The sequence below is a fragment of the Papaver somniferum genome, chromosome 10, assembly GCF_003573695.1.
Source record: "Papaver somniferum cultivar HN1 chromosome 10, ASM357369v1, whole genome shotgun sequence".
NCBI classification, from domain to species: domain Eukaryota; kingdom Viridiplantae; phylum Streptophyta; class Magnoliopsida; order Ranunculales; family Papaveraceae; genus Papaver; species Papaver somniferum.
Window position 1 is genome coordinate 56,420,927 of NC_039367.1, and position 72,089 is coordinate 56,493,015.

General features: G+C 35.5%; 3 protein-coding genes and 1 pseudogene across 4 annotated transcripts; 2 read left to right on the forward strand and 2 right to left on the reverse strand.

Annotated features, from left to right (window-relative positions):
* Positions 1 to 3,121: 3,121 nt before the first annotated feature.
* LOC113315663 lies at positions 3,122 to 3,757 on the forward strand. The gene has a single exon (XM_026563924.1). The coding sequence runs from the start codon at positions 3,122 to 3,124 to the stop codon at positions 3,755 to 3,757; it is 636 nt and encodes a 211-aa protein (XP_026419709.1).
* A 5,307-nt stretch (positions 3,758 to 9,064) lies between these two features.
* LOC113315664 lies at positions 9,065 to 13,649 on the reverse strand (annotated as a pseudogene).
* Positions 13,650 to 36,371: 22,722 nt separating this feature from the next.
* Positions 36,372 to 39,424, forward strand: LOC113316980 (F-box protein At5g07610-like). 2 transcript variants are annotated; one of them, XM_026565136.1, is made up of 3 exons: positions 36,372 to 38,762; positions 38,916 to 38,981; positions 39,112 to 39,424. In XM_026565136.1, exons 1-2 carry the CDS (start codon positions 37,401 to 37,403, stop codon positions 38,967 to 38,969), a joined length of 1,416 nt encoding a protein of 471 aa, XP_026420921.1. In that variant the 5' UTR covers positions 36,372 to 37,400; the 3' UTR covers positions 38,970 to 38,981; positions 39,112 to 39,424. The 2 variants fall into 2 exon arrangements, with proteins under 2 accessions (XP_026420921.1, XP_026420920.1); XM_026565135.1 differs by having other exon boundaries at positions 38,916 to 39,424.
* Positions 39,425 to 45,570: 6,146 nt separating this feature from the next.
* Positions 45,571 to 47,750, reverse strand: LOC113319187. The gene is made up of 2 exons (XM_026567460.1): positions 47,703 to 47,750; positions 45,571 to 46,950 (listed from the first exon to the last, which is right to left on the reverse strand). Exon 2 carries the CDS (start codon positions 46,706 to 46,708, stop codon positions 46,043 to 46,045), a length of 666 nt encoding a protein of 221 aa, XP_026423245.1. The 5' UTR covers positions 46,709 to 46,950; positions 47,703 to 47,750; the 3' UTR covers positions 45,571 to 46,042.
* Between the last annotated feature and the right edge of the window lie 24,339 nt (positions 47,751 to 72,089).

The window sequence follows — 72,089 nt, forward strand, 5'->3', positions numbered from 1 at the left end:
CATTCAAAGGAATGGTTGCTCACTTGTTTTTATGGTTCTCCAAAGCATGACATGAAACTGGAGGTCATGGGAAATCTAGAAAACATAGCACAAAGAATCAATTTAAACTCTATGCTTTGGTTGGTCATAGGTGACCTAAACATTATCTTTAATAGTGAGGAAAAGGAAGGAGGCATTCCTTTTAACAAAACTAAAATGGATCCTATTTTAAATTTAAGCTAAAGAACAGGTTTGGAGGACCTGGGTTTCAAAGGAAACACCTTCACTTGGAGCAACAAAAGAGAAGGTCTGGGAAATATCAAGCAAAGGCTTGACAGGGCCATGGCAAATGCTCAATGGAATTTAGAATTCCAAGAAGCATCTCTTGAAAACTTGATGGCAGTTGGCTCAGATCATGGACCAATTTGTCTCTCTTTAAAACCTTCTTCTTCTTTATCTCTTCATCCTTTCAAGTTTTACGATACGTGGTTGAAAGAACCATCCTGTATCGAGGTAATCAAGAGTTCTTGGACTCTCAACTCTGGAAACACATCTTTAGACCTGAAAGCAAATATTTCCACCCTAACCAATAATCTTAGCACCTGGAAAAAATATGTTTATGGAAAACCAAACAAAAAAAATTAAATTACTTCTAAAAGTAATTGAGAATTTAAATGCAAAACCTTCGAACACCTGTACAACTTCTATCATAAACAAGAAACTACTAGAGCTAGAGGCTTTGTATGACACACAGGAGGAAATTTTCAAGCAATAGTCTAGAAACAACACAATCGCTTTAGGTGAAAGAAACACTACTTTCTTCCAAGTAACTACTCTGAAAAGAATGAAAAGAAATAACATAGATTGCACACAAGACAAGAATGATAATGTTGTCTCAGCTAGACCAGAAATCGAAGAAGTTCTAACTTCCTACTTCTCTGATCTGTTCACTGATAATTCTTCTAACACAGATGAACTAATTTTCTCACATATTAATCCTTGCATTTCCATAGAGGAAAACCTAGAACTAACTGATATACCAACCTCATAGGAAATATGGGAGGTAGTCAAAAAGCTTAAACCAAATAAATCACCGGGACCTAATGGTTTCCCGGTAAGTTTCTTTAAACATAACTGGGGGATAGTCGGCCCTCAGTTAATCTCTGTCATTCAGGATTTCTTTAAAAATAAACAGCTCCACCCAGAGCTAAACAAAACTTTATTGTTCCTAATTCCAAAGAAAAAGCATCCAAAATCTCCTGTTGATTTTAGTCCAATTGGCCTGTGTAATACTCCTTACAAAATCATAGCAAAGATTTTGGCTAATAGATTTAAAAAATCGCTAGAAAAAATAATCTCTCTCTTGCAATCTGCTTTTCTTTCTTCTAGGAAAATTTCGGATAACATCATCGTAGCTCATGATGTAGTTCACTCAATGAAAAAAGTATAAAGAAAACATGCAACATTGGGCTAAAAATTGACACGTCGAAAGCCTTCGACAGGGTCAATTGGAATTTCTTTATAAAAACCTTAACAACTTTTGGTTTTTCTGAATATTGGTGCCAGCTAATTTACCAATGTCTCTCTACTTCTTCCATTTTTGTCTTACTCAATGGCCATCCTTCTAAGGACTTCAAACCTTCTAGGGGAATTAGGCAGGGAAATCCATTATCTCCCTACCTCTTCATACTGTGCATGTAAGTTTTTTCTCGCTTGCTAAACCACTTACAAACCACAAAACAAGTTCAGGGGATAAAACTTACACCTAAATCACCTCCTATCTCTCACATGTTCTTTGCAGATGATCTGCTACTGTTCACTAAGGCAAACTTAGGAAGTTGTAAGAACTTGTTAGAAGCCATACATACTTTTAGCGCAACATCAGGTCAAGTCATAAATTTCGAAAAGTCAGGCCTTTTTTTCAGCAAAAAAGTGCATAATAAACACATAGGCATCATCTGCAGATTAATGAAGATAAAGAAAATTAACATAAAAGATACACATTTCGGAGTATCGTTGTTCATAGATAGATCAAAACTAAAAGCTTTTGATAACATTATTGAAAAAATGGAACAAAAAATAAAAAAACTGGCTTGGACAGATCTTGTCTCAACCAAGTAAAATTGTCTTGAACAAAGTTGTTCTGTCCAGCATGCCAATTTTTAGCATGGGCTGTTTTGTCCTTCCAAAAAGATAACTAAAAGAATAAATAACATCCAAAGGGACTTCTGGTGGGGAACTAATTCTAAGGATATTTATATAAAGTCTTTTAACTTTTTATGTAATCCAATAGACCATGGGGTCTAGGTTTTAAAGAAGCAAACAAAGTCAACCAAGCTATGATCAGTAGAATAGCTTGGAGACTAGTTAGTAACCCTGATGACCAGTGGGCTCAAATCCTCAAGGCCAAATACTTTAAGAAATCAGGAGCATTACACTCTAAGAAGAAATCTCAAGATTCTTGGATTTGGAAGTGCATCCTACAAGGAATAGCACACATTAAAAAGTATAGCATCTGGGATGTAGGTAATGGTTTGCTGATAAACATTTGGGAAGATAAATGGCTTCCATCTAGAGGAGAGACCTTGGCAGAGTCCTTTCCTTCCAGAAACACAACTATAACACTTGTGTCTGAGCTCATTGACTCAAACACAAAAAAAGTGGAACACTGATCTGTTACATTATTTATTTGACAACTCAACTGTGCAGGAGATTACAAAAAAATTAGACTATACACTACCAATGAGGGAAGCCTGAAAAAGGACAAACTAAGGTGGACATTAACTAAGAATGGAGAATTCTCAGTTAAAATTCTGTATGCAAAACTTTCTAATCCTTCTAACACAATCTCTAACAAAACTAAAAAGTTTTGGAAAAGATTATGGGCCATGGATACTTCTCAAAGGATCAAATTGTTTATATGGAAATGCTTACAAGATGCATTACCAACTAGACAAAAGATCAGGTCTATTGAAAACAAGTGTAATAGTGTTGTTGAATCTACTTATCATCTCTTTTTTGATTGTGATTATGCAAAGGCAGTTTGGAATCTTCAGCCAACGACCTCACAGGAAGTAACACCAACTCTAAACTCTCATAATAATATTTTTTGCATAAATATAATGAATGGATAACCGGGGATATGAATTCAATCTCTATGGCTCTTGCTGCAACCAAATGTTGGTTTATATGGAAAGAGAGGTGTCTTAGAATCTTTGAGGATAAGTCCAGAACTCCTGAACAACTTGCTTTGGACATAACATGTCACTATGATTACTGGCATCCAACACATTTGCACACCTTGGCTCAACCACAAGTCAGACACATCGAACCTATACCCTACTGGCAATTCCCAGAAGTGAACACTGTTAAGATAAACTGTGATGCCTCTTGGACTTCTGAAAATACTAATGCAGGGTTTGGTTTTGTGATTCGTAACTGGACAAGAAATTTCAAAGGAGCAGTATCAGGAATCTTCAGAACTTCCACTGCTGAAGAAGCAGAAGCTCTAACTCTGCTGCAAGCTACAAATTGGGCCATCACAAACAACTTACAACATCTGGTCATTGAGGGAGACAACCAAGCAATCATAAAGTACTTACAAGGACAAGATTCAGCAATCCAATGGAAAAGTCTGACAATATTGGAGGAAGTCAGGAAACAAACAGCAAGTTTAACACACTTTTTGGGTTTCAATTTCGTAGACAGAAAAGCTAACGGAGTAGCTAATCTTTTAGCAAAGAATAGGAGGAAGAACAATGACAACATTCTTGGCTAGAATAATCTCCCTTGTTTTTAATTTCTTCAATTGCTTTTGATACTGAAAAGCTTATGAATTATGTAATCCTAGTAACTCTGTTGTAAACTTTCCATAAGAAACTAATCTAAGAGATTCAGTCATCAGAAGAACAATTCACACTGAATTTGTTACAGATGAGACTGAATCAGAATTTGCTACAGATGAGACTGAATCAAATGATTAGCTTCTTTCTGCTTATCAATCTACTTATCTTCAAAAAAATAGAAAAAAACAACTCGTCTGTTTCATCACCATACAAATAAAGACACCATGGTACTTGGGGGATATTTCTGCGATCCATTATGATATGCATCATACAATCCACCACTTACACAAAGGTCAACCATACGACAGATGTACCACCAGACGGTAGGCACTTTATAGGTGTAATTATAACTTCTTTTTAGTTCAAATCAATATGATACGCTTTCGAACAAATGCAGATTATTGGGAAGGAAGGATACCTTAATTACTAGTTCGAAGAAAATTGCTCAATACAGATGAATTCCATAAAAGTGTATAAAAATAAAATAATGGCCGGTGGAATTGGAAAGTAGTACGGCTTTCAATAGAAACGGTTTCACGGTATGAATATCAACGAAAACGGTGGTAGACCCGTAAGAGCACCACCACTTGAATAGCGGAGAAAATCAAACGAGCACCTATCTTACAAACCAAACATCAAAATTCCGATGCCATATATTTATTTTTTGTAGTACTGTAAGCATTTCTTTATAAATTTAAATTTGTGAATCGAGTTTTCCATCATTTACATACAAGTATATACATATCATAACATAGACAGGTATATAACTGCATAGCGGCACCCTTTTGTTATCATGGAATCCAATTAATTTGTTCTACAAGATCAAACAAACGGACGCATATGGAGTCAAACTCCGACACTAAGGCTCTTCTTCTCTGCAAACTCTTATGGCCTTGGATCTTAGGTGTCTCGCCTAAGCAAAGCAAGGCTATTAACAACATTGAGTTTGCAGCCAGCTCTATTCACAAGAGATGATAATTTCTTCTGAAGTTCCTGGCAAAGTTCCTGGCAAAATTAGGATCCATCATAGCACTCAAATAAAGTGATAAAAGTGCAACTACCAACAAACAAACCTGTAATTAAGAGAAAAGGATATCAAGGGTTGAGAGTCGATTGCTGATCAAAGAGATGATAATTTCTTCTGCAGTTCCTGGCAAAATTAGGATCCATCATAGCACTCAAATAAAGTGACAAAAGTGCAACAATCAACAAACAAACCTGTAATTAAGAGAAAAGGATATCAAGGGTTGAGAGTCGATTGCTGATCAAATTGTCTGCTAGAAATTTATCTATCAGAAAACGATACCTAGGGTGAAGAGATAAAAATACTATCTATGCGTAACAAAAGCAAAAGCACTATATGAGTAACAGAAGCAAAAGCACTAAAATGTTCTTGGTTAGTACTCATCAGCCATCACCTGTCCACCAACAACAATTACATCTACACGGCAGAGAGGATAAACCGAAGACCATATACAAAAAAAGAAAGAAAAAGTACTGGGCTTAGCTTGTTTCACCTTTGGTCCTTTGCCAGAAAAGAAAAAGAAACAAGGAAGAAAAGCCTTATTAACACACCAATAAGAATGGCCCATGTCGAAACAGCTTGTTTTTTGTTGACAAATTTGATGTTAGCCATTAGTTAGAGCCACCAAACTTTTGTATATCAGTTATAAAAATAGAACCATTTTTTTTTAGGGAGGATGCTTTTTTTTTTGTGGGACCATGGTCTTATTAGGCCAACTTCCCTATATTTATAAGGGATGTTTTAAAGTTAGGTAAATACACATTTATCCTTTATTTTAATTTAAATTAAAACTAACTTAATAACTATATAAATCTAATCATATACATCTAATCTAAATGAATTTATTAACCAAAATCAAAATCAAAATCAAAAATGGGAGTGGAAATCGAAATTTTTTAGTTTTGAAAAAAAAAATTATTCTCTTCTTCTTCTCTCTTTCCTTGACGTTCCTCGTTCGATTGAAAAACTCATCAATCTTTTTAATTGGTTCTTTGATTGGGAAAATTGAGTAGAAATCATCAAAATATGGTTTAAATGGAAGTTAAAGTGGCATGTTCGGTTAGGAATAGTTTTAAAAAAACTAGTTTTGTAACCGAACATTCTGAAACCAAGAACACGAAGAACATTTCGGTTATCACGAATTTAATTTTTCGTAACCGAACTTAGCGCAAAAAATAGTTTTAACCGAACTCCTCATTGAATACCAATATATCGTGTTCGGTTGGTCCCCAAAAAATTCTAAAACTAATTAGTAACCGAACTCTACCCATAATACAAAAAAAAAATGTAACCGAACTGTTTTATTTTTCCCACTATGTTGAGTTATGATTTAACCGAACTTTGCCTACTCTGTTCGGTTGGTTCGCAAAAAATTCTAAAACTATATAGTAACCGAACTCTACCTATATTACAAAAAGAAAGAAAAAAATCCAATGTAACCGAACTGTGCTATTTTGCCTACTATGTTGAGTTTCAATTTAACCGAACTTGTCCCACAATGTTTGGTTTGTTCGCAAAAAATCTTAACAAACCGAACTCTTCACTAATTGCATACATGTGGAGTTCGGTTTGTTGTTGGGTTAAAGTTTGCGAACCAACCGAACATTACTCTGTAAATCCTATAAACAAAGTTCGGTAACATGTCTGTTAACCGAACGACTAAAAACCTCCATTAAAGAGCGGGTTTGGTAACCTGCGTGTTTGGAAAAAGTAACCGAACTACACTTTCAGATGAGTTCGGTAACCTGTTCTTCACATAAGGTAACCGAACAAGCCCAAATCTACTCTAAAAATTTACAGTTTTTTGAAAATTTGGAGCAATTCAACCAACATTATCTAAGTTTAAAGCATACCTGGATACCCAAATACTCTTCCTCCGGTTGTGGTTGGTAAAATCGATTGTTTTTCATGTTTTCCTTCTTCATCTTCTCTACCTTTACTCTCTCAATAATTCTACTTCTTTTAAAAAAAAACATCGATTTTTTAATCTCACTAATTATCTTTAACTTAATCATTTTACTAATCATGACAGTAACTATTATTAACACTAACTAATCATTACCCAAAATTAATCAGGAGGATAATTTAGGTATTGATATAAATATCTAGATAAGGGGTGACCTAAATTTACTTCTAATGTTTTACCCAAAATAAAATCATGGTCCCCACAAAAAAACCATGGTCCCCGAAAAACGGTTCTAAAAATAGCTAGCTTGTTAGTATTTTTGGCTTGGCTGTATTGAACTAAATGTCCATTAAAATCGGACTATATCGGAAGAGCATTGGAGACAAATGAAAAATCACAATGGTTTATAAGGAGAACTAAAGAAATTCACCAAATAAATCTTGAAAGGGTGTCTGATGTAATAGGCACGAATAGATAACATGTAGAATCGGTTTGTCCTAGAACAGTTTCTTACACCGATTTTCTTTACACTTATTATAAAGTTATCGTCGCTGGAAAAAAGTTGTTCTGGGACAAAAAATCCTACATATAATCGTATCGTAATAACTACTTCATCAAATCCTTAACAAGCATAAAAAGGTGATACATTTGTTCTTGTTAATTTAATACTGATTAAAATCGGACTAAATATGGACGAATATGAAGATACATGTCAAAACAGATATGATTTTCAAACGGTTCTATAATTTATTTATTTTTAAAACATAAATTGTTGCATAGGTTTAAACACGAAAATGCTAGTCTTTCTCCACACCCTTTCCCCATTAGGTGTCAAATGGATAGTGGTTTGATGCCACGCAAAAGGTCCCTGTTAACTCCAATTCAAGGGCTAAGATCACTGCCACCTAACGGGGAAGGGGGTGGAGTTGGGGGAAGTGTCGCTTCTTCCGTTTAAAGAAAACTGGCATTTTAGAAATGATTCAGATACTTTTAAAAATTAAAATGTTAAAAATATTCCAACAGAACTTTTTATTCACAATCAATGGCTGAATCTATTGTATGAGACGGCTCACGGCTCTGTACGACTGTACAGAGCATAATGGATGTGGGCTCTGTTTCTAATACTGAAAAATGGTTCTAGGTGATTATGGGCAGAACCCAAAGATGTGGCTCATATATTCTGGTTTTCAAGTGTGGCTGCTGCATCAGCGAATGACAATACTGTTGTCCACTGAATTGATCCTACAGGATTTAAAATGATGAAGATTAAAATCTGCAGGCGGAGAAAATAAAACCAATGAATAAACTTAGCATCTGTGAATCCGTAACTGCTAAGCATCATGTAACTCGGTATCCTATGCACATGAATCTTATAACTCCATTAAAGAAAAGAATATTTCAGTTTCAAAAGCTATCTTAAATTAATCCCAAAAGGCTTAAATGAGTGTGAAGATGAGAAAGGCTCAAATCTAGTTTGGATCTAAAGATCTCAATGAAAATCCATTAGCTGATCTATTATGGAGCATACTGCAGTAGAAGTCAATCCTGGTACATTAGAAATCAGTGTATATAGGCACAACTTGATCTAGCACAGTAAATCAAAAATCAAAGAAATGCAAATTTAAACATTTATTTCACAGGTTCAAAGTAGCCAATACAATATATTACTACCCATGTACTGTTAAAATCAATCCAACTCAGAAAATAAGTTTTTGAGAGAAAAGAAAATTATACCTTACACAAACATCCTCTCTATTCCATGAAATCAAACCTATACATGAACCTGACAGGTATAAATTGGAGATTCAAAATCAGTCCCATGTTGAATAACTTTCAGGTTCATGTAATGGTTTAATTCAATGTTTAGGATATGAATTCTTCACCCTTTGAGACACTTTAACTGGTTAAATATCCTCTATTACATGAAATCAAACCTATACATGAATCTGAAAGATAGAATGAAGATTTAAAATCTTTCTCATGTTCAATAACTTTCAGGTTCATGTAATGGTTTAATTCAATGTTTTGGATATAAATTCTTCACAGGATTATCTGAATTTAGGATATTGATGGATTTTTTAGAGGACATAAACCTCATGCCTTGGAGATACACTTGAACTTCTTCCTGAAAAATAATTTCTTCAAGTGTTCAAATGTGTCTCCAAGGTATGGTGATATATCCTCTCTCTCAAAACAATAATCTCATAGAGAACATCTGCTGTAAGATGCTTTAGGGTTTTTTATCTTTTTATTTTATACTGTATCCAAGTTCCAACCCTAGCAAACCCTACTAAACCAGGAAACCCAATATTAGCCTCTAGTAAAGCATCTATTTACAGCTGCAGTCAAACTTCCAACTAAAATTAAGGATCTGCATTGCGGAAGTTACACCAGACAAACGGAAATATGTACGAGATAAGATAAGGTCAATTGACTGACATAGTTAGTTTGACATAACTCATACCTCGCAAAGGGTGACATGCTTATTTTGGCATTTTCTACAGTGTCCCCTAAAAGTGAAGAGTGAAGACCTGGCAAAAATACCGCGCACAACCAGGGCAGTAATTATGCTTCCTAAGAAAATACATTGTTAAAACCAAGTTACTATATCAATCCTGAAATTCCTAAAATTTAATGTTCTATTTCAAGGAAACTAAATAGAGCCCTAAAAGGTAAAGCCACATTTGGAAGAGTGTCCAAATAGTGAAGAAAGAGTTCCAACCTGGGTTCTTTGGTAACTTGGCTTGGCTCATGTCATCTATTTGAAGAATCTTTATTGCTGCTTCTGTTGCAAACTGTATTATCTTCACTTTGCTCATTGCGGGTTCAATAATACCAGCTTCTAGATTGTTGCGTGTGGTTCCCGTTGTAAGATCCAGACCCATGCTTGAAAGAGGCTGCTTGTCTGCCATCGTTTGCGCAGTATGGTGGTCAGCTCTAAGTTTTGCAACCAACTCAGTGGCATCCTATGCAGCATTTACAGAAAGAACATTTAGTATGATCAGAAGAGCTTCAGCAAACACCGCTACTACCAACTGTTCCCAAGATCCTATAGTTGTTGCAAGGTACTCCAAATACACAGATAATGCAGACTCGACAGCACTTCCGCCAGCAACGACCGCATTGGACTCAAGGGTCCTCTTGACAATGCACAAAGCATCATGCAAGGCTCTTTCCATCTCGTCGAGCATGTAGTCATTTGCACCTCTGAGGAGTGACGATACAGCAAGATTGCTCTTAGTCTCTCTAATCATAATAACATCATCTCAGAAATGTGTTGTTCTCCAACTTCATCTGCAAATCCATGGACTGATGGATCAAATGTTTCTTCTCCTTCCATGTCAGCAAACATGAAGACCGCGGTGGCGCCAGTTGCTTTAGAAACATGACGCAAATCTTCTTTGTGAAACACCTTACTGCAATTGCCCAAGCTTCTATAAAGTCCTTAAGTGCCATCATTAATTCCTTTTGTAGTTAGAACAACTTTGGCTCCCGCTTTCAATAGTTTCTCAATGCGCTCCTTTGTCATGTCAGCTTCTCTCCGTTGAATTTTTTTCAGGTTCCCTTGGTCCATTGACCAGGACTTGGACACCAATATGCATCTTCATCTTCTGAAGATTAAAATCAAGGCATGCAATTCATGCAGGGGAAACTCTAGTTCGCATTCCCTGAGCAGAACGACAAGTATTGAGAGCATAACCCTTCAACAAATAGCTATTCTTTGCACCTTGACCATGAGCTTTTAGAACATTAATCCCCTTGATCGGGTATCTAATATTTCCCAAACATCGATTGTCTTCACTGCTTGAATTCCATCCACAACCAAATTCACAAAAGAAGTCACTAGCCCCAGCAATTAGTTTTTAAAGACATGCTTGTCTTAGCAGGTGTTCGTAATTGACTGTCTATCTATTACGATATGAGTTTAGATTTTAGTGTCGAGTGAAGGCTACTTACTAGGCAGGGAAGCAGGATCATGTTCAGACTAACCTTCATACACGGCTTCTCATTCTCAACCAGTCATCCGTAACAAAGGAACCATATGCAACAATAAGGAATTCATTCAGTAATACATGAAAGGAAGTCACTCCATAGCTTTTCTTGGCTAGAATGAACCTATAAACCCACCGATCTTAAGCACAGTTCCCAACATTGACGCCTAATTCCTTTTTATAACCCGAGAAGACTTTAAACATATGAATCATACAAGAATTGGCAGCATCAGTGTTTTAAGAGAGCCCACATTAGTGCTACCCCTTTCCCACACTGCCCAATGAGAGAACTTACCAATATATTCGGTGGCATCAAAACTTTTCGTCTTTGAGGTTTACCACCAGCAACATGTTACATGCCAACGCCTCCTGTTCTAAGCAATCTTAACCAAGCCATCAGGTAAACAAAGTGATCTGAACCTTGAAATTAGGCAACTTAACTTTGCTAATCCAACCAAGCATGCCATCCACATCATCATAAATAGCCTACAACTATCAAACTGCAAAGCAGTCCTCTCTCATATCCCACAAGCGAAATTGTTATCATTTTTGCCCCTCCGTTAACAGCATCCCTATGATACAGATACAACAGAGGCCCTAGAGGGCATGAAGTCTACAATATCAAATTCAATTCACAGTCAGAAACCCCACAGGTTGAGTTTGTTCATTTAGTTCTCATTTTTCCATTCAATTAAAACTTCGAAAAAAAAAACCAATCTAAATAAATACATTAACTGACAAAAATCCAATCAAAACCTAATTGAAAGAAACAGAGGTACCCAGAATTGGTGACCACAAAAGGGAGAAACAAGGCAAACCCTAACATGAGAATAGACATCAGATGTTAACTGAACAAGGAAATGCTTGTAAAGGAGAGGTTTTAACTTACTAATCACTTCATTCCTTCTTAAAGAGAACTTCGAAGTGTATGATTCTTAGGTTAATGTACACTCAATTAGTTTCCTGCAATCCGACCAAAAGAAGCACAGCTGGTTTCCCGCGCTTTTGAGAGACCAAGAGTGGTCTTACAGTAAATTGTGCCAGTGGGGCAATCGCCCTACATGGCATATAAGCTGTGTTCTCTCTATTTGTTTCTCTACCGCTAGGCCTTTTATCCAGGCACCAAGAGACGGACGGAGCCAGATAATCTGATTTTTTGTTTTCTGAAGCAAGATAATCTGATACAGGAAGCAAAAATTTATTAAGGTTGGAAAAACATGCATAAAAGAAAAATTGGTGTATACTGTTTCTAGTAATTTTTTTTCCTATGAAGATGTTAAATTTCATAAACCAATAAGATATAATACAATAAGTTAACAATTTCATTTCTACCGAAAACGTTAGATTATGATTTCTGTTATTATATTTTATCTTAGTGTGAGGAAGTTTTTCGAGAATTGTTTCAACTTTTACCATTGTGTTTTCAACTTCCCAGGAATAAATGTGCTTACATTTCTACTAATAAAATCAGCTACGACTTTTCAATCTATGACAATTGACACACTTGATAGAATATTAATTCTTAACCAAGAGGTAGCTTTTAACAACGATTCTGTTTTTGCATGAACTGATGTCATTGGTTTTTCCGAACCCACTGAGATATGCATAAACTCCTCTTGATCTACTGAATACAGAATATACCTGAAGCCCATTGATAAATTTTCTTTCTTGTAAGCAGTGTTTATAAATGTTATCTAATCGGAGTTTGTGGATGCCCAATTGGGTTTTGTAAAATTTCTCCTCTGAGATATAGCAAACCTGCATAGAAATTTTGGATGGCGATGATTGCAAAAACCTATTAATATGTTCTATCAGACTTGTCGGATATGGATATGATTTTTCAAACACCCCCGAAATAGCTCTAGCAAAAGGGCAGAACCCGAAGAGATGTTGTTCATTTTCTTGAACTTGGGAATTGTAGATCAAACAATCTCAAAAGATAGTGGAGATATATATGAGCCGCTAGTCTACTAGAAGTTGATAGAGTTTTCTGGATTAATTTCTAAATGAATAATCTAATCCTTGGAATTATTTTAATTTTCCATAATTTCTACCACGGAAAATTAATCATATTATCGTTCTCTTGGTCCTGATTTATATTATAAGAAAGTAATAAATATTCTTCAATGGAAATACTCCCGATCAATAATATCTTCATTTGATTTTATCTTTATCCCTGCTTACTGTCGCAAGAATTTTTTCTTTAATGTCCAGGGCAATGAATTCGTTTAATTTTCCGTGATCCAAATTATCTTCTAGTGTTATTAAATTTTGAACCAATTTTGGAATTTAGTATAATCTTTCAGGCGGTTTTGGGATTATGTCGGCATTAGAATCCATCTATGTTCCCATATTTTTAGTTGAAGCTCAATTTATAATTTTCCAAACGAAATTACATTTAATAAGGTTCAATCTTTTTTTAATACCAAATCCAAGAAGGCTAGAAGTTCTAGAGAATTATAGATGATTTGAGTATGAGAAATATTTGGTTTTTAGGAGTTGAACTCATAATTGATCTGGTTTAGATATGAGTCCACTGACAACTTTGGCGAGAAGAACTAAATTGAATTGATGTGGATTTTTAATTCCTATCCCCCTTGAGAAACGGGCTTGCAGATACCGTCCCAAGCTTTTATGAAGCCTCCTTGTCTTTTGACCCCATCTTTGTTCCACCAGAAATTCCTTTGAATTCGGTCTAAGGTTTCTTTGTGCAGTGCAAGAGATTGTATTTAATATGTCGGATAGGCTTGAAGAATAGATTTTATTAGCACCATCCTCCCCACTTGAGAGAGAAATTTAGATTTCTAACCTTGTAGGGTGGAGTAATATCTTTGTAGGAGAGGTTCAACGTTTTCCTTTCTACTCTTGTCAAAAAAGAGTGGGGATGCCCAAATATCTACCATTTTTAGTCATCAACATAACTTTTTGGATTTTTCTAATTATTTTTCCATGTCTTGGATGGATGTGGAGGTAAAAATAAATCCCAAATTTTTGCAGATTTACCATTTGACCCGTTCTGTCTCCGAAATTGGTTAAGATGTATAATAAATTTTTGGCTTCTCCCAAATCCGCCTTCGTGAATAGAAATTAGTCGTCTTCGAAAACGAGGTGAGAAATATTCTGAGCATTTTTATTGATTTTAAGCCCTGTGAGCATTTTAGTTACTTATTGAGTAGCTAAAACAATCTTTGATTAGGGGTGATTTCAACGCCCGGAATATGGATTTGTAATTGATATGCAATAACTGGTTTTCTCGCAATTATTTTTGTTATTGTTTGATTTCTACTATGCAAATATCTTTTATGAGTTATGTGTTAATTGTTTAAGTTCGAAATTGAATGATTAACTCATACTTCTATTGCTAGTTTAGAATTTCTTCGGCCCGTAATTGTCTAGAAACTATAAACATAGGTAGCAAAATAAGGGTATTGATGATGTGACTTTGCTAAGTACATATGTGTAGAAATTGACACTAGTAGGTAATTCAAGCTTTTGAATTTATCACTAGGAGCAACCTTATCTCATAAAACTTATAACACTTGCTTAAGTCACACCTAGAGAGTGTACTTCTAGGTAACTTGGTAAGTAGAACCCGGTAGTCGAGTGCTTCCGTGCCCGGTGAACTTAGGAGATAATGACGGAATAGTTGAGCGTACTAATTATTCTAGGGTTGTTAGTAACCAGATAATGTGAAGAACGTAGTTATATGTCAATTAGGTTTATGTTCCGTGGCTGAGAATGAATCCTCAAACAATTTCATCTCATATTTGAATACAACTTTGTGATTTTCAGAACTTTTGCATCATAATCATCCTTGCTAAGAGTATTTGCATAACAACATTTGCTTCATACCTCCATTGGGACTGAACTTGCTTTCATTATATTACTTGCTACTGTAAAGAGAAGTAGAAAATATTATTTGCGAGTTCGACACCTTATGATATTTTGTTTTTGCTTAACGAAATTCGGTGCAATTGATATATTTCCATTATGATTATATGGATTGATTATCGTGTTTCAATTGTTTCTGGTTAAGAAAAACTATGTCAATTCTGTGTTTGACTTATTGATACGGGTAGTAAGGTTTACCCATGAAGAATTGAAACCGAATAATAAAATGGTATTTTCAATGAAAATCCACTCCACCCAATCTAATACTTTGGAAAATCTAATTTAGGGGCTAGAAAACCTTTTTTGGATTTGGGATTTTCATCGAGTATATAATTTCATGTGTTATCTGCTATGATAATATTATTTGTGATTTGTCTACCTGGGAGGAAAGTTGATTGATAGAGGAGATTATCTTGTTGGGAATATGTTTATCTTGTTAGCTAATATCTTTTATATTATCTTGTAAATAGAAATGCTTAAGATGATGGGCCTAAAATCAGTCGGCGTTTGAGGATTTGCTATCTTAGAAATTAAGGAATGAAAGGGTGGTCCCCCATTGATTCATAATGGATATGATATTCTGAATTTCTTCTTTCAATGGGATTTCGCTAAGAAAATAGTTTCCTGATTATGAAACGCAATGTTCAATTATATTCGAGAGGCCCACAACATAATTGCTAATTTGAGAGGTGATCTGTGATTAATAAGGAGAGAACAAATGTAATACCCGCGTACTTTTTCTTAAAATATTAGGGTGCGAACCCAATCCATTTGGATTGGAAGACTACGATTGGCGCAATGTGAAGCGTGAAACCTAGTTGTGTTTTACTTGAGAAACTATATTTCTCCTTGTGTGAGCCTGCTCGTAGCGTGCACGGACGTTAATAGAGTTTTTAAACTCGAATTTGCGACAAATCGACACATGATAAGGGGTATGTGTCTTGTTTGTTTTGAAAGAAGGGCATTTTCATCATTTGAGCTTATACGATAAGGCTTACACCTAAATTCGATAAAATTCAGGTCTTTCTCTTTCTCCTACAGCAAAAAGAAAATAAAATTTTATCACAAAACTTGTTTGAAGATTGATTTACAATCTTTTGGTCCTTAATTCGATTTGGTTATTTTGAAAGCTCTTGGTACACAAAAGGTAGGGGGAATTCTTCTTTGAAATTGTTTTGATTTTGAAATTCATGATTTTGAATCTCTGATTTCATGTTTAGTGGAATTTGACGCTTCTTTATACTCTTATGAAACTCTGTATGATGGATTTGTGACGTCATAAACGAATTCATGATTGTTCTTATTGATTTTGATTCTAGGGTTCATGAAAAATTTAAGGCTTTCATCCAATTTGATGTTTAGAGTATTTGACTTACAAAAATTATCCATGGGTATTCTTAATTTATTGGAATTGATCTTTACTTTCTCTTGAAACTCAATTTAAAAGCAATTCAAGGATTTCTGAAACAGTTCTTTGCCCTGTTTTTGGGATAGATTCTTACTCAGTTCGTTTGATTATTATTTTTGGTTGTATTTTTTATATGAAAGAGTATCTTTTCATCTTTAAAACTAGCTAAGAATCAACGAATTCTGATAAGTAGTGAAGTCTGCGTGAATTTTTGATCATAGACTTCCAAAACTGTAATTTCTGAAGCCGATAAGTAATGAAGTCTGGGTAAATTTTTGATTATAGACTTCCAAAACTGTAATTTCTGAAGAACTTGGTCACTGTCATGTGTATTTGATACTTTTCAAATCATATTTATACTTTGATTTTTTTTCTGGTTATTATTCTTATTTCAAAGAGGAGTCTCTCAGATTTCTAACAAGACCAAGTTTGCTAAATTCCATTGTATAATGAATTTTGCACGAAATTTTGATTGCCGACTATCAAAACTGAAATTTCTGAAGAACTGCACATCTGTTATGTTTTTTTTGAGATGTTTAAACATATCTATGAACCTTATTACTTTTGGTCATCATTTTTATGTCAAATTGGGGTTTCTCAGCTTTCTAATGGTACCAAAACTTCTGAATTCCATTATGTAATGATTTTTGTACGAATTTTTGAATGTAGACTGTCAAAACTGCAATTTCTGAGAAACGCCATTTCTGTCCTGTTTTGCTGAAATACTTTGACACAGATATACAACTCACTGATTCTCCATATAATTTTTATCTGAAGTTTATGTTTTCTTCTTCAAAATGATCCAAAACACTCATTTTCGTTGAGTAACGAATTCTACAGAGTTCTTTGAAAACAGGTTGTCAAAACTGAAGTTTCAAAAAATTATGTTCCTATCTTACATTATGTTTCCTTTGTTCTTTGAGTTATTGACTTTATTCTTTTCACTAATGATTTTTGTATGAAAGTGGTTTAAAACGATCTTTTCGTGCAAACTCTGTGGTTTGAATGAACTTGTTGATTCTGAGTTTATGCCCAACTCTAAGATTTGATACTTAAATGTATTCATGATCTTGTTTAATGTGGGAAAAGTTAAGGGAAGTTGCTTCAATGGTTTATAAATTGATATTTGTTGATGATTTGTTCGATACTCGTATTTAACGATGTTTGCGAACTATTTGTGAACTGCGTTGAGCATCCTCTTGGTTACGAACCCTACTGATGAGTTTGTCGGGACCAAAAGGGGCAATCCACATTAATGGTGACTTGCGGAAGATCGTCTGGGACGATAGGTTAGTTTTCTGATAAACTACGACAATTTTTTATTCGGACCGTCACAGTAAATTATTGCGAACTCACTGGTTTAAGATGATTTCGATTGCGTATTGGCTTACAAGGCCTTTGATACTTCGATTTGGATATGCTCAACAACTTCACGCATTGTTTATGCTTTATTTTATTCGATATCTTATCGTTATTTGTATTTGGGCATTGTTTGAACTCTTGCTATCGTTTCGTTATCTTTCTACTGGGATGTGGCTAACCCTTTTGTTTTGTTTTGTTTTCCACAGAGGTTGAGGTCGGCTTGAGGTAGTAAGCTTGCTTAAGCTTAGTGCATTGAGCTTTGGGGGTCAATGTGAGTAGATCACTTTGTGTTCATGTATATTCATGTGTATCTGGGTTGGTTTATGAAAAAAGATATTGTACTTTCCTACTGTTTTAGTTTGTGAAAACTGATTCTATATTTACTTACAATCGTGATTTGTAAAAATGATGTTGTAAAGTGTTACTCGTCTTTAAATGGTTTAATGTCTGACAACTTGTTAATTTTCATTGTGTAGTTGCAAAAGTTTTTATTTTGTCACTTTTTGGTTAACTGGGTTATGTAAATGAAACTTCTTTTGTTATGTTTAATAATAACATGACTTTTACTCTTGTTTACAAATTGGTTTTCAATCCGTGCACATCAAATGGAAGCTCGGAGAATTTGGAACTTGTCAGTTGACCGAACTCCACGGCCGATTGGAAGGGAAAAATTTTCTGGGCCGTCACAACAAATTTGGACTCTATCAGATAGTCAAAGGCCAGATGGTTCCCTAAGAGAATTGATTGCATTGATTCTTTTTATATTTGATGATGATGCATGGAAATATTATGTATTCTGGTCGTATTCTTTAAAGAATTTATCCCTAGAGATCTGGTGTTAATAATCGTTTTTAATTTCGTACCATTTTCCTAACTCATCTTGAAGATTTTATATTTTTCTATATTGGTAGAAAAATTACCAGATCTGTGTATACTCATATTATTTAAGGCTTTTATGTTTTTGTGAATATTTACGAATACTTCTGAATATTTTTGAATAAATTAAGATCATTATTGGAATGGTGATCCGAGTGAAGTCTCCAAGAAGCAGCGATAACCGTTGACAGTGTCGTGTGTGTAAATCATGATATGATACATCTGAATAGTTTTTGTAATTTTCTCTTTTATGGGTTTGAGTTTAATAGGATAGGAGTGTGATTTGATCCAACTCTCGGTAAATGACTTACCATGAAAAAGACGCTCAAACAGCGACCATGTCATATAACTCGTATCTATGACTTGTCCTGACGATCGCGAAACTTCTATTTTCCACTAGTGTCGATAGCCTACAATTGCTTCTAATAGTGTATGCTCGACATTTGAGACTTTGCATGCCTATGTCGTTACCATTATTGTTGAAACCATACTCGAACATACTATAAGCATGTGCCCTAGAACAACATCACCTGACCGATTTAAGTGCATGAACATAAACCGATTCTGGTAGTTTTTTTTCCTTTTGAAATCTGTGCTCATACAATCGGTTTTTATTTACGTGGTTCGTATACCGATTTTGGAAATTATTTGTTCGTATTCCCATCCAAGAATCGATTTTTATATATGTGTCATATAAACCGATTGTGGAACCTTCAAAAATTAACACCCAAAACGATTAATTAACACTAATTAATCAGGGATAAAAGAGGTAGAAAGAGAATAGTTGGTTAAGGGGTTTGGGGAAATTATTTCCTAATGACCCTTTTTGACATTTGGTAACATGCCCCAAACTAGGAAGGTTTATTATAGAGGATTAAATGTAAATCATCCATTTGAGGTGTTGTCCAACCATAATAGGCGACAGTGACATGGTATAATTAAATATGAAGTGTAAAGGAAGTATAATAATTTTTAAATATAATTGTTCCAGAAATCGAGTTTTCCTTACTCCCGAATATTTGCACCAATCAAATTTTTCCAAGTATCATCACAAAAGGTTATACTTCACAAAAGGCATATTTCATCCGATAAAAAGCAATGGTTCCATCACCATTCAACATGAGAGCTTATATCGTCTAGACTGTTAAGTTTTTAGATATAAATAAAAAATATTTTAGTCCTAACTTGGTTTAATCTTTGTAAAAATTAACTTTATATAAGAATAATTTTATATGGTCCCAATGTTATTTCGAAATACAGGGTTTACTGCATCTGTTTTTATGAGACACAAAACACATTGTCGATTTACTAACTTAAACACGAGAAATTATTGTCCGTTCATAATAACAAATAATGATTATACGTTTTTCTCAAATGAAAACATATATTTCTTATACAATTCGTGGAAGTATATGCTTTGTCTTTCTCTTTAGAGTTCGTCATAATCCAAATCATTAAATTACTGATCAAGTAACGTGACTTCTTGTCTTTTTGAATAGTTAAAGTTCATTTTCCTTATTTATAAGAATCCTTAGTGTTATGAATTGGCTTATTGCCATATCAAATATCCTAAATGATTTCAAAAAAATACCACAAAACTTTCATGTTTTACGAGAAAATAAGTATCTACAAGAGAAATGATAAGGGGTAAAAAATTAATGGCTATCTGCTTTTACCAATCAACTCGGTCAAACGAACTGTATAGTCACTGTTTTTTTTAATTAAAAAAACATATAATTATTATCTATTTCGTTTCCTCTGTGAAATCGGATGACCATTATCCATCCAAAATACAAACAGGAGATAGCCGCTGCGCCTAATGACTTCTCAAGATGACGTGGTATAAAAGTTTGAAAAAGCTCGGAAAGCTCCATGAAACCAAGTCTAGAAAAACACATTTTGCAATATTTGAAACTAGGTCAAACAAATTTGAATCCTTAAGGCTAAGTTTTATGAGGGCTTCAAAGCCCTCGACATAACATAAAAACCATGCTGAATTCTCTTCCTTCAAAAACATTTGTGAATCAGAAGTCAAGTGAGGAACTATTCTTCTAATGAAAAAACAAAAACAAAAAAAAGTTTAACGAGGAATGGTTTCTCGCTTTTTACATCTATGAGAAACCACATTCCCTGCATCACTTTTAAGGTTGTTCGAACTTTTTTGTTGTACTATTCGTTTACATTTTACCACAAAACTATATTTTGCCATTGTTTTTTCACAATCGTGTTATACCGGAACTTAAAGGCTATTTTTTCTTTAAAAAAATATGGATTCGTTACATATTTTCTATATATGATGATTATCTCTTCTTTATCAACCACACACAAAACTTATCTATTTCTTAAGTCTCCTTGTTACTTTCAGTCATATCAATGGATCTAAATTCACAATTAAGGAAGGTAACGATCGAATATGTAGTGTTTACTCAGTTAAGGATGTTCGACGAGGCGAAAACGTATCAATCGGTTGCGAAATCACATTATTACCATTAAATTTAGGGTTTCATTTTTCTCTATAAATTTAGACCCAGCTTCAGTAATTCGTATGCTCATTTCCTCTCGTAAACTCATCCGAAATGGATCCTGATAATAATACCAAACGTGTTCAACTTACCTGTAAAGGTTCAGGATAAAAACATGATTGAGAAACTTTATGATTGGCTTACATCCTCTCATGATTTTTGTTATTTCTTTTCATATGGAGGTATTCAGTTCACCAAAGCGCAATGGGAGAGATTCTCATTACAGTTAAGCTTCTAAAGTATGCCTATCAAGGTCAAGGGAAGCGATTGATTCCATAATTTTTAGCTATCGACATGGGTAACTTTCAGAAGTTTTATCAGAATCATGTGAGTTTTTATATATATCAGCTTCTTATATAGACAATTATCGATTTATTTTCTTATTTTGATTCAATTTTCTCACTTAAGTTTCAATATTACAACACTTCTAACAACTATCAAGACAGTTTCACCCCAATCAGGAGAAATGTGGCAAGATCATTTACAATAGGTTCTTTACTCGAGTTGACCCTAATCTAGGAAGGCTGTGGGAAAACTGGAATTTGAATAAGGGTGACCCGGATTCTGCTGTAATTAGTGGAAGCCATTACCCACCTCCAGGTGTTACTCAATTTTGAGTACATCTCAGATAGCTGACGGTATTCATGAAGGTGAAGATGGTAGTGTGTTTCTTTAAGTTCTTTTTATCATCTTTTATTCTGAATAGATTTCAAAAACTATGTATATTGATAGCTTCCCTGCAATTTTTTTTTATCTATAGGTAGAACTAAAGATAGTACTGAACCTGGTCGTGTTATCGGAACGACTAAGTGGAAGTCAACACCCACCTCCAGGTCAAGTCGAGAATAACGATGATGTAGGAGGAAATATTTGAAAGATGCACGTGGCATCATCCTAATCTATGAGGTACCACAAGGCGAATATATAAGAAGTATGGGATCAGACCGATGTACCTTGGTGCAAAAAATGAAATATCTACCATACCTGATCAGAAAGGTAACACATATAAAGCATGAGTAGGATCAATGACTCAATTTGAATCGGGCGACAATGCATTAAATACTACTGACAGAGCAAGCGTGATGCCATAAGGGTCAAATCAAGATGGGCCATATGATAGGAGACCACCGGGACATTGACTCGGATTGGGAGAATCAATAATGGGCAGGCGAAAAGGCATCAAAACACCTATATCTCGGGTAGATATAAGACTAAACGACAGATATCAAAATGGTTCGGTTGTGCCCACCCGACAGGAATATCGAAGTTGATAGTCAAAAAAAAAATGTGTTTATATTTTTTGATAAACATGTGTTTACATTTATTTTATTTTTTTGACTATTAACGACCTATATTTTCCTATCAAGGCTAAGTAATCTTTTAAGAATTAGCATGCTTACTATGTCTGTATATGCTGAGTTTGCAGGAATACAACTCATCTATGAGTTATCTACGATATTTATGTTTGGTGAATTGAACATGTACGAAAAAAAAGAGCAACCTAATCGAAAATCTCAGATCCCGGTAAAATAATATTAAAGATTTTTGGAGGCACACTAGATGCAAATAAAACACAAAGACGCAAGGATAAAAAACCATTCGAGCCCAAGGTTAACAAAACACATAACAAAACAGTGGAACTTTTCTTTAAGAAAAACATAACGAAACAGTGGAACTTTTTATCTTTTCTTTGTTTATATATATATATATATATATATATATATATATATATATATATATATATATATATATATTGATATACATTTTAACGTAGAGACAACTTTTCATTCTTCTCATATCCAAATTGGATGTTATATTACCGACACTAATCCAATAAAAAAAATATAAACTAAATGTAGACCATGACTTCTTTTGTTGTTGTAGTTCTATTCCGCTTCTGCAATCAAAACATCAATTCCTTTGACACGTGACATGATACCTTTAATGTCTTTGGTATGCTACTTGTGTGTTTTCTCGGCCTCATTCACCAAACCTATCAAATCAGTTCGAATAACAACTAATTGTGCAACACATGCGTTGACATCTTCCCTATTTCCACCGGTTGTTGATCCAACATCATCATCAATAATGACAAGATGATGTCCATCCTTGGTCCATCTTCATCATTAGTACTCTTTCCCGACCCATCACCTGCATGAACCCATGAAAAACAGATTCAAAAGCTCAGGAATAAATTAAAAACAGTGAATATAATAGACACTTATTAATTAAATATATGAAGAAGAATAAGAAACATACCATAATCAATTGGTTTCTTTCCCGACCCATCACCTGCATGCACCCATGAAAACAAATTAAGAATCTGAGGAATAAATTAAAAATAGTGGATAATAAACACTTGTTGATTAAATATAGTAAGAATAATAAGAAACATACTACAATCAATTGGTTTTTCAGAACCAGTAAATGAAAGAGGGTAATTCGTACTCTTTCTCGACCCATCACCTGCATGCACCAATGAAAACAGATTCAGAAACCGATGAGTAAATTAAAAACAGTGAATATAATAGATACTTATTGATTAAATATAGGAAGAAGATTAAAAACATACCAGAATCATTCGGTTTCTCAGAACTAGTAAATGAAAAAGGGTCATTAGTACTCTTACCCGACCCATCACTTGCATGCACCCATGAAAACAAATTCAGAAACTGAGGAATAAATTAAAAACTGTGAATATAATAAACACTTATTGATTAAATATAGGAAGAAGAATAAGAAACATACCACGATCAATTGGTTTTTCAGAACCAGTAAGGAAATCGGGTCATTAATACTCTTTCTCGACCCATCACCTGCATGTACCTATGAAAACAAATTCAGAAACTAAGGAATAAATTAAAACAATGAATATAATATACACTTATTGATTAAATATAGGAAGAAGAATAAAAAACATACCAAATCAATTGGTTTCTTTCCCGACCCATCACCTGCATGCACCCATGAAAACATATTCAAAAACTTAGGAATAAATTAAAAATAATGGATAATAAATACTTGTTGAATATATATAATAAGAAATATAAGAAACATACCAGAATCAATTGGTTTCTCAGAACCAGTAAATGAAAGGGGTCATTAGTACTCTATTCCAAACCATCACCTGCATGCACCCATGAAAACAGATTATGAGGAATATATTAAAAAGAATGAATATAATTGACACTTATTGATTAAATATAGGAAGAAGAATAAGAAACATATCAGAATCATTTGGTTTCTTAAAACAAGTAAATGAAAGAGGGTCATTAGTACTCTTTCCCGACCCATCACCTACATGCACACATGAAAACAAATTCAGAAACTTAGGAATAAATTAAAAACAATAAATAATAAGCACTTATCGATTAAATATAGGAAGAAGAATACGAAACATACCAGAATCAATTGGTTTCTCAGAGCCAGTAAATGAAAGAGGGTTATTTATACTATCAGTTGTATTTCCAGCTCCGGTAACAGAAACCAGTTCAGTAATGTCATTAGCTTCAAAAGTATGACTTACCAATAAAAAAAATTGCAAGAAAGTTATCAATATAAGGAGATTTTGAAATCGATTCAGAACAAAAGATGATAAAAAAAAACACTTTAGAAACTCAATGCCATCTTCACCTTCATCCGTAGTTGTAGAAAATCTAACATCCTACATCTAACACTCAAATTGAGGTATATAAAAGATAAACAAACAAAAGTAGACATAAGAACACAAGATATACGTGGTTCAGCATGATTACCTACGTCCGCGGGGGTGAATGTTGAATCTTATTACTTTTACACAATGATACAACGGTGGTAATGCTTAGTAGAACACTCAAGGATAGCTACACTAAGTCTCTCCCCTTGCTCACTCACTTACAAAACCTGCCTTATCTCAACACTTCGATGGGTATTTGTACATAAAGGCTTACATACAATGATACTATAGTGTTAGACTATCATATTACCTGTCGGGTGGCCACAACCGAACCATTTCGATATCTGTGTTTTAGTCTTGTATCCACCAGAGATATAGATGTCCTGATGCCTCTTCGCCTGTCATTTTTGACTCTCCCGATCCGAATCAATGTCTCGTTGGTCTACGATCATTGGGCCATCTTGATTTCCTTCCGTCATCATGCGTGCTTTGTCAGCGATATTTAATATCTTGTCGCCCGATTCAAATTGAGCCGTTGATCCTATTCATGCTTTAGACGTGTTACCTTTCTGATTGGGTGTAGTAGATATTTCGGTTTCTGCACCCAGGTCCATCAGTTTGATCCCATACCTCCATTTTTTCTCCTTGTGGTACCTCATAACTTAGGATGATGCCACATGCATCTTCCAAATATTTCATCTTAACCGCTGCCACGTCGTCTCCCATGCCACCACGGCTCTCACTAACTCCGCTTTGTTACCTCTACCATCTATGTTGTTTATAACCTCGCCTGATATAAATAAAGCCTCGAGTCTTAACTTTGCATTCTTTAATTATTTTTTGTTTCTTACAATTAGAGCTCCAACATTCTCTGCAACTTCTTAACTTTCTTCTTTCTCAATTTTACTTCGTTTTTCTGTTGTTGCCGTCGCTGTCACCATCTTGTCGTCACTTTCATCATTATCATCCCCACATCCACTTCATCATCACTGGCTTCAATACATTCCTCGCCAATCTTCTTCACCATTATGTAATTATCATTAATGACATTAACTCCTTCCATGACTGAAAAGAGGCGTGTAAGTTATACGACCCTTCAGAAAAGCATAAGTATACCTATGCCAGCTTTTTGGCCAACTATAAGAGCGACACATTTTCTGGTGGTAACTTGGCCAATTTTACTACCGTACTACATAGCAAGCGCGTTATTAGTGGTTTTGAGAAGTTGATGTTGGATGAAGATCCAGAAGGAGGGAGCAACACGAATAACCATGCTCGCCACACTAGCGATCCTGTTTGGCATTGGGTTCCACTAGTTTTTCGCGACCCTATATTGGGTGGAAATCTTCCTCCCATACTTTTCGTGCTGAGTCCTATCAATTCTGGGTTGCGAACATTGATTCGCCCAAGGTATAGCTTTGTTCTAGCGCCCGATGCTTCTAGAGTTCCTCTTTTGCTTCGGTGTGTTCTCCTCTTCGACTAAGGGGGTCCCCCAGACTCAATTATCGGGACTTCCTTCATTGGGGAAGAAGATGGTGCTCCCTGAGCTGAAAATACATGTGGTTCTTTTGGATGATGACGATATGGACCAGTTTGCTTGCTCTGATGAAGAGGAAGTTGCAGGTGATAAAGGAACTGGAGGCAAAATGAAGAACGACCTCGGGACAACGTCCCTGTGGAGAATATTGAGAGGGATCCCAACAACTCTCGTGATAAGAATGTGATTAGGAGTTCAGTATTTTCTTTCTCGGTTCCTGCTTGCGATTCGCTTGGTGCCCTTGCGTCGAGTAGTTTCGGTCACTGTCTTCATCTAGATAGTTGGTTGTTGTCCCTCTTATGGTCCTGCCATGGAGGATACTCTTGATACCATTGTAAGTTGCATTTCCCCTGATACCCATTCGCTTGGATGTTTTTTCTGGCTAAATAACTTTGATGATTTTATCAGGAGGACAACCATCGCCGCTTCCGTGTTGTTGCTCGTGAGAAAGCTCGGCTGGAGATGACTCGTCTCCAGACCCAACTTATTGAAGAACAGACCCGATCTCAGGAACTTCAGAAGCTGATGGATGAATTGAGAGGTACTTTTTATTCCTTCTTGTTTTGATTGATGTTTTAGGTGTCAATATCCTGAGTCTTAGCATTTCCCTATAGTCGAGAATGCTAGTAAGAATGATTCCGTCGCCGAGTATCGTCATATGCCGGGAGAGTTGTCAAGGCAAGAGAGTTATGTTGTCAATTATCAGAAGAAGATGTTTAATAAGGATGACAAGATTGACCGTCAAGCTCAACAGATAGAGGAACTTCAACACGTACGAGTTTTCCCTGGTACGAAGGCTTGAACACCATTCTAGTGCGATGAGAGAGCTTCGAGAATATAAGAAGTCTCCCGACTGCATATGATTGCTGCTAATAGACTTTTCCTTATAGAAAATTTGGATAGTAGGCGTGCATCGCTAAGTCTGCAAAATTGTGACCTTCATTCTGACCGAAAACATCTTTCTCGATGGAAGGGTGTAGCCAAAGAAACCATTCGAGATTTGATAGCCCATCTCCAACATCACGACCAAATTAGCCATTTATCACACCCTGCAATCCGTCAGAAGGCTGTTTTTAGCCATACTTACAACTTTTGAGGCATACTCAATGATGACAAAATATAGTCATTAGGTCACTCTTGATTATTGTCCAGAAGTTGACTTGTCTTTAACTTTGACATTATTGAGTGTGCCTCAAAAATTTTGAGTATGCAGAAAAACAACATTTTGAGGAATTGCTTATCATCTTCACCATCTCCTAACACCTTTCTTACCAACTAAGGGATCACATAAAACGGTGTTAATTTAGTAGAACAACAATATCACGAATATCTAGTTCAAACGTGTATTTCAGCGCTATTAAGGGCTTTTCAGGAAGCCAAAGGTAATATCATCAATTTATCCGAATTTTAGTCTTTTCCAAGAACATAAAACATAGAAAGGATTGTTCACAGACATCTCCTCTTCAAAGTGGTGGTTATAAAAAAAATTCAAGCCTGACGCAATTCACTAGGTCAGCTGGCTGCCTGAGTCGAAAATTTGAACCCTTCATGAATTCGAATATAATCATCGATCACTAATCATATCTAGATGCAACATGAGTCCTTCAGGGACTACCCACGCTAAAACGCGTTAATATAGGAGAACACTTTAGTTTTACAAAATTCGGGATCAGCAGGAAACCCTTCAATCAAACATAAAGCGAGCTTTGCTCTTCATTTCAAATACCTGCATGTAACATTTAGGCTTCATAATTATACGGTGTGAGTCGGATCCAAACTTTCCACGTCTTCGCCAGCATCCTCTATTACAATTTCAATGTCTTTAAGTAACTCGTATTTTTTATCGCGCTTGAAATGTACATTGTTTTCATTAAAAAAAAATCAGCTTTAGTGTTATAACCTACACTAATGTGAATGTAGTACAGTTTAGTTAACTAACTTGGTTTATAGAATCCAAGGTGAGATGATTTTTCAAAGACGTTTAATAAATTCAGCCCCTTCAACCTTGATTGATTGCGTTAAATGTATCTTAAGTTCCACCTTCTGTATTGTTAGGTTTCTACCAGAAACTTCTTAGAAAATTCACAACACTTATTTCCAAAAAAAATTCTTATCCTTCTTTTTCCAGATCATAAAATGAAATAACAAGTTGAAAGTCTATTGGAAGATTGTATTTTTTTTTTCTCTTAACTTTTGCCATTTTTGCCTACAAAAGAGATGAAAAGAAAAACAATTTTCTATATATGGAAAATTTTCTCAATTTTTTCCCTAAAAATAGTCATTGGGATCCAATGGATAAAAAAAGTAGAGTCGTTAAGAATAATGGAGGTCATGATCAGGTGGGAGAGAGGTGTAACAAAAAAAAAAGTCAAACAAGTGTAAAATACGAAGACGGTTATATGCCTTGGCTAGAATGCGATCAATATTCGTTCCCTGTACTAGCCAAGCCTTGTTGATTCCTCGTAATCAAGCCAACACATTACCCATACAGGTTTGTGGTTATACCGTTATAATTTAGGGACTAGATTTTGTACCCGTGCTACGCACCAGGGGATCGGGGAACCTTTTTTCTTTCAGCCATATTTTTTATTTGGTGTAATGTGGCTTCGCCTCGTCCCTTCGCGATGCATTTTTGATTTGGTTTGGCTTGGCTTCGCCTTTCCCGTCGTGTAAATTTTTTATTTGCGCGGAACGACAATTCCAAACATTGAAAATATTTTATTTGGTGTGGCTCGGCTTTGCCTCACATTTGGTGTGGTTCGGCTTCGCCTCGCCCGTCGCTTTGCTATTTGCGTGGAACGACAATTCCAAACATTGAAAATATTTTATTTGGTGTGACTCGACTTCGCCTCGCCCTCGTTGCTTTGTTATTTGTGTGGACTCACAGGGATAATTAATCTGAATCAAGAGGTCAAATAAGTTTATGAAGATCACTCCATGGCACCACATTCCTTTTTTCTCTTATCCTAAAATCCTAAAAATATGAGCTTGATGGAACTAAAAAGATACTGGCGAATACAATAGAAGTAATATCTCTTAGAAACAGATTTCTAAAAAGCTTCTCCGAGATCCTGGTCCAGCTCAATATCTTTTGTTGGAGTCCCGCTATGTGAGCATCAACTGGAAGCATGCTAGCCTGCTCAAATAGCAATGCTATCTGTGGGAGTCGAACCCACAACAGTATGTGCTCTTCCATTTGAGCTAAGATAGCAAATATCGTTTCCAATGTTAGTGATGTTAGTGGGAAGAAAAGAAGCTTCTATAGGGCCGGTAATTGTTCAATCAAATCATCAGTATCAGGTTCTTTAGTTGTCTAACCCTAAAATAAAAAAGACAGATACAAACTTCATAACTATGCCGAACAGCAGTGGTGGACCTATAATTATTTAACGAACCAAATTGAGCTTAAATATGTCGAAAGGTGAAATCTTTAGCAGAACCTAGATTCCAAAGTTGGCTAATCTGAAATGTTTAATAGTAACCCTTTTATGCCGAACATCACTAATTATCTTGAGGTAAAGGATATTAGGGGTTTAGTCCAATGTAAACTATTGGGGACAGTAAACACTATGAAGATAGTAAAAGCTCACCAATGAGGATATCACCAAAGCTCTTCTGCTTGCTACCAAGTCTTGATCCAGGGAACCCAATGAGTCCATCAATACCAAACTCAAGTTTACACGCACAAATAACTAAGCATACATGACTCCATACGGGATAGGTGCCATACCAACGAACTTTACAAAATCTCACAACGGTCAGGTATCTTGAATCCAATCCATTATCCACTAGCACATATATATTTCCTATACAGAAAATGAAAAAAAATAAGAAATGAGAGTTTAATGTATACCGAGAATTTGTGTACAGAAATCATTGTGCAATGAACCTAATAATTCTTGGTAACTATGAATGATGAACACAAATTATATATTTTACCTTTCTTCCATCTCACTGCTTCGTGAGCTGTTATCATAATCAAGAACGAAATCTCACTTATCCTATTCCATTGTGGAAGAATCACCCACAATTTTTTCTGAGGAATTGGCTAGATGAAAAGAAATCCGTAGGCCTCAAACCGCTGATAACTACGATACTTTTGAATTCAAATAGATAGTTATTGTTATTCTCTGCAACGAATAAATTAAAACGGATAATAAGAATTTCAGAAACATTTAACGAATAAATCAATTAAAATGGCAGTCTCCTTTTTTGACGTCCATGGTAGTTGACAAAAGTAAGCCGGCAGTAAGAGGCAACAACAAAGACAAATTACCGAACAAAAGATATATGAGATATCATGAACATCTGTTACCTCAAAAAGAGCTTGATCCTCAAAGAGAATTCCCCAGCAACTCCTTCCACAACATTTTTAAAACCATATTGGCTTGCCCCGTTACCACCAGTGCCGTCACCCATGTTTACGTTTGATGTACCAATGCTCAAGCCGTCTCTATTAGGTAAGCTCATCACTTGTTGAGCCACTGACACTCTTCTAGCTGAGTTCCATAGTTTCCCCAGCAGACCTCGAACTTTTGCATTTAAAAATTTCCAAAAACCTTCATATGAGAACAATTAATAAAAGCAAAACAAAATCAAGATTATTGAACATTGTCACATGACAAAAATTTAGGAAAAAAAAACGCTAACTTCTTATAATTATTTTGATAACAAATCCCCAAGTTTTATTTTGATCTATATGAAGTAATAGCCTATGATAGTTACTCGGCAATCAACATCAATAGACATGATTTTTTAAGTAATCAAATGCCATAGTTACTCGGCAAAGCAACGCCACTTTGAGAACTGCAAGCATTTGTTTCCTCCAAGCAAATGAAACCATACTCGACCTTGAATCCAATATTTTCTCTGGTATTCTCCCATTTCTGGTGCAGTATGAACCCATTTCACTTAAATCTATTCCTTCACCAAACGATTACGAAAACCTAATCATCCGTGGATATCTTCTTTGTAGTATCCTCATGACATCTTCTTTGTAGCATCCTCATGACATCTTATTATGTTGTGCATGCAATAAATAAGAAGCATACAATATTTTGTATGCAGTAGACGATTCTTAACAGGAAATTTCAGAAAAAACAACTCCAGGTGAAATAAGATTGGTAGCATGAAGCATAAATTGTTATTTTCAGGGTTCAGGTTATATGTATGTAAAAGAGAAATCAGCTCTGTCTTGCAGCTTATTTAGCATGATGTTTGAGGTTATATGAAATAAACCAATAGAATTATCACCACTACCTTTTTTTTCCCAGTTAATAAAATTTTGCAGTGCATGATGTTTGAACTCATCTCCATGACTTCATACATAGAAAAGTAACAACTATGCATGCGTATATTCATATGTATAAGGAAAAACAGAAAGCGTATATTCAAGAAGCGGCAGTCAGTCATATAGTTACTAACACAAAGTAATCCTAGGGCTTAATACTGTGGTTTAACATAATTCTAAAAAGAAGAATATGATCAACAAACCACGATTGCATCAAAAAAAAAAAAAAAACACGATCAATAAATAATGAGAAGAAGCAAAACAAATCTAAGAATATAATTCTAGGGTTTCTGTTTATATACCTTTTTTTGGTATTCCTCCTCATCACCTTTCTTCATTCAATCTAAGCAAAACAAAAACTTCACTGAAAACACAAAAAAGTATATTAGCTACAAAACTGCAAAAGAGTTATGAAGGTAGAACAAAATTAATTAGCGTTTACAATCTTAAAAACCCATAATGGAAGCTTAATTGAATGAAGAAAAATAAGCATAAAAAGAAAGCCTACCTGCAACTATGACGCTCCTCAACAATAAGGTCAGCATAATCTTTGCATCCTCAAGATCATTAGTGCTTGTACCATTGTTGTTCCAAGCAAGATCAGATCCTGGTATAACATTGTACTTCGGGCTGGTTCTGCCCATCTAGCTTATAAGTATCTAAAGTTTCCAGAGGAGATCTTGTTTACATTCAGTCATCATATCAAACACTTAAGTTGATATGAATTAAATCAAAAGGAACATGCATACCAACTAAAAAAAATAAAATCAAAATACAAAACCTAAAATTATATACGTGAAGAGACAAATGTATTACTCCTCTATTCCTTTTTCGTCAATTTTAAAATTGTGTCCAATTTCTGTTTATAGTCATATTTTTTCAACGAACTCTCTAATATACCCTTGAATTTTTTTATATTCATAAATTCATTTTTAACGTGACCCAATCTAAAATATTAAAAAAATTAGTATAATTGAGGAAAAAAAAAATATATATCCTTCATTCCTATTAAGAAAATTTACATTTAACTCTAAAAATTAAATTCATTATAAAGTTTATATTTCATAAATTAGATATCTTTTAAATTTTCCTTTTATATTTGGTATCTATAATTCTCACAACAATTTTGTATAGTCTTTATTACTAGCATTTTTATTAAAATAAAATAGGTAAGTAACTAAGGATAGTCAAATAAAATAGTATGGTCTCCTTAATATTTTGAGAAAGTCAAAACGTACTGTCTTTGTGAAACGGACGGAGTAGTAGATATTATTAGCCTAAAAATAAAATATCAAACACACAGTTAAAATCAGCACAATTAAAAATAAAATCAAACATATGTATCGATAAAAAACGATTTGACCAGCAGAAAACAATTTCATTACCCCAAAATCAGCACCACACGGAAAACCCTGCTTTGTTTGCTGCCATCTTCTTTGCAATTAACGCCAAGAGCTCAAAATAGAAATTTACCACAAACCCAAGTCGATTGAATCACTTCTTAACTCCCTGAAGCACAATGAATCTCAGTTTGCACCAGAAATCCCCAAATCTATTGTTAGCAATCACCACTGCTTGCACTTATCCAGCGATGGCTTGAGTGATTTTCAATCTCCTAATGTATCAAGATTTAGAGAAGATAATCTCCTCCAAACCCCCTCACCAACAGCACCTCGGAATTGAATAAACCGAAGAATAAAAGAGAATATGAATATAGCGTTAGGTCTCCTAGCTTACACTGACGGCGTTACAAACGTCCCGTTAAATACCGGGTGTAAACCAAGTGTGACCTAATTTTTAATGTCCCGACCATTAGAGTCTCCCCAAGTGTCCTCACCAGATTTACTAGTGCCCAAAGTTTTTATCTAATTTAATTTGAGGGGGTGTCACATTCATCGTGAACGTGAGAGCTTATATGATTTAGTGTTTTAAAGGAGGGGAGATAACCACGGAATGAAGTCCCCTTAGTCTAACTTGACAATAGGATTTGGTCAAACCTTATTCTGGCGAGATCTATATGGCCCATCCCTTTCTGCAGAATTTCTTGTTTGGGACAATCCTATTTGGAACATAAATTCATTTACTTAACACATCATACATCACAATCAAAGGGCACTTCATTGTTCTTATTTTAATAAATGAAACTTCAACCCATCGGACTTCAGTCCAAATCCTTTGAAGGTAATGAAATAACTTTACATTTTAAAGGCATCATAGACGGTAAAATATTCGAAACGATGAAGTGAGTCAGTGTCGGTCAGTCATAAAATGACCAGGCCAAATCTAGAAAACAACCAAATGTATCTGCTGCAACAGCAACACTGCTGTATAATGGATTGATCCTACAGGAATTAAAATGAGAAGAATAAGACCTGCACCAAACAAGTATGACGCATATCTCCCAAATATCTTATGCACATAAAACTTGAAAACTTCATTTCAGAATAGTCACATAAGGCTTAAATGAGTTTGAAGATTAGAAAGACTAGGATCATCACAGATAAATCACAACCCAAATTACAGGATTTTCCTGGCGAGGAAGTGGCCCAAATTACAGACAAAATCATCACCCAAATCAGATTATGAATCTATAGTTTTGGTTCTTCTCCGGTTTTATCATCATTTGTTCAGTCTAGTTTGGATCTAAAAGATCTCAATGAAAACCCATTATCTGATTTATCAAATGTAATGACCAGATCAAACCAATCAATGTCCATGACCAGATAGTAGCACAGTGAATCAAAAATCAAAAAAATGCAAATTTAAACATTCATTTCAGAGGTTCAAATTCAAAGTAACCATTACAACAAGCTACTACCCATGAACTGTTAAAGCTAATCCAACTCAGAACATTAATATTAGAGAGAAAATAAAATTATACCTTACACTTCAAATTAAATATCCTCTATTACATAAAATCAAACCTATACTTGAACCTAACCGCTATACATGGAGATTTAAAAACCTGTTCCATGTTCAATAACTTTTAGGTTCATGTAATGGTCTGATGCAATGTTTTGGATATGAATTCTTCACCCTTTGAGACACTTGAACTGGTCATATACCCTCTATTACATGAAATCAAACATATACATGAACCTAGACAGGTAGAATAAAGATTTAAAATCTTTCAGTAACTTTCAGGTTCATGTAATGGTTTAATTCAATGTTTTGGATATGCATTCTTCACAAGTTTATCTGGATTTAGGATAGTGGTAGATTCTTAAGAGGACATAAACATCATGCCTTTAAGATACACTTGAACTTCTTCAAGAAAAATAATTCTTCAACTGTTCAAATGTGTCTCCAAGGTATGGAGTTCTACCCTCTTTCTCAAACACAAATCTCACAGAGAACATCTGCTGCAAAATGTTTAGGTTTCTTATCTTTTTATACTGTATCCAAGTTCCAACCCTAGCAAACCCTACTAAATTTAGATACCCTATATTAGCCTCTGTAGAGAATCTATTTACTTCTGCAGTCAAACCTCCAACTAAAATTAAGGATCTACATTGCTGAAGTTACTAAATATACCTATTCCGGTGCGCTGTTTGTGCAGCTTTTGACACCAGATTTATAGTTAGCTTCAAATGGAAATATGTATGAGATAAGGTCAATTGAAATGGTTATTTTGACATGCCGCATAACTGGCAAATGGTAACATGCTTGTTTTGGCGTTAACTACAGTATCCCCCTAACAGTGAAGACCTGGCAGCATAAAGTTCATATGCCAAAAGCATGGAGTTATTTGCTACTTTTACCACCATCTTCTGACGCAACAGTTAATTCTTATGTGTGCATACTCAATACATAGAAAGGATCCCTCAGGCTGTAAGAGTGTAGAGATAAGTGTTTGAACTACCTCATGTGAAGTGTAATAATGAGCGGCAATAGCAACACAACAGATAGAAAAGCTCGGCGACATTGAAACATGAGGCAACTACCTTTTAGATTTCTATATTAAGAGGTATAAATGGAGTGGGTTTAAGTTATAAAATTAATGCACACAACAGTGAAGTTCCAAATGAGCTACATTATGCAACTTGGTAATTACTTATGACAGGACACTAGAAATGATAATTCAATCATGGTTCAGAAAGAGTGGACACACCTGTGCTGTTGAATGGCAACTGGCATAACCTCAATACTTTTTTAAATCGAGGAAAATAAACAAGCAGGCATTGATTTGAGATCAAACTCCAACAGCCAAGCAAACCCCAATATTGCGCATTTATCAGCTGGATGGCAGGAAAACCAGATGTAATCATCTTAAACAACTTTTGATCATAATGCACCTGTAATAAAATCAAATGATGCTTCAGTTTTGGCCTGGAATACAGTCTTAAAACCAGTGAGCTGCTCCAGAACCATCACTAAATATTTAACAAGAACTGTAGGGGATGCTTTCTCTTTTTTGGTGAATGGGGCCTTTCCTTATCTTAAAATTCAGAAGAACCTTCGGTGAAGGCGCTGATGGATTCAACATTTACTTTCACATCAACCGAACCAGAAACTTTGCCGAGGATACCATTAGCTATAGCACTGCTATTTCTCAGCATTTACTTTCGCATCAACATAATGGTAAATTTCGTTAAGGCTAACATTCATTACAGCAGCGTGGATGATCTCAACACTTACTTTCACATATAAGGACTCGGAAACTTCGCCGAGGTTACTAGGCAGGAATCAGGATCAAGTTCAGACTAACCTTCATATACATCTTCCCATTCTGTAGCAGCCATTCAAACCAAAAGTAACCCTATGCAAATATGAGAAATTCACTCAGTGATACATGAAAGTAAGTCACTCCATAGTTTAATTGGTGCGAATGGACCTACAAACCCCTCGATCTTAAACACATATGCCCACCACTAACGCCTTGTTCCTTGTTGCAACCTGAAAAATTCATGAATCATGCTCGAACGGTTGTCAGCATCAGTGCTTCAAGAGAGGCTACATCTCACCTTTCCACTGTGTATGTTATAAGCATCTGTAATGCTATCCATTTTCTGCACCCCCCAATGAGAGAAATTACCAATATATTCAGTGACATCAAAATTTCTCGTCTTTGAGGTGACCACCAGGAACCTGTTACATGCCAACCCTTCCTGTTCCACGCAATCTTAAACTAGCCAGCAAGTGAAGGAAGTCATCTCAACCTTGAAATTAGGCAACTTAACTTTGTCAATCCAAGCAAGCATGCCATGACATCTACATCAACGTAAACAGTCTATAACTGTCCAACTGCAAAGCAGTCCTCACTCAATTCCAAGCACAAAATTCTTATCATTTTTGCCTCTTCGTCAACAACATCTACCTTAGATGGCATGTACTCTACAACATCAATCCACAATCAGAAACCCCCCAAGTTGAGTCTGTTCATTATGTTATCATTTTTCAATTCTGCAATATATACACAACATCCATTCAATAAAACCTTGAAACAAAAATCCAACCTAAACAAAAACATTAACTGACAAAATAATCAAAACCCATGTCACAAAAAAATCCCAAAACCTACTTGAAAGAAACAGAGGTATAAAAAGGGGAAAACAAGGCAAACCCTAAGATGAGAAAAGACGCCAGATTTTACTGAACAAGGAAATGCATATGAAAGAGTGAATTATAACTTACTTCGTACAGAAAACATCAAAGTGTGAAGTGACAATTGATTTCAGTTGGATTATGTACACTGAACTTTTCCCGCGATCCTACTAAAAGAACCAGAGATAGTTTCCCGCGCTTTTGAGAGAGCAAAGACTTACATTTATGGACAATGGCCTTACTAAATTGTGCCAGTGGGGCAATTGCCTTACTTGCCTTTAAGCTGTGTGGGTCTCCGTTCCTTAATGCCGCTTGGCACCAAGAGACGCATGCTATCAATTAAGGTTTAAGAGGAATACCATTCTTTTCTTTGACTCCTTGAACTCCAAAGCCATAAATAAGTGCAAGCTCCCAATGTGAAATCCCAAGAGCCAAAGCCAAGACTCTTGATGGTCTGACCATTAACCAAGACTAAATACACTCTCTCTCATTCTCAAAACCCTAACTTTCAACTACATAAGCCCTGAGCGCTAGCCCCTTCAACTTACAACACTGAATTTCTCTCCGCAATGGCTTCACTTTCTCGCAAAGTTCGTCCTAAACCCAAAAGGGCCAAAACATCTGCTGGGGATTCAGGTAATACTCTAACTGCTCCGAATTCTTCATTAGTAGTTGGAAATGATGATCTGTTGACACATATCCTAGTGCGTTTACCAGTTAAAAACCTAATTAGATCCAAACTGGTGTCGAAGAAATGGTTTTCTATCATCTCTGATCCAAAGTTAGTCCGTACTTATTCAGTTCATAATCGTGTTACAATCTCTGGGTTATACTTGAACCAATGGACTTATGCGGCTGAACCACCATTATATGCGTTTATCCCTCTTCATAAACCAGATGTCAGTGAACCTATCAAAAAGAGAAATGCCACTAAGCCTATCAGAAATGCAATTGACACTAGAGATGTCCCACCCAAAATCCTGAATTTTTTGAATAATCGTGGTGATGTGTGTGTAAAGATTGTACAGTCTTGCAATGGTCTACTCTGCTGCAGTTATTCTGAATTGCGTGAAAACGAGTCTGGTTGGATTGGTAATAGAGGAACCGAAACCAAGTCTTATTACATTTACAATCCAACCACAAAGAGTTATAAAGTCGTTCCTGAATCTCCCTTCAGGAAAGATGGTTGCCGTTCAGTTCGAAGTATGAATTTGGCTTTTGATCCACTAAAATCACCTGATTATGAAGTTATTTGTTTCTCGAAAAACGACGAAAAGAATGCACAGATTGAGATATACTCTTCCAAAACATCTTCATGGAAGCTTTGTGAAGCTGTCTTTGAGGGCCAAATTTCTGAATCTGAATTTACAAGTATCGTGACGGACAACACTGGTGTCTTCTGGAATGGTTCACTGCATTGGATTTCAGAAGGGGGTACTGCAGCTCATTTAGATATTGGTCGAGGATTAGTAAAGGAAATGCTGATGCTACCTGATTGTAATGATGATAGTGACAGCGATGACGATGAAGAAGAGGAAGGCAGTGACAATGATGAAGATGAGGATAGTGACACTGACGAGGATGAGGATACTAATAAATGGAAATGGGATAGTGCGTCAGTATTATATTTTGGAGAAAACGGAGGACATTTGTATCTTGTTCGAATTTTTTATCCTCATTGGAGAATTAGATTTGAAATCTTGGAGTTGAAGTCTGACTACACTGGATGGAATGTTAAGTATCGTGGCAGTTTTAGAAAAATGACTCGCCAGTACCCAGAGCTACTTCAACAGAAGAATTGGATTGAACATGATTTTTTCGGTGTGGATTTTTCGATATTGCTTGTTGAGGAAACAGAAGAATCCTTAAAGATGGTGATAAGGATAGTAGATCGAGTTGTATCTTATGATCTTACCAACAAAAGTTTCAAGGTAATTCATGAGTTGCCATTGGGTTATAGGCCGGAAATGTATTCGACTGCATGGTTTGAAGCTTATCCACTCATTGAGTCATTCGCTAGTGTTTGATTTTCTGCTAGATTTTTATCTTCTTCTAAATACTCTGAGTTTTCTTTGGTTTTTAAGGGTTCATGCAATTCAGGTCGTTCTCTTTCGGTGTCTGCAATATCTCGTCTTTGACAGTTGACATAGGTATTCACTGTCCACTTTAATATTGTTGTCACTGGTCTTTTGAAAGAAAGTTTTTCACCTTGTTAGTGCTCAAATTTCTGTCTTTATTTGTGAACATGTGGAATATGGTTGTGAATCTTGTGATTTTCAGCTTCTTTTGCAAGTATTCATCATAAGTTGGAAGTTAGAGTTACTGGGATTGGGGACTCTACTGCTCCAAGAAACTTTGGAAGAACAAGTTTGTAGAAAGCGGAATGTCGATAAGCTAAAACTGAGGACGTGCTTAACTTGTTAATTTTAGATGATGAATTTTTTTTGAGTTGCAGACTTATAACCCTATCTTGATGCCTGAATATATCCTCTCATTTACCTCTCTGGTGAGCTTTATTCGAAATGAATGATTCCATTCAAAACTTGGTCCACAGCATGACACCTGAAGAATTTGTGTGAAGTTGTTAACTGACCAGGCAGTTCAAATAAGAAGTGCACAGCTCCACTTTTGTGCAAGAGTCAGCTGTAAATTATTGGTTTGTTAAAAACTTGAAGATCTTAATTCACGATCATCGGTACCATAAAGTAAATCAACCAAATCCTTCTTCAAGATTGTAACTTCATCTTTCTTTGGTTCCTCTGCAACTGCTGTTGCAATTCCTTCACTGATAATCTCTTCTAAAGGTTTAGGATCAACAGATTCATTATCGTTAGTTGCTCGGATTTGAAACCCAAATCTTGATTTGTTTGAATTGAAGACAAAGATATTTTGGGATTGCTGATTAAGAAGCAATTTCTTTGATGAAATTCTGATTGAATTGATCTTTTGAGATGATCGAGGGTTGTGACTTGTGAGATTGGACATATGGGGTTGATGAGAAAGTGTATATGATAGGAACCAGCCACCACAAAGAAACCAAGGAGAATAGTCAAAGTTTTTGTTTTTTTGATCGGTAATCAATATGATGCTGGCGGGTTTCGTACTCAGATCATTAGTATCATCACCTAATGATTTTACCACTGTACTACAACTATAGTGACACCGGCAAGAATAGTCAAAGTTGATGCGACTTTATTACTGCCTTTTGAGTTTAAGAGTTTTGTTACTTGTTTTAGGTTACATGTTTTAACTGTCCTAATCATCTGTTAGTCAAAGCATAGTCAAAGTTGATGCGACTTTATTATTGCCTTTTGAGTTTAAGAATAGGTTACCATAGTGACACCGGCAAGAATAGTCAAAGTTGATGCGACTTTATTACTGCCTTTTAAGTTTAAGAGTTTTGTTACTTGTTTTAGGTTACATGTTTTAACTGTCCTAATCATCTGTTAGTTTTATCGGAGAGTAAAATGTAAACAGATAAATACCAGTTAGGGTATTGGTTTTAGGGTATATCAGAGCGGCTACTAAAAGTTTATGAAAGTAAAAGTTTACGAAAGTGAGAGTAAAAGTTTATGAAAGTACTCTTGTTTTGGTATATCTGTGCCACCTTGATAAGAGCCCTAGTAAGGTTCTTATCAGTTGGTATTTCAGAGCCGCTACTAAAACTTAATTGATGTCTAAGAAGAATGAAGCTATGGAGAAACATCTACAAAATCTCACTAGTCAAATATCTTCTATGGCTGAATCTAGCAGTTGACCGGTAAGAGTGTTAGACGCAAGAGAGTCGGCATCTCCACATGTGAATATTGGATCTAATGTTAGGAGACAAATTGATCTAATGGAACCGATCTTGAAGGTTGGATACATAAAGCTGAACTATATTTTGAATTTTATGAAACACCACTGCTATAACATGTTCAAATTGCAGGTTTCCATTTAGAGGGTAAGGCTTTATAATGGCATAAATGGATGAAATCAGTTGAACCAGTCTAATCTCGGGTAAGATTTTCAACTGCTTTGTTAAAACGATTTTGAAGAAATCGTTATGATTTTCCGGCTACATCACTTCCAAAGCTAAGCCAACCGAGTTCTCTAGCTGAATACCAAGATGAATTTGAAAGATTATCAAATATGATGACAGAGTTATCTGAGGATTTCTTGATTAGTTGCTATCTGAGGATTTCTTGATTAGTTGATATATTGGAAGTACAATCAATTAACCCATTAACCATGGTGACAACAATTGGAGTTGCTAGATTACAAAATGATAAGTTGGCTTTAACTAAAGGTTAATGGAATTATCAGAAAACTCATGTGGTTACAACTCAACCTTTAGCTATCAAAGCAACACCACAAGCTACCAATTAACCCCCTATTGAACGGTTAACACCTGAGGAAGCTGCTGCTAGACGTGCAAAAACTTATCACTGCAATGAACGCTTCGAGGGCATCGTTGCAAGAAACAAACATTGTTCTGGATTGAAAGAGAAGATGAGAACTTTGATGAGGCATAACAAGAGCTTAGTGATGATGCAAATGGCGAGGAAATAGCAGAAATATCACTTCATGCGTCAGCTGGGTCAGACACGCCTCAAACAATGTGTGTGCAAGGTGAGATTGAACGGTTACCCATTACCATATTAATCAATACAGGAACTGTGCATAATTTCATTGATCCGTCAATTTCTAGGTGTGTGAACCTCAAATTTGTTAAGGATACTCGATTTGATAGAAATAAACGTTTATTTTCGAACTCATTCCTTTTGAAACATTATTATTCTCCAACATTTTATTTTCAAACTTCATAAAACAAAAATTTAAGTGGAAATTAAATCATAATTTCCTGACAGACTTCACAAATATCCCTAATAGCAAATCGAAATTTCTAACAAAATCATAATTTATATGATTCCTCATTTGACATTCTCTCTAACTTTCGTTCTTTTTTCTTTCTTACAACTCAGAAGATCTTAATCATTCCCACCACCACCATCTCTGCCGCTTCCTCCACCACTATTATCTCGATCGTCTCCATCATAAACAACACCACCATCTTCGTCACTTCCGCCACCACTATCATAAAGTGATTAGAAATCTTTCGGTTTCAAAATAAATTCCAGAAAAACATTCGTGAGTTTCGAAAACCTAATTTCGTCGATTTCATATCGAATTTCTAACTTGTTTCATGATTAAAGCATAGGTCTATAACTATCTCGTCTCAATCTTTGTTTTGCAATAAAATTTCGAAGAAAAAAAACCAATTTTTCTAGGGTTGTTGTTTCCAGAATCTGAGAAAAGTTTGAATATGGAGTTTTTGATGAAACATCGATGAAGGAGATCAATAAATGGAGTTTCTAAGCTTGTACAGATGGATAAGAGTGAGTCAACATTTTGGGTGAAATATTGAGAATGTAATCGCAAGTGGGATTGAAGCTACAGATTACAGTGTGGTTGGGGAGGAAATTCAAAGGCATGGAGTTTCTGCTGAGTTGATGTGGAATTCGTTTTTTCATATAGTGATTAAAAGGATTGGAAATGGGTTTGATTTGCTGCAAGATAACGATGGAGACGCGGTAGTGATTGTTTGGCAGCGAATAAACATATGGTGTTGCGAATCTGTGTGTTGCAATGGTGTTTGTTACCGTGCTGTTATGGGATTTCTGGCTAAATGGCTGGATATGCACTGGTGTTGATAATTAATTACTCGAGTTAATGGTGTTGAAGTTTTTGTTGTTTATGAAGCTACAGGTGATGATCAATTGTTGTTGTTTATATGTTTTTATGGGATCAATTGTTGTTGTTGACCCAATTTTTATGGGATCTTGTCATGTTGTTGACCCAATTTTTTATGGGATCAACTACTGTTGTTGATCCTTTCAACTCCTATTGTTGGCAATATTTCCTTGGACAAGTATAATCATGCTTGTAGTTTAAATCAGGTAAATTTCTTCCAATGCTGAACTTGTGGTGCAATGGTAGCATGACTGACTCCATGTCAGATGAAGCGTGTTCGACTCACGCCAAGTTCACTCCATTTACATGGATCAACTTCTATTGTTGATCCCTTTTTTTTTGGATCAACTACCGTTGTTGATCCCCTAAATTGGATCAACTTCTATTGTTGGTTATATTTTTATTTGGATCAAATACTGTTGTTGATACAAAACCAGTGGTGGCGGCGACGGACTAGTGGTGGTGGAGGACTGGTGGTGGTGTAATGGTGGTGGTGGAATATTAGTGGTGGTGGCGGTTGGTAGGTGGTGGTTGTTGAATGGTGGTGGTGGAATGGTAGTTGAATGTTGGTGGTGGTGGTGCTAGTGGTGGTGGTGAAGTGATAGAGGAAGAAATTTGTTCCATTTTGAAATAAAGAAAAATATTATATTGGTGAGGGTATTAATGTAATCTAATTTTAAATGGATAAGGTTATTAAAAAGTTGATATATTTATTGTTGTATAAGGATATATTTAATGGGTTTCGAAAGTAAGGACATATAAATAATGTACCAAAAATTAAAATCGTGGAAATTTTGCGTCAATTTTACCATACCGTTCCCAATTACAGCTTATCTGAACGAGTGTTGGGTGATGGCCCGTCTCAGTGAACACATACTTATGATAAAAACCTATACATTCCGAGTATAAATTAAGATTTCTTTTTGTTTCCCATGTTGATTTAGACCATACACAGACAATTTATAAGAAATTAGGCGCTTCGTCATACTCATGCTTTGATGGTTCAGCATGAACAATGATTGGTCAACCAACAATGTTTGGAAATCTTTTCCGCTTGGCTACAATTTGAACTAAACTTTGGCTATAACGCGCAATATACTTTGATGCTTTTAGTTGCCATGGTCAATAGTGTACGAAGTAGATTATCTAAATAGTATTTTCACCCTATAACATAGTTTGATTAGGTATCAAACTTTCTTATCCCCTAAAAATAGTCACACAAACCAAGAATTTTAGAAGAAGTTCTAAGCATTTGGGCAGCGGGTGTGGGGCGAAGCCTCGTCACACCAAATCAACAATTCCGACCGGCCCCTATGCGTAGCATGGTTAACACAAAGCCTTACGAAGACCTCATCGACAAAAAGAGAATCCAAAATTCCCGACATCTTTGATATCGGTTCACCTTTTACTAGTGATCCTACTTGTATCATCTCAAGGAAAGATCAAGGTAAAAAGACAAATGATCTTTGGCAGAAATCCTTAAAGGAAAACATGAACGGAGGTTTTGATATTCGTCGTAAGCCTGACAAAGCTTACTCCAATACAACCTAGTTGTATTTTGATTGTGAACCCTTATTTTTTTGTGCTCGGTTTAAATAAGATGAGGAAACACGTGAAACAAGAACACAAGTTTATGTTTATATCAGATAAGTATGACTAGTAATGGATGACTGCGAATCCACATCGTCTATGTCCATGTTAACACCGATTTCCGGTTTTTAAGGTTTCTACAATTTTTGGTTTCAAAGAAGAAATCATTACTCTATGAAAAATATCTTCTTCCTTATTTTGAAATTTTCGGACAAAGATTCTATCATGAATTTTAGCAAAAAAAAAATACATATCCTTTTGAATATTTTTAGCAAAAAAAAATATACATATCTTTTTGAATATTTTTTGAGAAAACTCCATTACTATTTTCGGTCCGGAAATATCTAAAGACTTAAAAGCCTAAACAAATAAAGCTCCCTTGTTGAACGAACCCTCACTTCCTATTCGCCGAAATAAGGTTTTTCTGAGTTTTGTGAAACAAGTGTTTTGGTAAGGACACTTGGCGACGTATGATTGGTTTAAAAATTACAAAATCAAGAAAACGTAACTTACCGCGTTTGAAATTTTATGGAAGCCCAAATTTAATTCGGAAGTCGAGTACCAATATGACTCTTTTCTCCAAATTAATATATAAATGAAAAGAAAAAATATTTCACATATATTTCTGCGAAAATAAAAAAATAAAATATATAAAATCACATCTTATAAAAAATACATCGCCACGAGGCGGGGCTTCGCACACCAAGCTAAAAAAAAATGACCGATGCACTGGCACAAATCAACAGTGGCTTTGAGCATGCCCACTATAACAGTATAACCATCGAAAAACCTGTTGAATCCATTAAGGTTTTGACCATGCCTCCGGTAAAACTAACAAAGTCTCAATGCCGGACCAAATCAATAGTGGTGGAACAATATTCTTTATCACATCATTTTCTCTCACCTATTTAGTTTTTCTCTCCAATTTAAAATTAATGGCGTAACTTCTAAAATATAGGTCAAATTTTAATAAAATTTATAGTTTTGGAAAGAGCTCAAAAATCTCTATAAAACAAGATCCATTGTTAATATGAAATTCGAAAAAAAATAAATAATAATTTTAAACCAGGCCGAGGGTACTATGCGCTGACCAAATCAACAGTGGTGGAACAAAACTTTTGCGCGGTCAAAAGAAAAACTCCTCTATTGTTAATGCAAAGACTCTCATCTAAAAGAGAACGTTACCTACGACTACATCAAATCTATTCTAGGTTTCTAACTTATCAACAAAGAACAAGATTAGCAAATTGAAACTTAGAAGTACAACTAAATTTTCAACCCAGATCTCGACAAGTGGACAAATCTGAAGATTCTCAACAATACACTCTTAACTTCATTCAGTCATGTGTATCCATTATAATCATGTTAAATCAAAAATGAATTTTCACATCCTCTAGGGGGGAAAGAAAGCTAGGATTCACGATAAACATCCATAGGAATATATGTTTATATCAAAGTTACAGTGTCATAATGCTGGTAAGTACTAAAGAATGCTGGTAAGTACTAAACATTGGAAGTACTACATAAATCTGGTAAACTGATCATAAACCAAAATAAGCTACTACGTTTTAGTTCTTTTTATGAAGCAAGCTAGTACATTTAGAGACGATATAGTAACTAATTTAAAAAGGATAATAATAATAACCTGAACTGTTCACAAACACATATGCCGTATAGCCGCCGTCTGTGTTGAAAGTTAATTTGTCAAAACCATCCTCGTCAACTCTTGTCACTCCCTTTGGTACGAAGGTCTGCATAGAAAGGAAGTCCTCCCCTTGACAATGCAGCTGATAATCCATATTAGGGTAACAAAGCTTGTCAGCACCAACATCGGGGATGTGCGGGGCTTCTTTCATCTTAGCTTTAAATAAATTTCCATACACGGGGACTACAAGATCAAGTTTTTTGGAATGCAAGTGGTAAACTTGAAGTTTTTCCCCAGCAAACCAGTAGAGTAAAATCTGATCAGAGAAACTGAAGATACAAGTACGAGGGATAGTAGTGCTGCCAAAGCAAAAACAGCAGGATCCAGTGTCCTAATACCAATATAGCTCATGCCATGAGAAGTCATACGAACATCGAGACTCTCCTGCTTAACCCACACTTGCTTGACATTATCCTTTAATATGTACATATGAACTTTACAACAACTAGTACTATCGTGATGATCCCGACAACGACGATGACAATAATCATCACTCCCATTACCAAAGCCTTTTTCTAGACTTGCAATACAAGGATATCCTTTGAACTCCAGAAGATGAGGATAATCAACAAGCAACTGCTTCTGCTGCTCATCCGCAGGACTTTTAGTTGGGAGCCGGATGAACTGAAACTTTTCATCATGGAGATTGAACAGTAGTAACATCTCTATCTCCATCTCATTGTTATTGTCATTAACATTATTATGTTCGTCTCCTCCTTCTCTAGCCATAGTTGCCACTATCTTCCAAACTAAACATCCACTACTACTATTACAAAAGATTGCGGATTTGTCACTACTCGTTGCTGCTTTAAGTCGGATAATAGGATGACCATGGTATGATACTGGCATGCTTGTAGTGACTTCTCTCCAAAATTTAGTTCCCAATGTATATACAACAAAGTTAAGCTGCTTCGGAAAAGTACGAAGAATACTTACCAACTTGTATTCGCTTGCTAAGGAATCAAATCCAAATCCGTTACAGATGATTTGGTCAAGGGAGATACGTTCCCCACAGATGGTATTTGGACAGTAGATATGGAGACGATCACCATTAGTTGGTTGCAAAATCTGGTAAGAAGGTCTTTTCTTATCTAGAAATAAAACACAGGGGAAACCATTACAGTAACCAACCAGTTCACATTTTGAGCCATGAACAAGACCAGCCGGTAACTTCTGAAATTTTAAAACATTGGCATGGTTGAAAATTCCAGTATCTATTCTAAAAAGCTGACTCTGAAGTTTACCCTTACCAGTATCATCAGCCCCTACCCTAACATTAAGAAGATTAAAGATAAGATTGGGTTGTTTTTGCGATTGAAGAAAGTGAGCATAAGTTAAGTGCTTGTCAATATGAATGGAGTGATACCAGAGTTTAGAGACGGCACCACAACGCAGAAGTGTCCAAGGTGGAACCTTGGTTAATATTTCCTCCATAATGAAATCATGTTCAAAGTACTTCTTTTTTCTATATGGTCTTTTAAGCCTTCACTATTTTTGGTGTTGCTGTGATGGTGGACTTGGTAGTTCTACTTATATCACCACAAGAAACTAGGGTTTTTTTGCTCATTGTCATAACTTAAGAAAGTTTATGTACTCCTACTGCTAATGATAATTGGTACTGGTATTGGTACTGGTATATATAGTATAAACTGATAAGCAATCTAGAAGATCCAAGGAAGCGCGTAAAGATCTGAAATAGAAGCTCAAAAGGGCTAGGAAACTACTAGTAAATTCTGATTCTACAAATTTCTAAGAATTGAGATGATGATTTACAAAATCGGACTAAGAAACGAAGAGCAGATTCCAAATCTAGCTCTCTGAGCAATAAAGTGAGAGAGATTACCTGGGTTGTGAAGTAAAGAAGAAATTCCAGCTTTTTTGCCCCCAATTCTATGACTTATGTGTATTCCTTTGGTTATCAAAGAACCCTATATTTAGATTAAAATTAGCGATATTTTGTTTTTGGTACTCAGGTTTTGTCCAACTTTAGAATTTGATCTAACATTTGTCCAGCGTTGAGTTTGGTACTTGGAGTTGACGTTGACCTGCATTGACCGTATGAAATCTAACTTAAATTATTTTAAATTACTTTTGATTAACTTTATCATTTAATATATTTATGATTTGACAATTTTACCCTTCTATTTTGATAAATGTTGAGATACCATATTCACTCTTTATTTCCCTTTTCGTCTACTACAGAGAAGAAGAAACTTCCTGAACTTGCAGCCGTTGGAATTGATGGTGATTCAAATCTATAGTAGTTCATGTTTACAAGAGTATGGGAGATGGTGAAGATGAATTGAAGAATTGGTAGATAAATCACAGATGTGTATATATCCGCATACCCTTTCTTGAGTTTAGCTCTCATAACTACCAGATTTGAAGATGGGTTTATATCAGAGATGAGTTTAATTGATAAAAAAATTAATTAGTTCTACTGGTTGTTTATTAATTGAAGAATTGGTGCAACAGATTATTCTAGAGTTTGAAGAAGTTAGGTCTGAAAAATTGAGGGATTGTGGATTCTGCCGAGTGTTGCTGGTGGTGTTTGAAATTGACAAAATTGGAGAAGAATATGATGATGCTGTTGGATCAAATCAGAAGATGGAGGATAAAATTACCTGACAAATCAATATCAGAGAAGTAGAAATTACCTGAGGCAAGTGAAATCAACACTTCACTCGGGATAATTGGGATTTTATGGGTCATATCATCTCGGTATGTATATGATTTTAGATCTTGTTCAATTTTATTTGGTTTAAGTTCTCAAGAGAAAAGTCATGTTCGATTTTCAGTACTCAGTGACAATGTCTATTTGTCAATTGTTTATGGACGTGCAACATCTATTTAGTTGTTTCTTAGTTGCGTACGTACATACTGTTGACATATAGAAGAATGAAAATTTGAGTTATAGGATAATGGATTGGTCAAAATTGATTGATTTTATGTTTGGCAGTGTTCTAGAAAAAGAACATATGAATTATTCGTGGAGTATGCTGATAGTTTATAAGTTGATTGAGAATCCTTGAACAATAGTGAATGATGGGTTGTGATTGCATCAGTTTGATTAGTTTTTAATGTTCTTAATTCATACTTTTAAATGATTTTATTGGTTCATCAATTGTAGTACAGAGTCTTGGAGGCGAGTGTGGTTGCAGAGTTGTGAAGGGAAAGACGACGACGTAGAAAAATTATTAGGTCAAGGAAAATGTTGAATCATGACCGTAGGATTAATGGATATATACCTTAGTCATTGGATGCTTGGACCATATTAGGGATATAATTGTAAACTGATATAATTTATTTTTTAAAATTAATTAAAATCTAATCTTAAACGGTCAACATAGGTCAACGTCAATTCTAAGTACCAAACCCAAAGCTGGACAAATGTTAGACCAAACTCTAAAACTGGACAAAACCTGAATACCAAAAACAAAATAACCCTTAAAATTAACTGGGTTCCTTATAGAAGTCTCTCTAGCTAGGGAATTTTGAGAAAGTGCCCCTCTAATAGTATGCCCCTTTAATACTATGCCCCTGATATTTGAAATTTTTCCAAAGTGTCCCAAAGTTTAGTTGTTTTTTTTTTGTTTTGAAGCAAGAAATGCATTGATTAGATTTCAGTGTTCACAAATTTAGCATCTTCCTGAACTTGACATAGAATTTGCTCAGGGATGGATAATATAATTATAACCGAACACTGCTAAGACAAGAAACTCTAGCTAGTTTTGCCAATGTATCTGTTATTTTATTTTTTTTTCCTTAGGCACAAAACTACAATGCCAGGAACTATTATTAGCAAAAATATTTCTAATGTCCAAAAGCATGTTTCTAATTCTCCAGTCTATATTGAGTTTTTCTTTGTTCATTGCGTCTACAACTAGTTGTGGATCCGGCTCAAAGTCTACCTTCTCCAGATTCATTTCTTTAGCCCATTTCATTGCTTCCCATATACCTTTGCATTCCACTTGCTCTGGACTCAAAACTGCTTCTAGGTAGATACATTTGGACCCCCTGTGAGTACCTGCAAAATCATGAACTATAAGACCAGTGCCTCCAGTTTTTAGATCATAATGAAAAGAACCATCAGGATTAATTTTATATGTATATAGAGATGGTGGAGACCAGTGCAGATTAAATCTACACTGTTTTATGACTTGAGGGATCAAACTAGGAGGTTTTTCTGAAGAAGAGAAATCTCTAACTTGCATCTATGAATAAATGCATCAACTGCAACCTTCCAACCCTTGAAAACAGTGTCACATCTGGTAGTCCAAATGCACCAGGCAACTATTGCTATCTTGCAGATTTCCTCTGGTGGAACCTGATGAGTTGTCAGCTTATCAAACCAACTGCAGAACCATTCAATAATACTGACATCTGGCTGGATATGAATTCCAAGAACAACAAACCAGACTGCTTTAGAAGTATTGCAGTGCAGAATACCATGAGAAGATGTCTCCATTGTTTGAGCACATAAAGGACATGTATAGTCTCCATTTTGAATAACATAAACCAGCTTGTCTCTGGTTTGGAGAATATCTTTAACGCACTTCCATAGAAATTGAGCAATTCTTGGCATCAAAGGGAGTTTCCACAACATTTTATAGATTCCTTGCATTCTGTGACTAACTGATTGACCAATATTTTTCTCTTCAAACATATTTCTGTATGCAGATTTCATAGAAAACAATCCATTTCTTTCAAGGGTCCAAACCAACCTGTCTTCATGCTGTGGATGAATAAAAATACTGAGAATAAGCCTTGCTACTGGGGTTTCAAAAAGAGAGTAGATAAGATCATAATTTCATCCTCCTGAGTCTGAGAATAGTTGATGAACATAGTATAATTTTGATAATTAGTGGCACCTGATTTAGGTGAAGGTGGTACTGACAAATCTGGAATCCATCGGTAACTCCATATTTGAATTTTGTGACTATCTCCTATGCTCCAGCAACTATATTTCTAGATAAATTGTAGTTCTGAGCTCATACTTATCCAAGACCAACTTGAGTTTGGATTATCTTTTATATCAAACATCTTTCCATCTGAAAAATATTTGGCTTTAAGAGAAAATGCACAAAACGAAGTGGTATCAGTGCATAGTCTCCAAGCAGATTTTGCAAGAAGCGCTCTCTCGAAGAGTTTAAGGTCTCTGAATCCCAGACCACCTTCTTCTTTAGGTTTACTAAGATGTTTCCATGAAATTGCAATCTCGACTTTATTAGTCTTCTTCTTTCTCCAAAATTTCTGTTGTGATGAGTTTAGACTGCTTATAGTGGAATCTGGTAACTTGAAAGTTATCATATGGTGAACTGGAAGTGAATTTGTATCATTCCTAACCATGATACATCTACCATCTTCAGAGATATTATAGAAGTCCATATTGAGAGTCTTGTGTCCATTTTTTTCTATGAGATTAGAAAATGGGATCTTCTTGTTTCTACCAATGAAGAAAGGTAAACCCAAGTAATTTTCATCTGTAATATTCAACTTCCTGACTTGAAAAATACCACTGATTTGTTGACCACATGAAGGACTTGTTTTCTTGCTGAAAGTGTTAGAGCACTGCTCGGTCAAACTCGCATGCGTTGCTATCTCAAGCATGTTTGTCAATGTTAGTGATCAAAACTATAAGTCTTGATTTCTAGTCTCTCATAGCTAAGTCTCGGACTAGGATAGTAAGTGTAGTTGAGCTCAAGGACTTCATGGCGATTCATCATACAAGTAGAAGGACTACTCAAGGAACCGGTGGAACTTCTCGACAAAAAGGTATTTGGAGACTTGAACTTATCTGTCACTAAAAAGTCTATCTATTATATCTCCTACTCTTTGAGACAAAAGTCGTATGCTATACATATAGACTAGATTATACACATTTGGTATTTCGAGCCGAGTATACTTCGCCTATCTATATCTCGAAATATGTGTTGGTAAGCTTTTCGCGACCAAGTTTATCTTTACCTAGTGATGAAAGTCATGAATGTTTCAATCACTTTGAAAATTTCTTTGACAAGAAATGGTGTATCAACTGTATAACGTCCTCTAAGAATGTTTCAATTATTGGAATGAGAGTTTAGATTACATAACCAATGTATTCCTTGAACCGAAGTTCTCGAACTTTGTTGATCAAGAGAACCGGAAGTATGGCAAGTGCCAAGTCCGCGAACTCAGTCTGCGAACTGCCGAAGTTCTCAAACCCGAGAATTTCTGCCGGAGTTGACAAACTACTTGCGTGAGCCAAGTCCGCTAACCCGGTCCACGAACCGGCGAAGTTCTCAAACCCGAGAATTTCTGCTGGAGTTTGTAAACTCTGTCCGGTGTCTTAAGTCCGCGAACCTAGTCTGCGAACTTGAGAAGGTTATATATCTAAAGATGATCTCTGAACTTAATCTTAAAAGACTAAGGAATGCTTTTGCAAACCGTGACTATTAAAGTTCATGAACCAATTATTGTGAATCAAATCATCTTTGCTTCAATTGTGTCTTGTGTAGTTACATAAGATTTCCTTGCAATTTAACAACTCTCTTAACTAGTTCATTTGAGTCATTTGAACTAGTTATGGTGAAGAAGAACATGGTTGGTATGAAATGCTCTTATGGTTAACCTTTTTGGTAAACTATTGTTGAACCAACAATGTACATGTTTGGGTGCGGTTAACAAACCTAGAAGCGTACAATCATTTGTGTATGACAAGCTAAGTTTTCGATCTAACGGTTGAGAAATATTAACCTAAATCTAAATCAGGTTTTCATCTAACGGTGGATATTGATTGCTTTGTAACTAAGGCAAAACCCTGATTTGAAAGACTATATAAGGGGACATCTAGCAACTCTGCAAAACTAATCCCCACACCTTACGTGTGCTACTAGTTTGCGTGCTAGAGTCGGTTCTCCTTTAACCTTTGGTTTTCTTCTTCTAAAACCAGGTTAACGACTTGAAGACTTCATTGGGATTGTGAAGCCAGACCGATACTACTTTTATCGTAGTTGTGTGATCTGATCTTGCATCTTCTATCGTAATAGTACAATCATATTGATTGGCTATAGATTGTTTGATTTCTCCGATAGGCAAGATATAAAAGTAAGCACAAACATCTTCGTCTCATTGTTTGTGATTCCATGACATTTTGTTTCGCTATCGTTCGATTAAGATTGTTGTGAGGTGATTGATTAATCTAGGCTGTTCTTCGAGAATATAAGACCGGATTATCAATTGGTTCCTGTTCACCTTGATTATTATCAAAAGACGGAACAAAAACTTTAGGGTTTTTCTGTGGGAGACAGATTGATCCTTTGATAGACTTTTCTGTGTGAGACAGATTTGTTTATTGTTAAAGCCTGCGATTCTGGGTCGTAGCAACTCTTATTTGTGGGTGAGATCAGCTAAGGGAATCAAGTGCGCAGTATCCTGCTGGGATCAGAGGTGTAGGGAGTACAACTGTACCTTGGATCAGTGGGAGACTGATTGGGGTTCAACTATACTCCAGTCTGAAGTTAGCTTAAAGTAGGCTAGTGTCTGTAGCGGCTTAATACAGTGTGTATTCAATCTGGACTAGGTCCCGGGGTTTTCTGCATTTGCGGTTTCCTCGTTAACAAAATTTCTGGTGTCTATGTTATTTCAGTTTCCACATTATATTGTTTATCTATATAATTGAAATAATACAGGTTGTGCGTGTAGATCATTAATTGGTATAATCCAACCTTTGGTTGTTTGATTGTCGTTGATTGATCCTTGGACATTGGTCTTTGGTACCGTCCAAGTTATTCCTTGTGTTTAATTAGGACTCGTTGATTTCTATTAGCTTGAGTAAATCAAAACAAGAAAGAGATATTAACTCCTTGAGATACTTTTACCTAGATTGAGTTTGACTGTCTAGTTGATTCTCTAGAAAGTATTTCGGAGTTAGTCCATACAGATTGCTAAGCGAAATATTGGGTGGTGTTGTTAGACCCCCGCTTTTTCAGAAAGTAAACAGTTGATTTGTGAAAATTAATTAGTTGACCAGAGCAAAGACTGAAGTCCTCAATAACTTGTAGTAACTTGTTAGCTTGAGAAAGATTAGCCTTACAAAACATTAGGAAATCATCAACAAACAATAAATTATTTATTTTGGGAGCAGATCTTGAGATTTTCATACTTGTAAGTTGTTTGGTGTTTTCAAAATGGTACAATTGTCTTGAAAAGGCTTCCATAGCAATGATAAATAAATAAGGAGAAAGTGGATCTCCTTGTTTAATTCTTCTTGTTGGCTTGAAGGTGACCATTAATCATAATCTCAATAGACGTTGTACCAATGCATTGTTGTATAAGATGGCAGAATTTTGCATAGAAACCAAACTGTTTTAGAACCTCAATAAGAAAGTCCCACTCTAGCCTTTCAAAAGCCTTAGACATGTCCATTTTGAGAGCTAAATGGCAAGTTCTACCTCCTTTCTTTTTCATGGCTTTCACAAGTTCTTGAACAAGATAAATATTCTCTAAAATAAGTCTTCAGGAACATATGCAGACTGCATTGGAGATATGATATCAACCATGTGTTTCTTGAGTCTAAGAGCAATTATTTTGGATATTAACTTGTAGATAGTGCTGCAAAGAGCTATAGGCCTGAAGTCTTCTGGTTTATGAGCTCCACTGAATTTAGGAATTAGTGAAATCCTAGTATTATTGATCTTATTGAGCATATAACCTGAGATAAAGAAAGCCTTAACCATTTTGCAAACATCTTCACTCATTATTTGCCATTGAGTTTGATAAAATCCTGGTGGGAATCCATCAGGTCCTGGGCTTGACCAAGTTGCATTGTTATGAGAGCTTCATAAATTTCAACATCATCTGGAATCTTTATAAGTGCCTCATTATTTTGCTCAGTAATACATGATGGTATATGCTGGAGAAAATTGAATGGATAAGCTGGATGGAAGTAGAGCTAATTTGCTTGAAGTGTGTGACCAAAACAGTTTCTATAGAGTTCTATCTTGACACCAAGTTCCATCAGAAGCCTGTAAAGAATCAATTCTGTTTCTAGATCTTCTTTGGTTTATTCTTATATGAAAATATTTGGAGTTCCTTTCCGTATCATTATAAAAATGGTCTCTGGATTTTTGCATATTTGAACTAGCTTGGATCTCACTGAGGCTATCAATTTCAATCTCAAGTTTCTTGAATTCTTCAGTGTTACTACCCTAAAAATTTGTAGCTTGAAGTTGAGCCAAATCTTCTTGGAGATAAGTGATACTTTCTTGAATGTGACCAAAAGTTGCTTTGCTCCATTTAGAGAGAATATATCTTGTATTAGAAAGCTTATCAGTTGAGAGGAAAGATGCAGAACCTGTAAGATTAGTTTTCCAAGCAGAAAAGATTTCATTTTTACAAGTATCATTCTTCAACCAGTGTTCAAAAAATTTCCAGCATTTACCTGAGGTACTAGACTTGTTATACAAAGATAACAAAATATGGGCATGATCTGAGCCTTTTATAGGAAGGTGAAGAAGTTTAGCATCTGGATAATTAAGGATCCATTCACTGTTAACTAGGGATCTATCTAGTCTAGATTTTATTTTACCTGTACCATGAGTATTGCTACTCCATGTAAACATGTTTCCACTATAGCCCATATCATGTAAATCAGAGTCTCTTATAATTTCTAGGATGTCAGGAGCAGTGGGTTCCGTATTTGTATTCCTTTCATTAAGATTCATAGTAATTTTTAGATCACCTAGAAGAACCCCAGGGATTTTAACAGAAGTGCTAAGATCATGAATATATTTCCACTGACTAGGTTGATCATTCTTATAAGGAGTTCCATAGACACAAGAGAGAAACCATTCTCCTCTACTGGGATCATTTTTAACAAGCGCATGAAACATATTACATAGGAGTTTAAAATTTCAAGATAAAAACCATCTTTCCAAAGCAAGATAATACCACCAGCATGGCCAACAGACGGGACATAACATTTGTTAGCCATCTGGATAAAACTGGTAATGTTTAAGATTCTATCATCATTAATTTTTGTTTCAGACAAAAATATAATGTCAGGGGAATGAGTTTTAATTATGGAAGCTAAATACTCCTTTGTGTCTTTGCCCGGTATACCATGGCAATTCCAGCTAAGTATTTTCATATTTGGTTGAGAACTAAAAAGGGTTAACTTGATACACAAGTTAATGCTAGAGTGGCGAACGGAAAAAAGTAATGCAATGTGTAGATCAAACAAAGCCTTACTAATGACACAGTAATAAATGCTGAAAGGAAACTTAGAAGAAAATAAAATAGAGGAGAGTATACCAGATTATTAGAGGCCTCATTCATCTCATGGGAATTCTCCCTCTCTCCTTCATTTCCTTCCTTAACAAGATCATGTTCCATATCATCATTTCCATTAGTGGATGGCGGAGTACCAGTATTACTTTCCATGAATTCACCCTCACTTTCCTTTTCATTATGATCTCTTCTGGTTCTTTTATTATTCCTTGTTTCATTCTCTTGTTGTTGTTCTTCAATATGTGCTTCTTCTTCTATTTTCTTCCTACTAGCTTCACAAATTCTCTCTAGCAAAATGTCAATGTCTTCACAAATCTCTACTTCATAAGCAGCAGCAAGCTCATGTAGATAGTTAATATATTGTTCATCAGTGAACCTTCCAATCATCAAACCGTCTGTTGTGTTAAGACATTCTTCTTAATTATGATCCACAGTATAGCATTTAGGGCAAAGATTGTGAGGTTTTTTCCCCAATGGGATCTAATCCAAGTAAAACCACCACCAACAGTATTCCACCAACCTCCCCTATGAAGAGGTTTAGTTAAATGAATTTTTATTCTTGCATTGATAGTATTACCAAAAGTTGGTTTGCAGTCTTCAGGTTTTGTTGAGATATTCTCTCCTAAATCTTCAATAGCTTCACTCACCACTTCGACAGAATGATGTTTTGGTAAGAGATTTTTGAATTGGACATCCCAGTCTTGATATTTGAACATCCAATATTTTGCAGGAAAAGCAGCATCATATTTTAGCAAGTTTAGATGACTTTTTGAACATTCCATGGACCACTTTTTAGGATAGTATTCATAGCTTCTTCAGTATGGAACTTAAACAGAAATATGTTTATGTCAAAAGCACGAACATCCTTGACCCTAGATCTATTCCAAAGAAGAATAAATTATTTTCACACAATCTCTGTCTTGACAAGATCTCCGGCGAAAACTTTTCCTATTAAGGTAGTTCCCCATTTATCTAGAGCTTTCGTAATAGCTGCCTTAGCACTAACTGCTCTTCTCATTTGTCTAGCACAAATATCTTTGATCTGGGTATTGTGCATCTTTCCAGTAATGGATGAGATCTGAGAATTTGATGAAGAGGCCATTGAGTCGAATGAGTTTGAATAAGATTTTGGTTGCAGTTGTTTTGTTCTATAAGAAGATGAAGAGGAGATTATATAACTAAAATTAGTTATAAGCGAATTATCTTTTACTTTTAAACAGGTAAAGAAGATTATCTGGTCATGACTAGGGCATTGATAAAAGATTATCTTTCCAAAAATAAACTATTTTGTTAGGTTGATGGAGTAACCAGTCCACAGAGTAATTATCGGCGTTTGATTTGGTGACCAACAGTTACGTGGATGTAAAGAGGGAAAGTTTGAACTTTTGAATTCTGAGAGAATCAGATCTAAAGAAAGATACTGTATCTTAGAGTAACTCGGAAGATCTACTAGTTGATACCTGTACTGATCCATGGTGTTTTCATTGAAATCATACACATGATAGAGAAAGTAATACTGGTACATACTTTAATAATCCATCATGAACAAGATGTGCTGCAATACTGCTTCATATTGAGTTGAGGATACTTGGAACGGTGATCTCCATACTAAAATAAGAAGGAGAGTGTTTGAGATTATAGTCCCAAACTGGATGATTCCCAAGATTTGATGAATGATATAGGCCCTGAAATTAGAAAATCATAGTTGAGTTAAAAGACATAGAAGATGGAAAATAAAGAAAGAAGAGAAGGAGATACCGTGGAAAGAAACCAAGATGTAAACTAATAGGATAAACAAAAACAGTAGCGAATAAAGACAATCATGATTTACCAGAGTAAAAAACTATGCATAGAGAATCAAGAGAGACAAAGATCAAATTCTAATGTAGAAATTTTCCTCACTGAGTTGACTCAGTGATCGCCCGATTCGCAGAGCTCCCAAACCTTGGTTATCTTCTTGTTTTTCCGTTTGAAATTCCCCCCAAATTTTAGTTTTACGTCCGAGGCCTACATAATTAGTCAAACATAGTTTAATCACCCAAAGTGAGACGAAAAATTACATAAATACATGGATGTACCCCTAAACCGAGAGGGGAAGATTCTCATTCATTTCAGTTCTTTTTAGCCGCTATTAAATAACCTCCTCCTCCATGCTTCCTCCTCCTTCACCACAGAGTCGATAAAGATGTTAGAGAAGAATCATTGATGGATAAATGGAAATAGATAATATAGTGGAAGCTTCATTTTGCATTAGGTATGTTATGCAGTAATAAATAGTTTGATCAGAGAAAACTCAAAGAGTAGAGTTTCATTGCATGAATCAGGATTACAACTGGCATTAAATAGTCAATTAGAATAACGAAAAAGCAAGAAAAAAAGTTAGTCAAATAGAGATGACAGAAACAAAAAAAGTGCATATAAATCACATAAAAGTGTGAAATACAGTTATTACCCTCCCACAAACTAATGAGAGGAGAGCACTCTCACTTTGTCCTTAAGAAATGAAAATTTAGGTGAAGATAATCCTTTAGTGAAAATATCAGCAACCTACTGAAGAGCGGAGATGTAAACTATCTGCAATCGCTTGATTGAAACAGTTCCCCAAAAAAGTGAAAATCCAATGCAAGATGCTTCATTCTGCTGTGAAATACAGGGTTTGAAACTAAGGCAATTAAACTCTTATTGTCACAAGCAATTGTGAGAGATACATGAAGAAATATGAAAGTCTTTGGGTAAGTCATAAATCCAAATCATTTCAGCAGCTGTTGAACCCAACGATCTTTACTCAGCTTCTGGAAGTAGTAGCTTGTTTCTTAGAAGATCGATAAATGGGATTAACACTAAATAAAACACAAAAACCACTTGTACTTTTCCTGTCATCAAAATTTTCTGCCAATCTGCATATGTACAACCATGTATACCAGTTAAACCTTTTGTAAAGTATAACCATGGCCAATAGTGCCCTTAATATACCTTAAGAACCTCTTGGTAGCCATCAGATGAACAAAAGTAGGACTGAGGATGTTGACAAATCTGGTTCAATGCAAAGCATATCTCAGGCCTGATCCATGTCAGATATTGCAGAGAACCCATTAAAGACATATACTCACTAGGATATGTCAGTAAGTCAGCATTTGAAGAACTCAGCTTAAAATTCTCAGGACAAGAGAGTTGCAAGGCTTCACACCAACCAAATTAGACTTATAAAGCATGCCAGGAGCATATATAGTTTGACAGACAAAAAGACATTTAAAATTTCTCCTAACACTACAAAAAAACCTTAAATAGCCGGCCAAAATCATCCAACTATAAGAAAAAGTGGTCATATAAGCTTAAGGCAACATTGGTGAAAAAACGGGGGCTAACAACACCACCCAGTATTTCGCTTAGCAATCTGTATGGACTAACTCCAAAATACTTTGCTAGAGAATCAACTAGACGGTCAGACTCAACCTAGATAAAAATATCTCAAGGAGTTAATATCTCTATCTTTTTTTTGATATTACTCAAGCTAATAGAAATCAGCGAGTCCTAATCAAACACAAGGAATACTTGGACGGTACCAAAGACCAATGTCCAAGGATCAATCAATATCAATCAACAACCAAAGGTCGGATTTCCAATTGATGATCACAAACGCACAACGTGTATTATTTCAATTATATAAAATATAATGCGAAAAAGAAATAACACAGACACCAGAAATTTTGTTAACGAGGAAACCGCAAATGCAGAAAAACCCCGGGACCTAGTCCAGATTGAATACACACTGTATTAAGCCGCTACAGACACTAGCCTACTCCAAGCTAACTTCGGACTGAACTATAGTTGAACCCCAATCAGTCTCCCACCGATCCAAGGTACACTTGTACTCCTACGCCACTGATCCCAGCAGGATACTACGCACTTGATTCCCTTAGCTGATCTCACCCACAACCAAGAGTTGCTGCAACCCAAAATCACAAACTTGATAATAAACAGAAAAGTCTATCAAAGGATAAATCTGTCTCCAACAGATAAACCCTAGATTTTGTTCCGTCTTAAGATATAAAATCAAGGTGAACAGGAACCAATTGATAATCCGGTCTTATATTCCCGAAGAACAGCCTAGATTAATCAATCACCTCTTTACAATCCTTCCTGACTACACAGGCGGTTTGTCGAGGAATCAAAAACAGTGAGACGAAGATGTTTGTGACTTCTGTATCTTGCCTATCGGAGAACTCTCACGAACTCAAGCCAATCAAAGATTGTACTCGTATGATAGAAGATGCAAGATCAGATCACACAACTAAGATAAAAGTAGTATCGGTCTGGCTTCACAATCCCAATGAAGTCTTTAAGTCGTTAACCTGGTTTTAGAGAAGAAAACCAAATGTTAAAGGAGAATAGACTCTAGCGAGCGCACTAGTATCACACAGACGTGTGGGTATTAGTTTTGCACAATGCTAGATGTCTCCTTTATATAGCCTTCAAATCAGGGTTTTGCCTTAGTTACAAAGCAATCCTTATTCAGCGTTAGATGAAAACCTGATTTAGATTCAAGATAATATTTCTCAACCGTTAGATTGAAAACTTAGCTTGTCACAAACACTTGGGTAGACGTTTACTGGGTTTGTGAAAACCATTCCCAAACGTGTACGTTTGTTCAACATAGTAACCCAAAAGGTTAACCATATGAGCATTTCATATTAACCTTGTTCTTCTTCACCATAACTAGTTCAATTGACTCAGATGAACTAGTTAAAGAGTTGTTCAATTGCTATGAGATCTTATGTAACTACACAAGACACAATTGAAACAAAGATGATTCGATTCGATTGAATCGGCTCATGAACATTATAGCCACGGTTTGCATAAAGCATTCCTTAGTAATTTAATGTTTCATGTTCAGATCACATCTTTATATCATAACCTCTTATGTTCACAAACAAGTTCGCGGACTTAAGTTCATTGGTTGAGTTTTCCAAACTCAGCAGAAATTCTCGGAAATAGAACTTCCGCCAGTTCGCGGACTGGGTTCGCGGACTTAGCAAACAAACGAGTTTTGGAAAATCCAGCAGAAATTCTCGGTCGAGAACTTCCGACAGTTCACGGACTGAGTCTGCGGGCTGGTTTCGTGGACTTGGCAAGCCAATTCCACAATCCTCCCGATTTCTCTTGATCAACAAAGTTCGAAAACTTCGGTTCAAGGAATACATGGTTATGTAATCTAAACTCTCATTTCAATCATTGATACATTCTCAGAGGACGCTATGTAGCCATTATTCACAGACCGATTCACGTTAGAGCAATTCTCAAAGTGATTGAAACTTTTCATGAATTTTGTCACTAGGTGAAGATAAACTTGATCAAAGCAAAACACTTTACCAACACACGATTTCGAGATAAAAGATAAGCAATGAATGCTCAGCTCGAAATGTCAAATGTGTATGATCTAGTCTATATAGCATACGACTTTTGTCTCATAAGAAGTAGGAGATAGAATAGATAGACTTTTGAGTGATAGATAAGTTAAAGTATCCACATACCTTTTTGTTGATGAAGTTCCACGGTTCCTTGTATAGATCTTCTTCGTTGTATGATGAATCGCCATGAAGTCCTTGAGCTCAACTACACTTTTCTATCCTAGTCCGAGACTTAGCTATGTAGGCTAGAAATCAAGACTCATAGTTTTGATCATTAACATTGACAAACATGCTTGAGATAGCAACGCATGCGAGATCGACCGAGCTATGCTCTAACAATCTCCCCCTTTGTCAATTTTAGTGACAAAACTATTAATACATATGGAATACAAAAAGATAAACTTTAGTGGCTCCTATTCCATAGTCTAATCTTCAACGTTCCCTGAAATCTTCGTCCTTCCAAGTACTCCAATGATCCAAAAGGTTGTGAGTTTAGCATCACCGTTGTTGAAGATCCGTAGCTATAACAATGAGAGAAATCGAGATTCTCGATCATTATTATACAGTGTCATAGTATTATTATGTAATATCAAAGTCCAATTGTATCACGACTTTAACAATAATACTACGGTGATATGTATCACTCCCCCTTAGTTAATACTCCATCTCGATCATGGAAATCACTCCCCCTTACACAATGATCCGAAAACCATATGTATTTGTAGTGTGAACTACATTATTTCTCCCCCTTTTTGTCAATAAAATTGGTAAAGGTACAAGAACGGGATCATGATGAAATTCCACAAGAGACATTTCATAGACTAAAAGAAAAATACATACCAACTTAATTTAGATGCAATCATAAAGCCGACTAAATGCATTCATCAAGGAGTTTTAAGATACAAGATAACCCCTATAAGATTCCACAGCCGCACACCCCGCAAGATATTACCATTAAGCACAAGTTCAAAAGAACTTTCCCCCATTTGATGTCATTCCCGAAAGAACAACAAGAGCGACCTTAATTTCGAAGGAAAAGAAGTATTTTTAAATTGGACACCAAAAACCATAGGAATGATTTTCCATATCCAAAGATCAACCAAATTAATCTCAAGTAAACCCATGATTAATTCGATTGAAAACACAACTAAATCAAACCACAAAAGTGATTAATTTAATTGAAAGTGCTCAACATAAGTAAACTTACGGAGCTACGACTAAGGTAATCATACGGAGATGACTAACTTAATCGTTCACATACTCAACATAAGGAAAACCTTACGGAATATACGACTACATTAACCAATAGAACATGATTAGTATAGCCGTTCGTATACTCAACACAAGAATTTGTGGAATATATGAAAACTCAACTAGATTAATTACAAGAGAACCTATAATTAATATAATTGGAATATAAACAACCAAACTAATCACCGAAGTAATCAATTTAATTATTTTGGGCTCAACATAAGAGAACTTATGGAACCCCGACTAAGTTCATCATAGAGTATGACAACCTTAATCGTACATGTACTCGACATAATAAAGAAAACTTATGGAGTATAAACTAAATAACCAAACTGGTTGATTAATTTAGTTCCTAATGCTCGACATATAGCATTTTTTGAAACAACCAAAAAGCCAATAAGAAAAATCTACTTAGTTGTATCGTGCTCAACATAAGACACACAATGGAGCCTTCACGGTAAAACATAGCAAGATGGATCAATGAAGATCAATACCGTGGATAACATACAAGGATCTATTCTATTTTCCATCATAACGATATAATAGACTTTATCCTTATCAAACAAAAGATATCATCCTATTTTCCATCAAATACATGATTGCATAGGCATAACTTTTTTAATTGTCAAAAGTCCATTCATCCTTTTATCAATATGAATACTAATTCATGAACGACTTTACTTTTGACGCAATATGGGACCTTCAATTTCACGGACGTAAACCAATACATATCTCATAAACAATTGCAATATCACAAAATCATAAAGATTAATACTGCAATAACAATCTTTGCCCTTAGAAGGTAAAATCAATCTTTTTCGCATGGATTTATACCAAGAGTGGTTACCAAAAGCGTATAAAAAGTTTTCCTTAACAAATAAGAACATACAAAGTCATTGAAGACTATGCACCATAGTTCACATGAGATGATTGTGAACACTCAAGAATATATAGCAATGTGAACTACTACCCATTCTCGAACTTCCTTCTTTGTGATTCACCAAGAACATCATTCTTGTAACAGCCACAAAATAAATTAGAATAGGATTTCTCCAAGAATCCCAGTGCCCAAGTCCAAGAGAATAGAACAAGTGCAACGAAACGGAGCAAACACTAAAAACACAAGAGACAGAACAAACCAATATTAACTCATCCAAATTCAATAATTCTCATCTCCATTTTGAAGGTAATTCAATAAGGAAGAGAATGCAAAAAGAATGAGGTAAATCCGAGTTCGGACGAAGAAGTTACGGCCAAAACAAGTTTACCGAATATCGACGTCAAGTATGCATACGGGTTTTCGAACTTAAACCCCTGGATTTTGATTTTGAATGCTGTTATGCATACTTGATATGTCTACCATGAAGTCCAAACATCCCGAACTATTATTTTCAAACCTACACATATAAGAACCTTAAACACAGATCAAGTTAGGCAGAAATGAACGATAAGCAAGGTACATGGATCATTATAATTACTCTAAGCAAATAAAAATACAAATATTGCTCAATTTTATAGACATACCTTTTTAGAAGAATCCAATCGAATTCTACAGCGTTACCAAACATTCAAAATCATCATACCCAACTTAATATGCATGCCCCAGTTCTTGTGCTTCCCTCGCCGTATACATAACAAGGCATTTCTTAGTGAGGATGCACCTTTCAACACAATCAAGTTGTGTTGAGGTGAACAATGACTTGCTCACCATGGCACCAAGAAAGAGTTTCTTTCCAACAACTCTTAAATATTGTAGTGTTGAGAAACACCCAAGGAACTGTTTTTATAAGTCTAACAAAGAACTTCAAGAGAACCAAAAAAGATTTGTGTTTATGATTTCTTGTTTTCCAACTTATAAAAAACATCTTCTGCAGATAGTTTTTAGTACTGCGAAGGGAAACTCTTTTGATAAAAAGAGACGTCCTAGATTCTTCATAAAAGAAGACAATACTACTATCTTGATAGGAAGTATCAGGAATTGAGCAATGAATCAATTCATGCTTTGAGGTGTTACACTCAGATGACTGAGATTTAAACTCCTCTTGTAATTCGTTTAGTTTATCACAACTAATTGGATTACGTAGAGGAGGAGCATTGCTCTCACTTATTAGTAAATAAATATCAACCTCAACATGAATATTATTCATCATAACTTGATTTAGCCTGTAAAGAGATTCTTGCTCTTTTTGGAGGTATAACTCAACATCAAGAGATAAGCTCCCAAGCTTATTTTCAAGCCCTGAAAACACTTCAAGGGATTTTAAACCTGATGGAGGCTTAGATAGAATTTCTTCTACAGATTTTATTAAATCAGTCATGGAACAGAATTCTGAAATCCCTGGATCTGGTGGTGCATTTATTGAGATAGCAATTCTGTCCATAGCGTCAGATCGCTATAAACACAGACTTTGTGATTAAACTCATCAAATGTTTCTTCATCTGCCATACGAAGGTTCTCCCAATCGGAATTAAGGTTTTGAAGCCTAGCTTCCTTTTCATTGGAGTTTCCTTCAAATACGGTTTCTAAGATATCCCAAACATCTTTAGACCTAGTGCAATTAGACACATGGTGTTGAAGACTTGGGGCAATGGCATGTATGATAGCATTTAACCCTTCAGAATTATGCTTTGCAGCAAGAATCTCGGCAGCATTATATTCACCAATATTCTTGGGAACAGTTTCGTCTCCAGCTGCAATAACGGGCGCATCATAATCATTCACCACATATACCCATGATTGAAAATCACGCGATTGAAGAAAAGCTCGCGTAGCAATTTTCCACCATAAGTAATTGAAGACTGGTGGTACGTTAATAGAGATAACACCTCTGTCCATAGAGTCAGATCGCTACAAACATAGACTGATGAGGTATTAAACGTGTTTGCCAGCTCTGATACCAATTGAAAAAACGGGGGTCTAACAACACCACCCAATATTTTGCTTAGCAGTCTGTATGGACTAACTCCGAAATACTTTGATAGAGAATCAACTAGACAATCAGAATCAATCTAGATAAAAGTATCTCAAGGAGTTAATATCTCTCTCTTGTTTTTGATATTACTCAAACTAATAGAAATCAGCGAGTCCTAATCAAACACAAGGAATACTTGGACGGTACCAAAGACCAATGTCCAAGGATCAATCAATATCAATCAACAACCAAAGGTCGGATTTCCAATTGATGATCATAAACGCACAACGTGTATTATTTCAATTATATAAAATATAATGCGAAAAAGAAATAACACAGACACCAGAAATTTTGTTAACGAGGAAACCGCAAATGCAGAAAAACCCCGGGACCTAGTCCAGATTGAATACACACTGTATTAAGCCGCTACAGACACTAGCCTACTCCAAGCTAACTTCGGACTGAACTATAATTGAACCCCAATCAGTCTCCCACCGATCCAAGGTACAGTTGTACTCCTACGCCTCTGATCCCAGCAGGATACTACACACTTAATTCCCTTAGCTGATCTCACCCACAACCAAGAGTTGTTGCAACCAAAAATCACAAACTTGATAATAAACAGAAAAGTCTATCAAAAGATAAATATGTCTCCCACAGATAAACCCTAGGTTTTGTTCCGTCTTAAGATATAAAATCAAGGTGAACAGGAACCAATTGATAATCCGGTCTTATATTCCCGAAGAACAACCTAGATTAATCAATCACCTCTCTACAATCCTTCCTGACTACACAGGCGGTTTGTCGAGGAATAACAAACATTGAGACGGAGATGTTTGTGACTTCTTTATCCTGCCTATCGGAGAACTCTCACGATCTCAAGCCAATCAAAGATTGTACTCGTATGATAGAAGATGCAAGATCAGATCACACAACCACGATAAAAGTAGTATCGTTCCGGCTTCACAATCCCAATGAAGTCTTTAAGTCGTTAACCTGGTTTTAGAGAAGAAAACCAAAGGTTAAAGGAGAATCGACTCTAGAGAGCGCACTAGTATCACACAGACGTGTGGGGATTATATTTGCACAATGCTAGATGTATCCTTTATATAGCCTTCAAATCAGGGTTTTTCTTTAGTTACAAAGCAATCCTTATTCACCGTTAGATGAAAACCTGATTTAGATTCAAGCTAATATTTCTCAACCGTTAGATCGAAAACTTAGCTTGTCACACACACTTGGGTAGACGTTTACTGGGTTTGTGAAAACCATGCCCAAACGTGTACGTGTATGTTGGTTCAACATAGTAACCCAAAAGGTTAACCATATGAGCATTTCATATTAACCTTGTTCTTCTTCACCATAACTAGTTCAATTGACCCAAATGAACTAGTTAAAGAGTTGTTCAATTGCTATGAGATCTTATGTAACTACACAAGACACAATTGAAACAAAGATGATTCGATTCGATTGAATCGTCTCATGAACATTATAGACACGGTTTGCATAAAGCATTCCTTAGTAATTTAATGTTTCATGTTCAGAGCACATCTTTAGATCATAACCTCTTAAGTTCACAAACAAGTTCGCGGACTTAAGTTAATCGGTTGAGTTTTCCAAACTCAACAGAAATTCTCGGAAAGAGAACTTCCGCCAGTTCACGGACTGAGTTCGCGGACTTAGTACACAAACGAGTTTTGGAAAATCCAGCAGAAATTCTCGGTCGAGAACTTCCGACAGTTCGCGGACTGAGTCTGGGGATTGGGTTCGCGGACTTGGCAAGCCAATTCCACAATCCTCCCAATTTCTCTTGATCAACAAAGTTAGAAAACTTCGGTTCAAGGAATACATGGTTATGTAATCTAAACTCTCATTTCAACCATTGAGACATTCTCAGAGGACGTTATGTAGCCGTTATTCACGGACCGATTCACGTCAGAGCAATTCTCAAAGTGATTGAAACTTTTCATGACTTTCGTCACTAGGTGAAGATAAACTTGATCAAAGCGAAACGCTTTACCAACACATGATTTCGAGATAAAAGATAAGTAAAGAATGCTCAGCTCGAAATGTCAAATGTGTATGATCTAGTCTATATAACATACGACTTTTTTCTCATAAGAAGTAGGAGATAAAATAGATAGACTTTTGAGTGAAAGATAAGTTCAAGTCTCCACATACCTTTTTGTTGATGAAGTTCCACGATTCCTTGTATAGATCTTCATTGTTGTATGATGAATCTCCATGAAGTCCTTGAGCTCAACTACACTTTTCTATCCTAGTCCGAGACTTAGCTATGTAGGCTAGAAATTAAGACTCATAGTTTTGATCACTAACATTGACAAACATGCTTGAGATAGCAACGTATGCGAGGTCGACCGAGCTATGCTCTAAAAATTGGTCTCCAACATACACGAAATTTAGTCACGAAGAATTTCTGCACACTATTTTTTCAAAACCAGAAAAACATTTGTGCTAGAGCACTGCTCGGTCGAACTCGCAAGCGTTGCTATCTCAAGCTTGTTTGTCAAGTTAGTTGCCAAAACTATAAGTCTTGATTTCTAATATACTTATAGCTAAGTCTCGGACTAGGATAGAATGTGTAGTTGAGCTCTAGACTCCATGGTGTTCATCATGCAAATACGAAGAACTACTCAAGGAACTGGTGGATCTTCATCGAAAAAAAGGTATGTGTAGACTTGGACTTATCTATCACTCAAAAGTCTATATACTCTATCTCCTATCTTGAGACAAAAGTCGTATTCCTATATAGACTTCGATTATACACATATGTTATTTCAAGTCGAGTATATCTCGCTTATGTATTTCTCGATTATACACATTTGTTATTTCGTGGCCAAGTTCATCTTTACAAGTGACGAAAGTCATGTTGATTATTTCAATATCTTGAAAATTGCTTTGATGAAAAATAGTGTGTGCATAACCTCTATTTAACATCCTCTAAGAATGTTTCAATGATTGAAATGAGAGTTTAGAATATATAACCTTGAATGGATATAAACATTGTATGTGAAATCATACTTATGTAAGTCCAAAATCCTTGAACTAAAGTATGCGTACTTTACTGGTTCAGGATGTCCGGAAGCTAAGTCTGTGTACCCGTACGCGTACTGCCGGAAGTTCACTTCCCGTGAATTTCTGCTGGAGTTTGTGAACTGAAAACAAACTCAATCCGGGTACTTAAGTATGCGTACCAGTATGCACACTTGAATGGGTTATTTTATAAAAACGGTTTATTCGTGAACTAAGACATATATAAACTAAGGAATGCATATTTGCAAACCGTGGCTATAATGTTCATGGATCGATTCGAGTGAATAAAAATCGTTTTTGCTTCGATCGTGTCTTATATAATTCTATGAGATCTAAGCAATTGAACAATTCTCTAACTAGTTCTTTTGAGTCATTTCAACTAGTTAAGGTGAAGATGAATAAGGTTGATATGAAAGTGCTCATATGGATAACCATTGGTTAACTACTGTTGAACCAACTAGGTGCACACGTTTAGGTACGGTAACACAAACCTAAATAAACGTGCATTTCATTTGTGTATAACAAGCTAAGTTCGTTCTAACAGTTGAAAGATATTAGCTTGAATCTAATCAGGTTTTCATTAAACGCTGAATATTGAATGCTTTGTTACCAAGGTAACTTAGATTGCAAACCATGATTTGGAGACTATATAAAGGAGAACTCTAGCAACTAGGAAACCTAATCCCTACACCTCCCGTGTGATACTAGTTATGTAAGCTAGAGTCGATTCTCCTTTAACCTTAGGTTTCTACTGAGACCCTGTAAGTTAATGACTTAACGACTTCATTGGGATTGTGAAGCCAGACCCAACTATTTTCTTTGTAGTTGCGTGATCTGATCTTGTTGTTTCTATCGTGAATGAATAAAACCGTAATATTGGCTTGAGATTAATTTCTCCGATATGTAAGATAGAAAAGTAGTCACAAACATCTTCGTCTCATCATTTGTGATTCCGCAATATCTTGTTTCGCTAGTCGATTAAGATTATTGTGAGGTGATTGATATCTCTAGGTTTTCTTCAGGAATATAAGTCCGGTATATCAATTGGGTCATGTTCACCCTGATTTATCAAAAGACAGAACAAAACTCGTAGGTATTTCTATGGGAGACATATTTATCTATTCTTGTAGACTTTTCTGTGTGATACATATTTGTTTATTAAAGTCTTCGACTTTGGGTCGTAACAACTCTTAGTTGTGGGTGAGATCAGCTAAGGGAATCAAGTGTGTAGTATCCTGCTGGGATCAGAGACGTAAGGAGCACAATTATACCTTGGATCAGTGTGAGATTGATTGGGATTCAACTAAAGTCCAGACCGAAGTTAGTTTGTAGTAGGCTAGTGTCTGTAGCGGCTTAATACAGTGTATGTTCAATCTGGACTAGGTCCCGGGGTTTTTCTGCATTTGCGCTTTCCTCGTTAAGAAAACTTCTAGTGTCTGTGTTATTTCTTTTCCGCATTATATTTTGTTATATAACTAGAAATAACCCGTGTCGTAACGGCACGACATATGATGGAATAATTTTTGGTTAAAATGATCTTATAATTACCACGCACTATGAGTTTTAATTCGACCCATGAAAACTTGTAGACATGAAAATCATAATCCAAATAATTATAAATTTGGTTATACTTAAATAATAGTTGAATAATACCTCACAAAATTCTTTAGACTTAAAATAGTAAATTTTGATAAGAATTTTGTTTTATTTTCCCCTTAAATAAAGAATTTATTTCCGATCCTCAAAGATTGATAATCTGTGATACTGATTTGTGTTGCATTCAGACTATTATGCTGAATCTTCATATGATAAGCAGCAAATGTATTTACATCCTCCCAGAAATTCTTCGTCGATCGCTGGGACTATCGTCCTGTGTTCGTTATCTATATGCTCTGGTGATTCCATTCCGGTATGATCCCAAGTCATTTCCATTGCATGGTTTCGCCGCAGCCTCAAATCCATTCTCCAATTCTCTTCCTGAATTATCAATAGTTACGCATAAAGATGATGCATGATGCATGATGCATGGATTTTCCTTCGACTTCCTCCTCAAAGGAAAATTGATATTCTCTCTTCAACGTCGTCGTCTCAATTCCTCACGATATTCTTCAACAACCTGGATAAGTTGCGTTATCCCCTTGTCAACTTTAGACTTATACCTCCCCAACGGGTGCCCCGGTATAAATTATGGAATGAGAACCATCTGTTTCATTTCATCTTGGTTCACGGATTCCAAGTGTTTGTGTGCCTCAATGTTCATTGCATACTCTAGGTCATATATGTGTCATCGACGCGGTTTCTTATTTGATTTTTCCTAACTTCCTTCTCTCATCCTGGACATTTGGTTTGTCTTATTTTTTGAACTACCACTGCAATCCGTTAGCTTTTTCTTAGCCGAGACACATCAAATAGTAACGGTCAGTGTATATATATTATGTAAAATTCACGACAATTGTTTATTAACGATGTTACATATTGTTGATTTTTCAAAGTATTACTGGAAAAATTAAAATTAAAGTATCTTGAAACTTACACGACTCAGTATGCCCAAAAAATGGTTTCTCCAGCCCACCTTTTTGATTTTCTCTTCTTTTTGTTTGTGTTGTCGATTAGGAAAAAAAAACGATCAAGGTTTTCTTTCTCTTCTTTTTGTTTGAGTTATTTTTTTATTTTATTTTTTTGTGTTGCATTTTTTGATTAAAGTATTCATGGCATTAAGAACTGATGAAGAGACAGTCATGATATTGATCAAAAATGGTCAACTATTCCCCAAGAATGGTAAATTTGTTATGGGCGAAAACAAGGTTCATTTTTCGATTGGTGAAATGTCTCAGTCGAAATTACATTTGTTATAAATGCTAGAAAAATATTTTAAAGTTCTTTTTTCGTTTGGTTTTACACATTATAACTTTAATGTTATTTCGATCTTGTAGGTTGATGAAGGTTGGCTTATTTGATTGCGAAAAAAGAAATCAGGCCTACAACGTAAGCGTAAATTTTTGGTGAGTCATTTTTTGATACATATTTGTTTCCGATTGTTCCCTTTAGACAATGAGTATAATGAAAATTACTCTTTGTGTTTTATTTTTTCGATTATTCCCTTTATGAAGTGAGTATAACGAAAATTATTCTTTTTATTTTTTCGTCTTTTCTATAATGAAAATTTGATTTTTTTTTTTAAATATGGTTCAAAGTTTTTTTATTTTATTTTTCTATGGTTGTGACATTTAATTTTTCACTTTACTTTTTTTAATGGCAAATTTATTTTCTCAATTAAAGATGAACTAATTAAGAAGGTTATCAATATCTCCATAATGGAAGGAGGTTACAAACACC

Coding starts and splice junctions, on each gene's coding strand:
- LOC113315663 (XM_026563924.1), top strand. CDS start 3,122: ATGAATTCAATCTCTATGGCTCTTGCTGCAACCAAATGTTGGTTTATA.
- LOC113316980 (XM_026565135.1), top strand. CDS start 37,401: ATGGCTTCACTTTCTCGCAAAGTTCGTCCTAAACCCAAAAGGGCCAAA. Junction 38,763..38,915: donor TTACCAACAAAAGTTTCAAG/GTAATTCATGAG, acceptor TTGGTTTTTAAG/GGTTCATGCAATTCAGGTCG.
- LOC113319187 (XM_026567460.1), bottom strand. CDS start 46,708: ATGCCAGTATCATACCATGGTCATCCTATTATCCGACTTAAAGCAGCA.